The 72089-nt window shown below is 46.3% G+C and overlaps 1 protein-coding gene and 1 long non-coding RNA gene across 2 annotated transcripts; both read right to left on the bottom strand.

Moving 5' to 3' along the window:
* Nucleotides 1-36468: 36468 nt before the first annotated feature.
* Nucleotides 36469-53931, bottom strand: LOC127586434 (uncharacterized). Its single transcript, XR_007958684.1, has 3 exons — nucleotides 53603-53931; nucleotides 36890-36946; nucleotides 36469-36785 (listed from the first exon to the last, which is right to left on the bottom strand). It is a non-coding gene; the product is annotated as an uncharacterized LOC127586434 (long non-coding RNA).
* LOC127586433 (ADP-ribosylation factor 6-like) lies at nucleotides 51060-52329 on the bottom strand. The gene has a single exon (XM_052044388.1). The coding sequence runs from the start codon at nucleotides 51891-51893 to the stop codon at nucleotides 51366-51368; it is 528 nt and encodes a 175-aa protein (XP_051900348.1). The 5' UTR covers nucleotides 51894-52329; the 3' UTR covers nucleotides 51060-51365.
* Nucleotides 53932-72089: the final 18158 nt, after the last annotated feature.

Genomic DNA, 72089 nt, shown 5'->3' on the forward strand with positions numbered 1-72089 from the left:
TTTTCATTGTACCTGTACCTCACCGTACTTGGGCACATGTCAGTAAACTCGACTTGAACTTAAACTTGTACCTGAGTGAATATGAAGTGATTTCCTCCCCAGGACTATTATTGAAATGAACTCTAGTAACTTCACAAAGTGAATGTTGAAATGCCGTGGTTGAATCAAATTCCACTTTATTGGGTGATGATTGCTGTGAGCTGTCTTGAAATGAAGTCACATATAACAATCAAAACCTCGCTACAGTAAGTGTCTGTAGATTAGCCGCGGTTGTTCCTGGCATACATTCTGACCCATTCAATGCTGTAACAGAGCAAATAATTACTGTGTAGCTGGGAATGGGGCTGCCTGAACACACTAATTAGCTGCCATGTAAATCACTTCAATTATTTATTTGATGTGTTGATATGTTTCTCCAACATAGGGACCACATTGTGAACACTGAATGCACCATGACCTTGGGAGAAATTGTTCCAGAGAAGAAGGGACTGGAAGAATGGAATGGAGTCTTTACAGGAGGAAAAGTGGATCAAGATAGTCCTCAAGGATGTGTGCTTAGCCCACTGCTCTACTCTCTCTACACTCAGGACTGTGCGGCTAAGCACAGCTGAAATGCCATCTATAAATTCACCAATGACACCACTGTTGTTGGTAGAATCTCAGATGGCGATGAGGAGGCGTACAGGAATGAGATAGATCGGCTGGTTGAGTGGTGTCACAAGAACAACCTCACACTCAACATCAGCAAGACCAAGGAACTGATTGTGGACTTCAGGAAGGGGAAGTTCGGAGAACACACACCAGTTCTCACTGATGGGTCAGCGGTGGAAAGGGTGAGCAGCTTCAAGTTCCTGGTTTTCAACATCTCAGAGGATCTATCTTGGGCCTAACATTGATGCAATCATGAAGAAGACACGCCAGCGGCTCTACTTCATTAGGAGCTTGAGGAGATTTGGTATGTCACCAAGGACTCTTACGAATATCTACAGATATACGGTGGAGAGCATTCTGACTGGTTACATCACCGCCTGGTACGGAGGCTCCAATGCACAGGATCGCAAGAGGCTGCAGAGGGTTGTAGACCCAGCCAGCTCCATCACGGGCACAACCCTCCCCACCATCAAGGACATCTTCAAGAGGTGGTGCCTCAAGAAGGTGGCATCCATCAGTGAGGATCCTCACCACCCAGGACAAGCCTCTTCTCGTTACTACCATCGGGGAGGAGGTACAGGAGCCTGAAGACTCAAATAAAACAATTCAGGAACAGCTTCTACTCCTCCGCCATCAGATTTCTGAACGATCCATGAACCCATGAATACTACCTGTTACTCCTTTTGTTTTTGCAATATTTATTTATTTTTATATTTTATAAAATTTTATGTCTTTGCACTGTACTGCTGCCGCAAAACAACAAACCTCACGTCATATGCCAGTGATGGTGAATCTGATTCTGATTCTGATTCTGATTTTTGTGGGAGTCCATGGGTCTGTAATGGATGTCTGTAACTAGTCTGTATCCTGAGATGGAGACTTAGAGATCCAGAGAGGGAAGGGAAGGATCAGTGATCGGTCCCTGTGCAGGTGAGTGCAGGGTGGAAATTGGCAGCAAAAATAATGAAATGTTCAGGTTCTGTTGGACTGCAGGCAGCAGCACCAACGCAGTTGTCAATGTGCCAGAAATAAGAGTTGTGGGAGCGGACCCAAATAGGACTGAATGTACCCACAAAAAGACAGGTGAAGCTTAGGTCCATGTAAGAGCCCTTTGACCTGGGAAAGTAAGTGAATTGAAGGAAAATTGTTAAATTAATTTTTCATATCCACTATCCAACTTTCCAAATATTCAGTTCTATAGAAATTAATGGAATTGAATATTAGGTTGAGTGTGGAACAGTCACACAGTGCAAAACCCCTCTGTTGTGGATTCCAACCCAAAACCAATTTTAGAGCCATAGAGCACAGAAACAGGCCCTTCAGCCCATCCTGTCTGTACTGTTCATCAAGTTCCCATCTGCGCTAATCCCATTCACCAGAACTTGGTCCATAGCCTTCTATGCCTTGGCAATACAAGTGCTCATCCAGGTGCTTCAAGTTGCCTTAGAATGGGGTACAATAAGATCAGGCTGGGAGACCCAGAGGCAGAGGCAAGCAGTGTAGGGCAACAATGAAGCAGTCCACAACTGGAGCTCTAAGATCTGCTCTGGCATCAGTCAATGCTGACTAACATTGCCTGGTCCACTGCTATAGAGTGTGAGGCATCTGTCACCTCTTCAATTTAAAGTTTAAAGTCGAGTTTGTTGTCAAATGCACAAGTACATGTGTGCACAGGTGCAATGAAAAACTTGCAGCAGGATCACAGGCACATGGCATCAAACAAGCAGCATTCACAAGAAGTTATTCACAAAATATGAGGTATTTTCCTTGCTGCTGGCCACTGGCCATTGGCCATTGGGCTATCAGTGGTCGGGAGATTTAGAAGCATGATTTAGAAGCTGGCAGGGAGGTGTTGGTACATGACTGGTTGATGGTGTTGGTGGGAGGGAGGGCTGGTAGTTGTCAAACACATAATTGGCTGGAATCCAAGCATGGGCACTGCTGGACATGGGGAAAGGGCTCTTAACATTGCTGGCAGTGAGTCTGGAGGTGGGAGGTGGGAGGTGGGAGGTGGGAGGGGGACGTTGAACATCGAACATCGATGTCAGGTCACTCCAGGGCCTGGCTGAGCCAAACCCAGTTGGGGAACCAGCAACAAGGAAAATACAGAAGCCTTGCACTCCATCTCCTGTCAGTCCCTCCCATCCATGCTCCCAGCCTTTGCCTCCGGTCCCCATCCCTCTCAGAACCTTCCCCCACCCCCGCCACTGCCCTTCTGTGCCCCTCCCCCAACCGATCCAAGACTCTGCCAGCCTTGCAATGATGCAATTGGTGGAAGCAAGGCACGTTAGATCACTTATAACTGTGTCTGTAAAATGATCTCTTATATCCACCTCATCCAGAGGCAGAGCCTTGTGTGACAGATGGGAAAGGTTCTGCCTCTGAGTCTTCTCCCTGTGACAAAGTTATTCTCTTTCTTTGGTCAATTCAGGCAAAGACAAAGTGAGTATCTGGGCTGTCATTATAAGGAAAGAGTTAGGCAGACAAAATAAGGTAGACAACCAGCAGGGGTACAGCACAGTGAGCAGGCGAGAGGGATGGCCAACACTGATAAAATCTAATCATCACACCATGTAACTTAGTCATTGATAAGATTACTTTCCTCTCAAGATAACCTTTCACAGCAGCTGAGAGGCCAGGATATAAGTTATTTTGAATATTGATGAACCCCAGGAGCCTGAGCTGTGCGTCTTTGCTGTCATGAAATGAACAGAAGATATATCCAAGACGACATGATCATTTCCCCATTCTCTTTCCCTCTTCCAGCCTACTCATCCCCCAGGATTTCACCCTCCAGTTTCCTGAATCGCTCAGTTGTGCCCCTTGTGTACATTTCTCCCACCTTCCCCCCAACCGCTCAACCTTGTATTGGTATTGGTATTGGTTTATTATTGTCACATGTACCGAGGTACAGTGAAAAACTTGTCTTGCATACCGATCGTACAGGTCAATTCATTACACAGTGCAGTTACATTGAGTCAGTACAGAGTGCATTGATATAGTACAGGTAAAAACAATAACAGTACAGAGTACAGTGTCACAGCTGCAGAGAAAGTGCAGTGCAATAAGGTGCAAGGTCAGAACAAGGTAGGTCATGAGGTCATAGTCCATCTCATCATATAAGGGAACCGTTCAGTAGTCTTATCACAGTGGGATAGAAGCTGTCCTCAAGTTTGGTGGTACGTGCCCTCAGGCTCCTGTATCTTCTACCTGATGGAAGAGGAGAGAAGAGAGAATGACCCGGGAGGGTGGGGTCTTTGATTATGCTGGCTGCTTCACCAAGACAGCGAGAGGTAAAGACAAGAGCCCAAGGAGGGGAGGCTGGTGTCTGTGATGCGCTGGGCTGGGTCCACAACTCTCTGCAGTTTCTTGCGGTCCTGGGCAGAGCAGTTGCCATACCAAGCCGTGATGCATCCAGATAGGATGTTTTCTATGGTGCATCGATAAAGAGTTGTCATCTCTTGTGGCAACTCTTCATAAAATCTCTGCGCCTCTTAACACTCGCAGCCCCAGGAGTGCATCCTATGACTACAGATAAAACTTCATCCAGCTCAGCTTCGAACTCACTTTGAGCTTCCAGCTTTCATGTCAAGTTGAGCTTATTGTCGTGTGCACAAGTCCAGTGAGGTACAGATACAATGAAGAACTTGCTTGTGGCAGGGTCACAGGGACGTAGGTACGGACAACACACAGAACACAAGTTATACATAAATTATACAAGACAATGAAAAAAAAAGACTGTGCACAACAGGACATTAGTGTAAAAAAGACACAATCAGAGACAAGTCTGTGGCAGTGCGAGAGGTGGTCCGTGTGTTCCGTTGCTGAGGTGGGGTTAGAGTTGTGCAGGTCGGTTCAAGAACCTGACGGTTGTAGGAAAGTAGTTGTTCCTGAACCTGGTGGTGTGGGACTTCAGGCTTTTGTACCTCCTGTTTGACAGTAGCAGCGAGAAGAGGGCATGTGGGGATCCTGGATGATAGATATTTCTTTATTAGTCACATGTACATTGAAACACACAGTGAAATGCATCTTTTGAGTAGAGTGTTCTGGGGGCAGCCCGCAAGTGTCGCCACGCTTCCAGCACCAACATAGCATGCCCACAACTTCCTAACCCATACGTCTTTGGAATGTGGGAGGAAACTGGAGCACCCGGAGGAAACCCACGCAGACACAGGGAGAACGTACAAACTCCTTACAGACAGTGGCAGGAATTGAACCTGGGTCGCTGGCGCTGTAATAGTGTTATGCTAACCACTACACTACCGTGCCACCCCTACCTTCTCAAGGCAGTGCCTCGTGTAGATACTGTCAGTGGTGGGGCAGAGTGTGCCTGAGATGCATAGTCTCTGCGGCCTCTTGTGTTCCTGTGTTGGAAGTGCCGTACCAAGCCATGAAGCAACCTGTCAGGTTTCTTACAACAGTGCAGCTCTAGAAGTTTATTAGAGTATTTAGTGACATGCCAAATCTCCTCAAGCTTCTAAGAAAGAAGCTCCCTAGAATTTCAGAGACATCTCTGTCACTACTGCAAACTTTACTGCCTCCTTAACCCTGAGAGACCTGCTCTCAGCAATCAGTTTGCCCCGGCTGCCCCCTCCTTGAAGATATGCAATCTCACATGGCGTTCAGCTGACCTGATGATCAATGACCCTGTCAAGTCCACCATCTATGACGTCAGAGTATCCTCAAGGATGGGGATTACTTACAGCTTCCTGAGGAGATCAGATAGTGGCAGGAATGAAATTAAATTGGCTTGGTGTTGACCAACCACCTTTCTTTCTCTTTAACAGGGGACACTGCATTGAAACCTACGGGATACTGAAAGGCCTGGATAGAGTGGACGTGGAGAGGATGTTTCTGTCAGTAGGAGAGTTTAGGATCTGAGGGCACAGCCTCAGAACAAAGGGACATCCCTTTAAAACTGAGATGAGGAGGAATTTCTTCAGCCAGATGGTGGTGAATCTGTGGAATTCGTTGCCACAGAGGGTGGTGGACCCCAAGTCATTGGGTGTATTAAAGGCAGGGGTTGATAGGTTCTTGATTGGTAAGGGCAATAAGGGTTATGGGGAGAAGGAGGGAGAATAGGGGTGAAAAGTAAATCAGCCATAATTGAATGGCAGAGCAGAATCAATGGGCCAAGTGGCCTAGTTCTGCTCCTATACCTTATGGTCTTTGTGTTCATAGATGTTAAAAAACATGGTGTTCAGAGGTTTCTTCATCAGCGACTTTCAGATGAGTTACACATCTGCCTTTGTCACCTACTCACATGTCTGTAACCTCTACCCACAGCTTCCTGACAATTCCTCCCTCTCTAATTCTACTAATTCTCTTTCCTGGAGGGCTGTGGAGGCTCAGTCATTGATTGCACTCATAATAGAGATCATGGTAATGTAGCGGATAGTGTAACACTATTACAGCGCCAGCGACCCGGGTTCAAATCCGGCCACTGTCTGTAAGGAGCTTGTACGTTCTCCCCGTGTCTGCATGAGTTTCCTCCGGGTGCTCCGGGTGCTCCGGTTTCCTCCCACATTCCAAAGACGTACGGGTTAGGAAGTTGTGGGCATGCTATGTTGGTGCTGGAAGCGTGGCAACACGTGCAGGTTGCTCCAAGAACATTCCACGCAAAGATGCATTTCACTGTGTGTTTTGATGTACATGTGAATAATAAAGAGATCTATCTTATCTATCTTATCTTATCCAACGTTCTGGATAGTGAAGGAATCAAGGGAGAGGGCAGGAAAATGGTGTCGAGGCAGAAGGTTAGAGCTGGTGTGACCATACGGCCTGCTCCTGCTCCAACTTCAACTCTGAATTGTCATCACTTTATCTTTGTCCCATCTCCTCACTCTTGTCTTCCTCAAGTTCCCTTTGTACTTACTGCTGCCTTCCAACACGGGGTCATCTACCTAAAACTTTAACTCTGTTTCTCTCTCTTCAGACGCTGACTGATGTGCTGAGTGTTGCACTTTCTGTTTTTATTCTGGACCCACAATTTCCCTTCCTGACCCCCATGCCATTGGGCATTGTCTATGGTTCCCTTCCCTCACTCACCATTCCTCCCATAATCATACAGAATTGCTCCCTCTTCAAAAATCCACCCTTGACCTTTTCATATTCTCCAACTATCTCACAATCTCCAACCTTCATTCCTTCCTTTTCTTCTCCTTAGTACGTCGTTCCTCACTCTACCCATCTCTAATGATGCTCCCAATTTCAATCCCTATGGATTGTCCTGCCCTGAAACTCCCTCCCTCAACTCCACACCAAAATAGCCATGAACCAGTGCTGCATAGCATTTTATTTTTCAGAGAAGGGCTGATTGACAATCCGAAACACTTCCGAGAGCTATTCACGAGAACTTGAAATTTCGAGAGATCCTTATCACCGTAACTGTGGCTACATTTCAACGTTGAACTCATCACAAGCCTTACGGTGGAAGGCCAACTTCTTACAGTTTCTCACCAGTAATGCTGGGAATGTGACCACTTTGATCACTTTGTGCTAAAAAGGACTTTTTTTTTGTTCTAATTGTGTTCTTTCTTGTAAAAATTGTGGATCATATATATGTATGGTTTTCTTGTGAATGTTGCTTATCTGAATCTATCTGCCTGTGATGCTGCTGTGAGTAAGTTTCTCACTGCACCCTTGCACATATGGACTTGTGTACATGACAATAAACTCGACTTTAACTTTGAAACCTGACTTGGTTCAGCAGCTTCATTAACTTCAGAGTTGAGGAAAGGCTCAAAGGAAAATAGATAAGTTTCAGATAATTTACATTTTCTTGAATTACTTAGCCTAAATGTATTTAATTGTTAACTGAAAAGCAATTAAATGCATTTAAAAATAAGTTACCAAACAATTTTTAATTAAACAATATATTAAATGTTTAAAATGTTCTAATATGACAACTTCTTTTAATAGTCCTGATTATTTCCTCATTTTGTAAATGAAAGCGAGATTAGGGTGTGCACTGTAGCTCTGACCAAGGTTACGAAGGACATACTTTGGGACTGTGGTTAAGATGCATTACTGCTCTGCCTTTCCCTTGCCTTCCAAGCAGTGTTTGCTGCTGTTACTGTAGCAACATAGCTGCAGATGTTGGACATCTGCAATATAAACAGAAAAATCCAGAGATGCTCAGCAACATCCATGAAGAAGAAACAAAGTCAATGTTCCAGATGATGTTCTGACGAAGGGTTTCCATTTCTCTCCCCACAGATGCTGCCTGTCTTGCTGAGGATTTCCAGCATTTTCTGTATTTGCTGCCATTTAACCTTGTCACCCTCCTCCACCGTATAACTCCCCTGTTGCTTTTGACTGGTTCCAATCTTACTTACTCTAAACACACTCCGTGCATCACCAGTGTTTCCCAACACTATCATCACGGAGACACAAGAGTCCACAGACAGTGGAATCTGGAGCAACACACAATCTGCTGGGGGAACTCAGCAGGTCAGGCAGCATCTGTGGGGATTATCATCCCTGAATTTTCCCATATCTCCTTATGAAACCCTATGGATTGCTTCATTACATTAAATACATTTTATGAGTGTTCACTATGTCAAAGCCAGTTGCTCAATATAATAGGTGGCACGGTGTCACAGCTGGGAAAACCGCTGCCTCCCAGCAACCCCCACAAAAAATAATGACCAGGTAGTCAGTGTTGATTGTAGGATATCAGGCAGAACACCAACGAGAGCTCTCATGTGCTGCGTGAAGTAGTCTTGTGAGATCTTTTGCACTACTTTGAGAAGTCAAGTGAAGCTTTGCTTTGCTATCTCACCCTGAATATGACAACTCAAGGACAGCTTCTACCCCCGCTGTTATCAGACTCTTGAACAGACCTCTCATGTACTAAAGGTGAACACTTCCTCAGTGTGGCTCTTGCACCTTATTGTCTGCCTGCACTGCACTTTCTCTGTGACTGTAACACTATATTCTGCATTCTGTTTTTCTTGTTACTACTTCAGTGTACTTATGTATGGCATGATCTGTCTGGATGACAAGCAAACACAAGCCTTTCACTGTATCTCGGTACATGTGACAATAATAACCCAAGTCCAGTCTCTGACAGTGCAGCAGTCCCTCAGTGCTGCATGCATACTCTCAGCCTGTGCATAATTCTCTGGAGTGGACTTGAACTCTTGATCTTCTCAGAGGTGAGTGTGTTACAAACTGTATCCCCGCTTGCATTTATATGGCACCTTTCCTGTCCCTTTCAGGGCACCCCAAGACATCTTACAACCAATGGAGCAATTCTGAAGTGCAGTGATGTAGGAAATAAGCAGACAGCTTCTGCACAGCAAGATCCCCCAAGCAGGAAGGTGTTGTTGACGCATCATAGAATCACAGAATGGTGACGGCACAGAAGGAGGCCATTTGGCCCATCGTACTCTCTATTCCACCCTCCCCTCTCGATCCCTTTTCCACAGCCTTGCAAATTTCTCCTCACCATATATTTATCCTATTCCCCCCTGAAGCCCACTGTGGAACCTGCCTCCGCCACCTCTGCTGGCAATGCATTCTCGCTTCCAGTCACATGCTGTGTTTAAACGGGTTTTTCCTTGTGTCACACTGAATTCTCTCCTTTTTTGTTCTCCATCTGTGGCTTGTAGGCCTTGACCACTCCAACAATGGGAAAAGCCTCCCTGTCTATATATACTCCTATCAGATCCCTCCTCTTCAAAGAAAACAACCCCAGCCTCTCTAATTTGTCCTTTTAACTGAAGTGCCTCACCCTGGGGACCCGTCTCGTAAATCCTCTCTGGAGCCTCTCTAATGCTTCCCCTATTGTGGTGACCAGAAATGAACACATTCTCCAGTTGAGGCCGGACCAATGTTTTTGTAAAGATTCAATATGACGTTGAAGCTTTTATGCCCTCTGGTGTTGTCACTTCATGCTGAGGTTCTACCAGTCCCTGGTGTTGTGGAAGATAGGTCTGGCCCCGTTGCCGCGTAATGTCCCAGTCAGCTGGACGTTGCCGCACTACCTGTCCTATGTGGAAGAGTTCTTCCAAGTAAACACCTTTGACCACAAGTCCATCAGGCCGTGGTCAGCGCGGAACCTACTGCAGACACTGCGGGACAGGGACACTATGGATTCTGGGGGTTTGTTCCCTGAGCAAATGGTCCAAATCATCTGGCAGAACGTCTCATCACCAGATCTGACCAACAAGCACCAAGACCTCTCTTGGCTGGTGGTGAGAGGTGCCCTCCCAGTCAGAGGTTTGCTCTGCAGACAACACATCACCCCCAATGCATGCTGCCTTCGGGACAGCTGCGGTGTGGAGGAGGCAGTCACCCACCTTTTTTGCAGACTGTGGATTTCCTGAGAGGGTGTGGAGACTGATGCAAGGGTCTGTGTCCTGGTTCATCCCCAGCAGCTGCGTGACAGAGGACTCTGATCTACTGGCTGTTCCCGGGGACACACACCGAGACAGACATCAAGTGCTGCTGGAAGGTCATCATCTTGTTGCAAGACACCTTTTGGTCTGCCTGAAACTTGGCCTCCCAGCACAGCGAGATGTCCGTGAGGGAAAGCTGCCCACTGGCACATTCCAGGCTGCAGGAGTCCATGCTGAGGGACGCACTGAAGCTCGGGGCAGCCAATGCAAAGGCTCTGTGGGGAAAGACCACAGTCTGGGCTCCTTCCGCTACTGCACATTGTTCAAGGGAATGCCCCTTGAACAATGAAAGGGGGAATCACCTCAGGGAGCCACGTGAGGGGCAATGGTGCTGTTTGTGTATTTTTTTAAAGATTACATGACTGATTGTAACAACCACAAATGTAAAGGTTTTTTGCACTGTTTCTTCCTATGTATATATATTTTATTATGAATAAAGTTCTCTGGTGTTGGTTGAGGATTAGATAATAACCATATAGCAGGGTAGATTCCCCAACTATTCAAACTATTGCTATGGGATCTTTACATCATCTCAGAGGGCAAGAGAGATGTTGATTTAATAGATGGTTCCTTTGACAGTGCAGCACTCCCTCATCACTCAACAAATGGCACAGTGGCATAGCCACCCAGGTTCGATCCTGACCTTGGGTGCTGTCTGTGTGGAGTTTGCACGTTTTTCCTGTTACCGAGTAAGTGTCACCTGGGTGCTCTCTGGTTTCCTCCCACATCAACGTGCGGGTTGGTGGGTTAATTGGCCGCTGTATATTGTTCCCCCCCCCCCCACCCAGTGTGTAAGTGAGTGGTAGAAACAGGGGGAAGTTGATGCAAATGTGGGGAGAATAAAATGAATTAGTGCAAGGTTAGTATAAAAATGGGTGCTTGATGGTCCACACACACTCGGTGGGCCGAAGGGCCTGTTTTCACGCTATCTATGACTCTATAATGTCTGTAAAATCTGCTAATCTGATACCACTAAAGTCCCGAGCTGGATTAACGGAGTTTTACCATAGTCCACAGAGCCACAGGCATACACCGAACACAGCAGCTATCAACAACCAGTCCCCTTTAAATGTGTGACCTCTATATCTGATACTGATAGGTCTTCTGTTGCCAATAAAATACTAATGCCCATTAGAGATAACCAAAGCATTCTTGTTTATAAATAATTCAGTTGCTTACTCTTTGGTGTAGCATGAACAAGGCTGACCTCAACCCTTCCCGGGAAGGAGGTTGGAAAGTCTTTTTAATGCAACCTGTATGTGAAGTAAAAACATGACAAAATAACCATAAGACCATCAGACAAAGGAGCGGAAGTCAGCCATTCGGCCCATCGAGTCTGCTCTGCCATTCTATCATGAGCTGATCCATTCTCCCATTTAGCCCCACTCCCCCACCTTCTCACTATAACCTTTGATGCCCTGGCTACTCAGATACCGATCAATCTCTGCCTTAAATACACCCAGTGACTTTGCCTCCACAGCCGCCCGTGGCAACAAATTCCACAGATTCACCACTCTCTGGTTGAAGAAATTTCTCCGCATCTCTGTTCTGAATGGGCGCCCTTCAATCCTGAAGTCGTGCCCCTCTTGCACTAGACTCCCCTACCATGGGAAACAACTTTGCCACATCTACTCTGTCCAGGCACTTTAACATTCGAAATGTTTCTATGAGGTCCCCCCTCATTTTTCTGAACTCCAAGGAGTACAGCCCAAGAGCCATCAAACAATTCTCATATGTTAACCCTCTCATTCCTGGGATCAATCTAGTGAATCTTCTCTGAACCCTCTCCAATGTCAGCACATCCTTTCTTAAATAACTCTCCATCCAGAAACAAGTGGTTGAAAAACAGTTAGCTTGAGGCAGCAGAAGCTGCCAATGTGGGGTCTGCAAGTAGGCTGCAGTTCAACTGCAGCAAGAATGAATCTTTCGTCCATTGGTTAACATGTGGGGAGGGTGGAGGGGTGAGTGACTGTGGCATTACTTCAACAGAGGTATCCCAAGTCATTCAAGGGAGGAGAGAAGTGAGTTCTCCTAAGCCCAGGCCAACATTCCTCCTTCTATCACCATCATCGAAACAAGATCACGTGACCGTCCACTGGCTTATTTCCCTCTCTCCTTTCGCAGTGTCAGTTAGTTCTTGAGAAAAGGCCTCTCAGCATAAGCCTGAGAAATTCATCAAAAATAGACAAATAAAGATGTGAATTTATTCAGCGTCATTTCTCATCGACGAGCTGTCTGCAAACCAGCTGTGACCATGCCTCGACTTACTTTCAATTGAAGTGACGATCGTTGAGCAGGAAAACATGACGGACATTTAGTACACAGCAAGAACCCACAAACATACAACAGCACAGTTCAATTCCTCTGGCAATAATGATTTCTATACTAGGGACATCCTGGACTAGACTAATGGGTTGTCTCCCTCGACTGCTGATGTACATCATTTGAACTGGTTTCAACCCGTCCTGTACTATGATAATAAATAGAGAACAGTAAACCAGTACATCAAAGACATGATTGGTGCAGGTATCAACACTTTAATTCACTTGCACAGGCTGTCTAAGTTATCCAAGCAGGCAGAAAATTCATCAGGTTTGGGAATTTCCTTGACTTCGTTGTCAGATATTATTCCAGTGGTGCATAGCAGGTAGGACTTCTGCCTCACTGCTCCAGTGAATCAGATTTAATCTACACCTCCCCTCTCCCCCCCCAACCCCCGATGCTGTCTGTGTGGAGTTTTCACGCTCTCCCTGTGCCCGTGTGGGTTTCCCCCGGGTGCTCCGGTTTCCTCCCACATCCCGAAGATGTGTTGGTGGGTTAATTGGCCACTGTAAATTGCCCCCACAGTGTAGATGAGTGGTAGGTAGACCTGAGGAGAGTTAATGGGCATGTGTGAGAGAATATGATGCAGGGAGATGGGTGTGCTCTGCAAGCTGCCATGGACTTGATGGGCTGAATGGCCTCTTCTTGTGTTGTTGGGAAATAAGACATTAATACAATAGAGTGTCCCAAATGCATTGAACTTGTTATTTGAATCAATGCTTAAATGAATACTTTTCTCTTGCCGTTTCCATCCACCCCTCTCTACTTACATGTCCTCAGTCTGTCACTAACGAACCTCCCCTACCCTCTCTCAGCCAGCACCACCTCCACTTGTGTCATTCAGTCTCCATCCTATCACAAACATTTCCTTCGTCCTCCATTCTGCTTCCCTGTAAACACTTTTGATTTCGAACTTTCCTCAGTTCATGAATATGCCTTTGACAACCGTCCTCACAATTCACAGCTCCACCATTTTTTGTGTCATCTGCAAACTTACTAATCAGCCCACCTATATTCTCGTCCAAGTCACTTAGATGTATGACAAACAACAGAGGTGCCGGCACTGATCCCTGCCAAACACCACTGGTCACAGATCTCTAGTCAGATAACACCCCTCCACCACTACCCTCTGTCTTCTGTGGCCGAGCCAATTTTGAATCCAATCTACCAAGTCACCGTAGATCCCATGTACCTTAATCTTCTGGATCAGCTCATCAATAATCTTCAGCACCTCCTCAAAAAACACAATCAATGTTGCAGGACATGACCTCTCCCACAAAAAGCCATGCTGACTATCCCTAGTAAGTCAACATTTTTCCAGTTATGAGTAAATCCTTTCCCTAAGAATCTTCTCCAATAATTTCCCAACCACTGATATAAGGCTCACCGGTCTATAATTTCCTGGTGTGTCCCAATTGCCCTTCATAAACAAAGGAACAACATTGCCTATTTTCCAGTCCTCTGGGACCTCACCTGTGGCTAAAGAGGATCTTATCTCTTATTCTTCAGAAGACTCACCACCTCCGCTTTCTTAATATCAACATGCCCTAAAATACCAGCATACCCCTCCTGGACCGCACTTTCCTCCAAGCCCTTCTCCTTGGTGAATACCAGTCTCACCCACTTCCTCTGAATCTAGGCAGAAATTCCCTCCTTTGTCCTTGAGTGGTCCTATCCTCTCCCTAGTTACTCTTTTGTTTTTAATCTATGTACACCAAGGACATTTCATGGCTCCTTTCAGCCCTCCTAATTCTCTGTTTAAGTTCTTTCCCGGTTCATGTATATTCCTCAAGGTCTTTGTCTAGTTTCAACTTCCTGAACCTTACATGTGTTTCCTTTTTCTTCTTGACTAAATGTACAACATCTCTCATCATCCAAGGTTCCCGAAGCTTGCCATCCTTGTCCTTCTTCCTCACAGGAACACGTTGGTCCTGAATTCTGACCAGCGACTCCCACATGTCAGAGGTGGACTTACCCAGTAACAGTTGCTCCCAATCTACTCTCCCGAGCTCCTGCCTAATACTGTTGTAATTAGCCTTCCTCCAATTTAGCACTTAGTCCCAAGATTCAGCCTTATCCTTATCCATAATTATCTTAAATCTTATGGGGTTATGATCACTGCTCCAAAAATGCTCTCCCACTGAAACTCCAATCACCTGGTCAGGACCATTTCCCAACACAAGGTCTAATATGGCCCCCTCCCGGCTTGGACAATCTACATACTGTTTCAAGAAACCCTCCTGGGTGCACCTAACAGATTCTGCCCCACCTAAGTCTCTGTCACTAAGGAAGTCCCAGTCAGTACTGGGGAAATCAAACATCCTCCTGTTGAGGGATGACTTTGCCCAGGATTCTGGGAAGAGATCCCATAGTTTTGAGTGCACAGGTAGGGCTAACATCTCATCTGAAATATTTAACTTACGTCCCAAGTATATCATGGAGTGAGCTCAAACGCTGGAACCATTCCTGTGTGTATGGTCAAGGAACACAAGTTCCTTTGAAAAAGTATGTGGTTCCAGAAAGGAAAAGCTTTAACCATAAAGATGTGAAATGGGGAGAGGGGGTCAGAAATAGTTCTTTAAACCACATTCTGTTCAATGACGTCTTGCATATGCACAGTGGGGGAAGGGAGGATTGCTTTATATATCCGTATAACACTTGCATAACATGAGGACAATGTTCAGCACCATTCATGACACCTCAAATAATGAAGCAGTCCACATCCAAAGACCTGGTCAATATCCAGGCCAGGGCTGACAGGTGGCAAGTAACATTTGTTCCACACAAGTGTCGGGCAATCATGATATCCAACAAGAGAAAATCCAGCTATCACCCCCTGACATTCAATGGCATCACCATTATTGAATCTCCCCACTACCACTGACCAGAAACTGAACTGGAGCAGCCGTATACACAGAGCGGCTACAAGAGCAGGTCAGAGATGAGGAATCCTGAGGAGAGTAATTCACTTCCTACCTCCCCAAAGCCTGTCCACCAGCTACAAGGTTCAATCAGGAACACTCTCCACTTACCTGGGTGAGTGCAGCTTCAACAACGCTCAGGGAGCTCGACACAGTACAGGATACAGTAGCCCACTTGGTAGACACCTCATCCACAACCATTCACTCACTCCACCACCGACACACAATAGCAGCAGTTTGTACCATCTACAGGATGCACTGCAGCAACTCGCCAAGGTTCCTTAGACAGCACCTTCCAAACCCACCACCTCTACCAGCTCGAAGGACAAAAGCACAGGGAACACCACCACCTGGAAGTTGCCCTCTGAGCCACACACCATCCTGACTTGGAAATATATCGCCGTTCCTTCACTGTTGCTGGGTCAAAATCCTGGAACTCTCTCCCTAAGAGCACTGTGGGTGTACCCACACCTCAAGGACTGCAGCGGTTCAAGAAGGCAGCTCACCACCATCTTCTCAAGGGCAACTAGGGATGGGCAATTAAATGCTGGCTCAGCCTGTGAAGCCCACGTCCCTTGAAGGAATACAAATGACACAATCGCATCAGAAAGGACAGATGTTAAGTTTCAGTGCATATTATAGAGGAGGTTAGACTGCTCAGTAGATTCTTGGTTAATTAAAAAAAGGAACTGTTGATTGCCTGGAGGTAGGCATTATTCAGAAAACTAATTTTATCATCCTACATAAGATCCCTGTGTGAGCCACAGTATCAAGGTTGTTAACCCATTAATGTGATCATAATAAGGATCTAAGATCTATAGGTTAACCAAGTCATAAATATATGGCTATGCATGGCCGCAATGGGTGAACAGAATGTGGTTACAATGATAGTTGGGGTTTGTTGCAATGCATAGGATGGGTTGATCACAATGGATTGATGGGGATGAATACAATGAAGAGAAACAATTCATCTAATGGATGGATGGTGGTTTATTCAATGCATCATTGGTGATTATTACTATGCATAGATGGGGATGGTTAAAGTGGAGGGATGGGACTAGTTACAATGGATAGATGGAGCTGGTTACAATGGGTGGATGTAGTTACAATAAATAGATTGGGTGGTCACACTGGATAATTGCCCAGGAGCTTCAGGTTAGAATGAACAAATGGACATGGTTGCAATGATAAAATAGGAATGGTTACAAATGAATGGGTGTGGATGGTTTCTGTGGGCTGATTACCATGGAGACATGGGGTTAGTAATTACAGACGATTGGTTAAAATGGAGGGGTGAGTGGATACAGTGGGTATGGTTTCAATGGATGAATGATTTGTTAAAATGGCTGCATGGGGATGGTTAAATGGGAGAGGAGAGTGGGAACAATGGGTGAGAATAAAAAATAGTTACAACAGAAAGAAGGATTGTTACAATGGATAGGTTCGGATGGTTACAATGGGTAGATAGAGATGGTTACCATGGATACATGTGGGGGGGAGGTTACAATGGATAGATAAGATAAGATAAGACCTTTATTAGTCACATGTACATCAAAACACACAGTGAAATACATCTTTTTTGCGTAGTGATGAGGGTGGATACAAGGAGAGATGGGGACTGGTTACACTGGATAGATGGAGACTGGTACAATGGAAATATTATTGCTGTTGGTTACAATGGATAGATTACAGTGATTACAACTGATAGACAGGGTAGTTATAATAGCTATACAGGGATGGTTAAAATAATGTAGCTGGTCTAGCTACAATGAATAGATGGGTGTGGTTAAAATGTGTAGAAAGAATAATAACGTACAGATGGGATGGTTACTATGGGCACATGAGGTGCTCAAAATGGATAGAAATAGTGATTACAACATGCAGATAGTGGGAATGGTATTGTTACAATGTATAGATGGCAATGGTTACAATGGAATAATGAAGTGGTTACAATAGTGGTTTACACAAATCAGAGATGGGAGTGGCTACAGTAGATGAATGGGGACGGCTACAACGGGCAGAGTTCTTTCACTACAATGTATTGATGGGGATGATTTCAATAGATATGGTGCTTAATGCAGAGTTAATGGGTGTTGTTACAATGTGCATATGGTGTACAATGGATAGAACGGGATGGATTTAATGGTCACGTGTTGGCAATTGGTTACAATATAAAGATGGCAATGATTATAACAGATAGATTAAGATGGTTAAAAGGGATAGTTGGGAATAGTTACAAAAGATAAACAGGAGTGTTTACAATGGATCGATAGGAATGGTTTCATCCTCACCTTTTGAAGGAGGTAGCAATGGAGATAGTGGAACCACTGGTCCGCATTTTCCAAAATTCCATAGTTCCTAGGATGGTTCCCACAGATTTGAAGATAGCAAATGTAACCCCACTAATTAAGAAATAAGGGGGAAAAGAATATTATAGATCTGACATCAGTAATGTTGGAATCACTTTTTACGGTAATGGCAATATGCACTGAGAAAAAAATATTAAAATTGGCCTGAATCAACATCGAGTTTTTGGAGGATGTAACTAGCAGAATAGAAGAGGGGAAACCAGCTGATGTGGTGTATTTGGACTTTCAGAAGGCTTTCAATAAGGCGCAATGCAAGAGATTAATAAACAAAATTAAACCACATGGTACTGAAGGGGAAATACTGGTACGGACTGAGAATTGATAAATGGACAGAAAACAAGGAGGAGGAGTACATGGGTCATACTTGGTTAAGGAGAATATGACCAGTGGAGTGCCACAGGAATTGGTACTGAGGCCTTAGTCGTTCACAGTCTAGATCAATGATTCAGGTGAGGGGATCAAGTGTAATATATCCACGTGTGTCAATGATACAATGCTTGGTAGTAGCGTAAAGCTCTGAGGTGAATACATGAAGTCTTCAGAGGGTTATAGATAGGTGAGATGAATGGGCAAGAACATGCCAGGTGGAATTTAATACAGAAAATGTGAGGTCCTTCATTTTGGTAAAAACAAGTAGACAAACAGAGTGTTGTTTTTAAATGATTGGGAGATTGTTAAGTGTTGATGTTCAGAGAGTCCTTGTAATGAATCACTGACAGCTAAAAGTGAGATAGATTGGCTGGTTGAGTGGTGTCATGACAACCTTGCACTCAATGTCAGCAAGACCAAGGAATTGATTGTGAACTTCAGGAAGGGAAGGTCGGGAGAACACACACCAGTCCTGAGGGGTCAGCGGTGGAAGGGTGAGCAGCTTCAAGTTCTTGGATGTCAACATTTTGGAGGATCTATCCTGGGCCCAACACATTGATGCAATCACGAAGAAGTCACGCCAGTGGCTCTACTTCATTAGGAGTTTGAGGAGATTTGGTCTGTCACCAAAGACTCTTACAAATTTCTATAGATGTACGGTAGAGAGCATTCTGACTGGTTGCATCACCGCCTGGTACGGAGGCTCCAATGTGCAGGATCGAAAGAGGCTGCAGAGGGTTGTAGACTCAGCCAGCTCCATCATGGGTACAACCCTCCCCACCATCAAGGACGTCTTCAAGAGAAGATCCCTCAAGAAGGTAACATCCATCACTAAGGACCCTCACCATCTGGGACATGTCCTCTTCTCGAAACTACCATCAGGAGGAGGTACAGGAGCCTGAAGACCCACACTCAATGATTCAGAAACAGCTTCTTCCCCTCCACCATCAGATTTCTGAACAGTCCATGAACAATACCTCGTTATTCCTTTTTTTTGCACAATTTATTTATTTTTGTAATTTATAACAACTTTATGTCTTTGCACTGTACTGCTGCCAATAAAACAACAAATTTCACATCATTTAAGTCAGTGATAATCAATCTGGTTCTAATTCCGATCTAAGTCTGCCTTTATAACATTCAAAGACTTTGCTTCCACCTATCTTTGAGGAAGAGAGTTCAAAAATTCACCACCCAATGGGAGAAAAGAATTTGGCCTCATTTTCATCTTTAGTGGACTGCCCCTTATTTTTAAACAATGACCTCCTCATTCTAGACTCTCCCAAAGGGGAAACATTCTCACCCATCCATTCTGTCAACATCCATCAGGATATTATATGTTTTAGTCAAGTTCTGTCTCACTCTTCTAAAGTCCAGAGGATGCAAATTTAGCTTTTCCAACTTTTGTCAAATGACAACCTTCCCATGCCAGGTATCAGTCAGGAAAACCTCTTTGAACTGTTTCCAATGCAATTATTCATCCTTCAGTGAGGAGACTAATACTCTATGCATTACCGCAGACTGGTCTCACCAATGTCTTACATAACTAAAGCATAAATAAAGAAACTGCAGAGAGTTGTGGACACAGCTCAGCACATCACGGAAACCAGCCTCCCCTCCATGGACTCTGTCTGTACTTCTCGCTGTCTCGGTAAAGCAGCCAACATAATCAAAGACCCCACCCATCCTGGACATTCTCTCTTCCCCCCTCCCATTGGGCAGAAGGTACAAAAGCCTGAAAGCATGTACCACCAGGCTCAAGGACAGCTTCTATCTCGCTGTTATAAGACTATTGAACGGTTCCCCAGTACGATAAGATGGACTCTTGACCTCACAATCTGCCTTGTCGTGGCCCGTGCACCTTATTGTCTGCCTGCACTGCACTTTCTCTGTAACTGTAACACTATATTCTGCATTCTGCAATTGTTTTCCCTTGTACTACCTCAATGCACTGATGTGATGAAATGATCTGTATGGATGGCATGCAAAACAAAGTTTTTCACTGTACATCAGTACACATGACAACAATAAACCAATTTACCTCCCTACTTTTGTATTCAATTCCCTAGCATTTCAAGTTCCTGCACTGTGCTCCATTTGTCAGATTATTGCCATTTCTCTTAATCTATCTATATTGCTTTGCAGCCTCTTTATGTCCTTTATCAAATCTACCAACCACACCTCTGTCTGAGCCATTTGTAAAAAGTTGAGTCCCCAGCACCGATCTCTGTGGCACACATCTTGTTCCGACTATACTTACTCTCTGTTTCCTGTGAGCCATCCAATCTTCTGTCTACATCAACATGTTACCTCCTACACCATGAGCCTTTATTTCCCTCGATAACCTTTGACGTGACACCTTATCAAATGTTTTTTGGAACCCTAAGAACCTCCACCAGTTCCCCTTTACCTACACACGTGTTACATCTTCAAATTACTCTAATAAATTAGTTGATTACAATACGCCTTCCCAAACAAATGTTGACTTTGCTTGATTCCCTTGAAATTTTCAAAATGCTTTGCTATAAATGCCTTTAATAGCTTCTAACATTTACCCCATGCTAGGTGTTAAGCTAACTGACCTTTACTTTCCTATTTTTCATCTTCATCCCCTTTAGAATAAGAGTTATATTTGCTGTTTTCCAGTCTAATAGAATCTTCTACAAACTAAGGAATTTTGGAAGTTTGAAACCAATGCAACAACCATCTCACTAGACACTACTTTTAAGATTCTAAAATGAAGTCCGCCAGGACCCCATGGGTTGTCTTCCTGAAGCTCCACTAATTACTCAGTACTGCTTCCCTGGTGATAGTAATGTGCTTGAGTTCCTTCCTTCCTACCTTCCTTCCAATTCCCAAATGATAATCCTGAGGGAAGGGAATGGAAATGAGCTTAGGAGACATTCTGCCCTATCCTTGATATTGTAGGTCATCACCACAATTTCCTCTTCAATTGGGCAGCGCGGTGGCACAGCAGGTGGTGCTGCTGCCTCCAAGCTCCAGCGACCCGACTTCAATCCTGACCGCTGGCGCTGTCTGTGTGGAGTTTGCACGTACTCCCTGTGACCGCGTGGGTTTCCCCCGGGTGCTCTGGTTACCTCCACATCCCAAAGACAGGCTGGCTGTAGGTTAATTTGCTGCTGTGAATGATCCTAGTGTAGGGGGATGGTGGGAATGTGAGAGACAATCAGTGACAGGGAAATAAGTGAGAGAATAGGAATGATGGGAATACTCTGAAAGCTGCCATGGGTTTGATGGGTCAAATGGCCTCCTTCTGTGTCATAACAAAATATGAGAAATATATTTCCCTATATTTGAATGGACATCTTCCAATTAAACATCCATTGGCAGATAACCTTATTGGTTTATTATTGTCATGTGTTCCAAAATACAGTTAAAAACTTTTGCTTGTGTGCCATCCAGACAGATATTCCATACATGAGTACATCGAGGTAGTAAAAATGGAAACACTATGCCGAATAAAGTGTTAAGAGTGCAAGGGCCATGATGAGGTGGATTAGGAGATCAAGAGTTCATCAGTCTGAAAATCTGATTGTCTGGATCTGCGGGTGCCTGGGATACCAGGTGCCTGGGACACTGGATGGTGGGAACACTGTCTGCCAGGAACATTGGGCGAGAGCAACATGAGATGTTTGGGAACATACAGAATGCTAGGACCTTGGGGATCAGGGCATCTAGTGATTCTGGGTGCATTAGACAGTGGGTGTTCATTTACCGGGGATCTTCAAAGTTGATACCTGGAACCTTAAGTGGCTGAAATTCTGTATGTCAGGTGGACCAATGATCTGAAAATAGTGGCACCTGGGATTCAAGATGCAATGCTTCTCTCTCCTTCTCCTTCGTTGACGAAATATCCTTCAGGTGAAATATTAAGCCAAGGTCCTATCTGTTCTTTCAGGTGCATTGAAAAAAATCCCCATGGAGAAAATGGAAAGAAGAGCCTGGCTAATCGCTAAACCCCAAACACTATCACCAAAACAAGAAAAACAATTTCCCTGCCTCCAATGTATTTTGTGGGAGCTTGCTGTGCATATATTGGCCTGCTTTTTCCGCTCTTCCATCAACTTTAGATTACCTGTAAAGCCCTTGTGATGATGAGACTGGAAAAGACTGTATAGAAATACAAACCTTAAGCCATAGAACCATAAAACCATAGAACAATACAGCACAATACAGGCCCTTCGGCCCACCATGTTGTGCCAACCTTTAAACCTCACCTAAGACTATATAACCCCTTCCTCCCACATATCCCTCTGTTTTAAATTCCTCCATATGCTTATCTAACAATCTCTTGAACTTGACCAATGTACCTGCCTCCACCACCGCCCCAGGCAGCACATTCCATGCATCAACCACTCTCTGGATGAAAAACCTCCCTCTGATATCTCCCTTGAACTTCCCACCCATTAATTTAAAGCCATGCCCTCTTGTAATGAGCATTGGTGCCCTGGGAAAGAGGCGCTGGCTGTCTACTATATCTATTCCTCTTAATATTTTGTATACTTCTATCACGTCTCCCCTCATCCTCCTCTCCAAAGAGTAAAGCCCTAGCTCCCTTAGTCTCTCCTCATAATCCATACTCTCCAATCCAGGCAGCATCCTGGTAAATCTCCTCTGCACCTTTTCCAACGCCTCCATATCCTTCCTATAGTGAGGCGACCAGAACTGGACACAGTACTCTAAGTGTGGTCTAACCAGAGTTTTGTAGCGCTGCATCATTACCTCGCAGCTCTTAAACTCAATCCCATGACTTATGAAAGCTAACATCCCATAGCTTTCTTAACTACCCTATCCACCTGTGAGGCAACTTTCAGTGATCTGTGGATATGAAACCCCAGATCCCTCTGCTCCTCCACACTACCCAGAATCCTGCCATTAACCTTGTACTCTGCCTTGGAGTTTGTCCTTCCAAGGTGTACCACCTCACACTTCTCCGGATTGAACTCCATCTGCCACTTCTCAGCCCAGCTCTGCATCCTATCAATATCCCTCTGCAAGCTCCGACAGTCCTCCACACTATCCACAACACCACCGACCTTCATGTCATCAGCAAACTTGCTAACCCACCCTTCTACCCTGACATCTAAGTCATTAATAAATATCATGAAAAGTAGAGGTCCCAGAACCGATCCTTGTGGGACACCACTAGTCCACAGCTCTCCAATCTGAATGCACTCCCTCCACCACAACCCTCTGCTTTCTACAGGCAAGCCAATTCTGAATCCACATGGCCAAGCCTCCCTGGATCCCATGCCTTCTGACCTTCTGAAGAAGCCTACCATGTGGAACCTTGTCAAACGCCTTACTAAAATCCATGTAGACAACATCTACTGCACTACCGTCATTAATCTGCCTGGTCACCTCCTCAAAGAACCCTGCAAGAGATCCCTGGACAATGACCACATCTCCATAGTACATTTCCCTTCAAAAATGTCATCCTAATTTACACTCGCAAGTTCTAGCCTTATAGCCTCATAAGTTGCCCTTCCCCAATTAAATATCTTCCAGTCCTCTTTGCTCCTTTCCTTGTCCATGACAATGCTAAAGGTTAGGGAGCGGTGGTCACTGTCCCCACCGAGGGATCTGTCACCTGACCCGGTTCATTACCTAACACTAGATCTAATATGGCATTCCCTCTAGTCAGCCTGTCAACATACTGTGATAGGAATCCATCCTGGACACACTTAACAAACTCTGCCCCATATAAACCTTTGACACTAAGCAGGTGCCAATCAATATTTGGGAAGTTGAAGTCTCCCATGATAACAACCCCGTTATTCTTGCACCTTTCCAAAATCTGCCTGCCAATCTGCTCCTCAGTATCCCTGCTGCTACCGGGGGGCCTATAGAATACTCCCAGTAGGGTAACTGCTCCTTTCTTGTTCCTAACTTCCACCCATACTGACTCTAGAGAGGATCCTTCTACATTATCCACCCTTTCTGCAGCTGTAATAGTATCCCTGACCAGTAACGCCACCCCTCCTCCTCTTGTCCCCCCTCCCTATCCCTTTTAAAACACTGAATCCAGGAATATGCAATATCTTGTTCCTGCCACATCTACATCTTTAATTCCATGTATTTGTTTGGATGAACAATAGTGAGTACAGTTCAACTCCAATGATACGGCCTCCGATTGTTTGAAAATGCTGATGGTCTGGCATCCAGCTCACTCAATAGTCCGGAATGTGGGTCAGGGGTCCAGAGTGCAAGTGGAGTGTGTGGCCAGAGCTGGGGGTGTGGCTGGAGTCAGGGCTGGGGTCCAGAAGAGCAGGGGTCAGGAACGTGGGTGGGTTTGTTGTCGAGATAGTACAAGGGAAAAGCAATAACAGAATGCAGAATATAGTGTTACAGTTACAGAGAAAGTGCAGTGCAGGCAGACAGTAAGATGCAAGGACCACGACAAGGTAAGGTCAAGAGTTCATCTTTATCGTACGAAAGGCCTGTTCAAAAGTCTTATAACAGCGGGATAGCAGCTGTCCTTGAGCCTGGTGGTATGTGTTTTCAAGTTTTTGTATCTTCTGCCTGATTGGAGGGGCAGAAGAAAGAATGTCTGGGTTGGGAGGGGTCTTTGATTATGGGGGGGCAGATACATTAGGGACATTTAAGAGACTCTTAGATAGACACATAAATGATAGAAAAACAGGGGGCTATGTGGGAGGGAAGGGTTAGATAGATCTTAGAGCAGGATAAAATGTCAGCCACAACATTGTGGGCCGAAGGGACTGTACTGTGCTGTAGTGTTCTATGTTCTATGTTGACTGGTTTTCTGAGGCAGCGAAAAGTGTAGATAGATTCCATGGAGGGGAGCCGGTTTCTGTGATGTGTTGGGGTGTGTCCACAACTTCCTGCAATCTCTTGTGGTCCTGGGCAGAGCAGTTGCCGTACCAAGCTGTGATGCATCCAGATAGGATACTTTCTATGGTGCATCTGTAAAAATTGGTGAGGGTCAACGGGGACATGCCAAATTTTCTTAGTCTTCTGAAGAATTAATCCAGAAAATCTGGCAGTCCAGCACCACCAAAGTTCCAAATGTGCCCAGATTATCGGAGTTTTATTGTATCTGAATTTTCCAGTTCTGATCCTATTATCTACATATTGCTGTTTCAAGTATCTTAAAGCACTCTGAGGGTTAATGTGACTCGGTAATTGACTCAAACAGAAATAAAATTAGGCTTGAATGAGATTTGAAGAATTCCCCTCCCACCTCTTTCCATGTTTCAGAGAGGGGAGTGAGGGAAGGGTGGGGAGTGGGGGTTTCCATTCTGTCTTTGATGCATCACCTATCTGCAAAACCACAGCATCCAGATTTAAAGTTCCAACTAACTGGCTGTCTCAGTGGGAAATGATTCACAAAAGCCAAACAGAGAGATCTAACCGCTGTTCTGCAGTACTTCACCTCAGAGAAGAGCAGTGGCAGAGATAATGATGGCAGCTTGTAAAATGGGTCGTCTCTGACAAGGGGCCCCCGTTGTATGGAGCACCCAGTGAGGATATAGGAGGTACAGGGTCAGATTGTTCTACCTGCTCCATCGAGGTGAAGTAGACTGATTCGACCTGGGGATCTCTACTGCTGATTGTGTCAGTAGAAAATGTCAAGGAAAGCTAAAATAAGAAAATGAAAGAATACTTGGGCTCAGATGCCATCTCTTTGACTGCAAGAAGGAATTTCCCTTTCATGTTTATCTTGACATGAACATTTCTCATTATGTCAGAATCTATTTAGGCCAAGTCATTGAATATATTCTTAAAGGGGTAGATATATTACTTAACGCTAAAGGCACCAAGGGATATGGGGAGAGGTTGGGAACAGGGTACCGCAGTGTATGATCAGCCAAGATCACATTGACTGTTGGAACAGGCCCAACGAGCCATGTGGCCATTCCTGCTCCTATTTTCGACGTTTCTATGTTTCCCTGAATTACTGGGTCACTTGAGGTAAGAAAGCTGTAGTTCCCTCCCTCAGCACCGCACCAAGGCGCGATACACAAAGCACTGAAGGAACTCAGTGGCTCAGGCAGCATCTACGGAGGGAGAGGGACCGTCGGCATTTCGGGTCGAGACCCTTCATCTAGACTGAAAGAAAGAGGAGAGGTGGCCGGTATAAAGAGGTGGAGCGAAGGGGTGGAGCAAGAGCTGGCAGGTGATAGGTGGATCCAGGTGAGGGAGGGGGGAGAGTGGGAGGTGACAGGTGGGTGTGACACAGGGCTGAAGATGATGGAATCTGATGGAAGAGGAAGGTGGAGCATGGAATAGAGGTGGGGAGGTGGGAGGGTGGGTGGGTGATGGCAGATGCAGAGGGAGGGGGATGGGAAAGAGTTGGGGTGATGGGGAGGGGATGGGAAGAGAGTGGGGTGATGAGGGGACAGATGGGTCGGGAGGGGAGGGAGACAGACAAGAAATAGGAAAAGGGTCAGAGGGGGAGTGGTTCCCGGAAGTTTGAGAATTCGATGTTGATGCCACCAGGTTGGAGACTGCCCAGGAGGAACGTGAGGGGCTGTTCCTCTAATTTGCATTTAGCCTCGACCTAGCAGTGGAGGAGGCTGAGGACAGACGGGTCAGTGTGGGAATGGGGAGGGGAATTAAAATGACTGACAACCGGGAGCTCCAGATGCCCACAGTGGACGGAGCGAAGGATCTCAGCAAAGTGGTCCCACAACCTGCATTGGGTCTCACTGATGTAGAGGCTGCACCGGGAGCACCGGATGCAATAAATAGCACTGCGGGATTCGCATGCAAAGGACAGCCTCATCCGGGAGGGCTGTTTAGGGCCCAGGATGGTGGTGAGGGAGGAGGTGTAAGGGCAGGCGTAATGCTTTGTGTGGTTACAGTGGGGAGGGAGGCAGATGAGTGGGGAGGGATGAGTGGACCAGGACTCACAGAGAGAGTAACCCTTGTGGAAAGCCAAGAGGGGAAGATGTGCCTGGTGGTGGGATCCCATTTTAGAAGGCAGAAGTTGCAAAGAATGGATGCGTAGGCTGGTGGGGTGGTACGTAAGTACCAGGGGAACTCTATCGCTGTTCTGTCTGGGGGATGGGGACTATGAGTGCGGGAAATAGAGGAGATGCGGGCAAGGACTCCATCAATAGCAGTTGGGGGGGTGCCCCGTTTTCTGAAAAAGGACATCTCAAGAACAGATGTGGTGGAGACGAAGGAACTGAGAAAAGAGAATTGTGTCCTTGCAAGTGACAGGGTGGGAGGAGGTGTAGTCGAGGTAGCTGTGGGAGTCAGTTGTCAGAAACGTCAGTGGATGATCTGTCTCCTGAGATGCAGGCAGAGAGACCTAGAAAGGGGAGAGAGGTGCTGGAGATGGACCAAGCGGATCTGAGGGCAGGGTAGAAGTTGGAAGTTGAAGAAATTGATGAGCTCTGCACGGGTGCAGGAAGCAGTCGTCAACATAGCAGAGAAAGAGTTGTGGAATGTTACTGGTGTAGGTTTGGAACATGGACTGCTCCAAAGTGTCTGCTGAAGACCGAGTGGGAGCTTAGAGAGGAACAGGCCCCAGGACCGATGACTCTCTGGGGTGGGTGGGGAATGGTTTTGTCTTTGTTGCTTCCCCGTTACTTTGGTGATCTGATGCTTTGATCTGAATGCTGATCCTCTAACTTTTGGCACTTTCCATTGCTCCCACTTCTCTGTTTGTTCATTGGGCCTTTGCAGTGAAACAGAAATCTCTGATTTTGGTTGCCACTTAGTCATCTTGTTCCTTGATGCAAATTCACATTCAAACAACTGACATCTGTGCAATGGCCAGTGGTCTGGATTGTATGCCCCTTAGTACTTCTGGATTGATCTACATAAGGCAGGCATGGTAGTGTAATGGTTAGCGTAACGCTATTACAGGGCCAGTGACCCGGGTTCAATTCTGGCCGCTGTCTGTAAGGAGTTTGTACGTTCGCCCCGTGTCTGTGTGGGTTTCCTCCGGGTGCTCCGGTTTCCTCCCACATTCCAAAGACGTACGGGTTAGGAAGTTGTGGGCATGCTATGTTGGCGCCGGAAGTGTGGAGACACTTGCAGGCTGCCCCCAGAACACTCCACGCAAAAGATGTGTTTAACTGTGTGTTTTGATGTACATGTGACTAATAAAGATATCTTATCTTATCATTTGCTGTGTTGATAATTTTTGAGCTCTAAGTCCCTATAACATTCTTATATTCCTTCAATGAATCCTCTCAGTTACATTAGACAAAATAGGTGGTCTAATTTGCTGCATCAATCCTCACCACAACATTAAAATCCTTTGCTTTACGTTTTACTCACCCTTGTTCCATTAATCTACTCAACAGATGATGGCAAACCAAATATATTTGCTCCTAAGGTTTCTAAACAGCTCCAGGTGTGCTTTGGAATCCTCTGCTCTTGTTTGGATACTTCATCCTGTAACAGCTTCACACCATCCAAGACACAGCAGTCCACTTGATAGTCCACCCATCCATCACCTTACACATTCATTCCCTCCACTATTGGCTGCAGTGTGTATCATCCACAAGGCTTTATCAGCAGCACGTCCAAAACCCATGCCCTAGAAGGACAAGGGCACCAGATGTACAGAAACGACATCAATCAAAACTTCTTCTACAAGTCACACACATCATCACTCAGTCAGAAGCTAGGAAGTCTCAACCTGACACCACTGTGGAAGTACCTTCATAACACAGACTTCAACAAAGTTCACCACCCCTTTCCCAAGGACATCTAAGAAGAATCAATAAACATTGGCTTTGAGCAACACCCACAAGCATAAAGGACATCCTCCACAGGAGCACCAAGAAACATTATCCAAGTTCAAGAATGGCTTCTCTTAAAGCACTGAGACATTGACAGGACTGATACTAAATCACATCATACACACTGTCAAGAAATTGTGACTGCTATTTTTAAGCTGTGTGCCCTACCACAGCATGCTAAGAAAGTAATTGGGATTGAACTTTGCTTCCCTCATCCTCTTTGTAAATTCCAAGAACATCAGAGGAACTCAGTTAATTTGACGCAGTTTAATAGAAATATCATTCTGAGGAACCCGTATTATATTTCTTGGTTCTGGGGTTTTACCGCTGCTTATCTACAAACTCTGGTTCTATGGACACTGCCCACCTCCAGCCTTTTAACTGGGTACATGATTTTCTTTATGTCAAAAATATATTTTAGTCATAATATATACAGTCCATATAGTTGGAAGAAACAAAGGACTGCATATGCTGGAATCTAGATGAAAAACATGTTGATACTGGAGGAACTCAGCAGGCCAGGCAGCATCCGTGGAGAAAAGCAGGCAGTCAACGTTTCGGGTCGGGACCCTTTTTCAGGACTGAAGATAGGAAAAGGGGAAGCCCGATATATAGGGGGGACGAAGAGCTCTGCTCTCCCCTCCTCCCCCACACCTGCCTATCACTATCTCTTACCTGCATCTACCTATCACCACCCTGTGCCCACCTCACCTCCCCTCTTTTGTCCACCTGTCACTGCTCTGCTTTTCCCTCCTACATATTGAGCTTCCCCTTTTCCAATCTTCAGTCCTGAAGAAGGGTCCTCACCAGAAATGTTGACCGCCTGCTTTTCTCCACGGATGCTGCCTGGCCTGCTGAGTTCCTCCAGCATCGTTGTGTTTTTCAGTACAATGTCTTTCTCTACATGGGTTGATGCAGACACGACGAAGATGAAACCAAAACCAGGGGCCAAAAATATAAGAGTTTCAGACAGGGAATTCATGAGGAACCTCATTACAAAAAAGGGTGGTCAGAATGTGAAACTTGCCAACGCATGAGGGGGCTGATGTAGATTGTACGGACGTACTTAAAGGGAAGCTGGAGACGTATATGAAAGACAATGGAGTAGAAGGGGATGTTGGTAAGATTAGATGGAGGAGTAGGAGGACGATCACGTGGAGCACCAACACTAGCATGGGTCTGTTGGGAAGAATGGCCTGTTTGAGGGTAGTAACGTCCTGAGTTATTCTGTGCACCAATGTGTGCACCAAGTTGTTTGGCCATAGATGACACACAGCTGAGCTTGGTCGGCTACTATACTCTCCAGCAGTGGTCATCACATAACAGGAACAAGAACCCTGATTGATTTTCCCATCATACCCGAGGGTCCTGAGGACAAATGCAATGCCACATTTCTGCCATATTCACTGCCAAGGGAGGTCACTCAGCAACGTTAGTCTTAGCTATAGAGTCATAGAGAGATACAGCACAGCAACAGGCCCTTCAGCCCGTGAAGTCTTCGCCAACTATCGGCCATCCATTTATATTATTCCTATGTTAATCCTTTTTTTATTCACCCCACGTTCTCGTTAACTCCACCCCCCCTTTCCTCAGAATCTACCACCCACCTCCACACCAGGGGTAACTTACAGCGGCCAATTAACCTACTAGCCCTTGCGTCTCTAGGATGTGGGAGGACACTGGAGCAATTGGCACAGTAGCATAGTGGTTAGCATAACGCTATTACAGCGCCAGCGACCCGGGTTCAATTCTGGCCGTTGTCTGTAAGGAGTTTGTACGACGTACGGGTTAGGAAGTTGTGGGCATGCTACGTTGGCGCCGGAAGCATAGCGACACTTGTGGGCTGCTCCCAGAACACTCTGCGCAAAAGATGCATTTCACTGTGTGTTTCTGATGTACATGTGACTAATAAAGATATCTTATCTTATCAATTGGGGGAAACCCACGTGGTCACAGGGAGAATCAGCAAACTCCACACAGACAGCGCCCGAGGTCAGGATTGAACCTGGATCTCTGGTGCTTTGAGGCAGCGGCTCTACCAGCTGTGCCACTGTGCCACCACCATTAATGGCTAGGGTTTATGTAGCAGCTTCTACACAAGGTTTCATAGGAGCGCTTAAAAACAAAATTGGACACTGAGTCCATGTGGAGACATGAGGGCAGTTGATCAAAATTGGGTCAAAGAGGCAGGTTTCATGGAGGAGAGAGGTAGAGAGGTATGGGTGGGAATTGACAGAGGTATTCATTGGCCTTCACTAGTCTGGGTATTGAGTTCAAGAGCCACGAGGTGATGTTGCAGCTCTACAGAACTCTGGTCAGACCACACTTGGAGTATTGTGTTCAGTTCTGGTCACCTCATTATAGGAAGGGTGTGGAAGCTTTAGAGAGGGTGCAGAGGAGATTTACCAGGATGCTGCCTGGACTGGAGAGCATGTCTTATGAGGATATCTTGAGTGAACTAGGGCTTTTCTCTCTGGAGAGAAGGAGGATGAGAGGTGACTTGATAGAGGTGTACAAGATGATGAGAGGCATAGATTGAGTGGCATAGACTTTTTCCCAGGGCAACAATGGCTAACACGAGGGGACATAATTTTAAGGTGACTGAAGGAAGATATAAGGGGGATGTCAGGGGTAAGTTTTTTACACAGAGAGTGGTGGGTGTGTGGAACGCACTGCCGGCAGAGGTTGTGGGGGCAGATACATTAGGGACATTTAAGAGGATCTTAGATAGACACATGAATGATAGAGAAATGGGGGGCTATGTGGGAGGGAAGGGTTAGATAGATCTTAGAGCAGGATAAAACGTCAGCACAACATTGTGGGCCTAAGGGCCTGTACTGTGCTGTAGCATTCTATGTTCTATGTATACAAGAGCATGATTAGTTTAGAGACTGAATAATGGAAAACTGTACCAATTAAAGGTTCAAAGACAAAAGGGACACATTTAAAGTTTTAACCAATGGATGTACAGGAGATGTGAGCTTTCAGCGAGCAGTTACAGTCTGGAACCCACTGCCTGGACTGGTGGAAACACACCCAACCAAGGCTCCCAAAATCAGGCACCTTTGAGGGAATAATTTCAGAGCAGCAGGAATACTCCTGCCTCACAGTACCAGAGACCGGGTTCAGTCCTGACCTCCAGTGATGTCTGTGTGGAGTTTGCACATTCTCCCTGTGGCCACATGGGTTTCCCCCGGGTGCTCCGGTTTCCTCTCACATCCCAAAGACATGCAGGTTGGTGGGTTAATTGGCCACTGTAAATCACCCCTAATGTGTAGGTGGGCAGTGGGAGAATCAGGTGGATTTCTTGGGAATGTGACCGATGACTGCTATAGACTCGATGGGCCAAATGGCCTTCTTCAATGTCATAAGATATATGAGATTTGCAGGATTATGGGGAAAGGAGCAAGTGAATGGGTCTGATGAGATTGTTCTGCTTGGAGCTAATATGAATTCAACAGGCCAAATGACCTCCTTCAATTCTGTAATAATTCTGGGTGCCTATTAAAACCAGATACGCTCAGCAGGTCAGGCAGCATCTGTGGAGAGAGAGACACAGAGGTAACGTTTCAGGATGGGGACCTCATAAGGACCTATGAGTCCACGGTTCTAGTTCCAGAGCTTAGAGCCTAGGCAGCTGAAAGCATGTCCACTGATGGCAGGGCAAGTAAAATCAGAGCAGGGCAGAATGGGTTGTAGGACAGGAGGGGGCAAAAGAGAAAGGAAGGGGCAGAACCCTGGAGAGGTACGAAAGGATGAGAACTTAAAAAAAACAAAAGCCTTCACAGTTTGGAAAGCCACAACAGGCAGCGTATATTTACTCACTGAAACATCAGTGGTATCTCAGTGACAGAGGCAAAGGGAAGCGTCACCACTCTTGTACAATGGCAGCTGGCCAACTTGGTCTTGTTTTCAATATGAACATAATAAAAAAAGTAACCCCAAGCAGCCATTTCTTGAGGTACATGGAAGAGCAATTAACACAGCTAACCACAACTGACTTCATAGCGTTGACTCTACACTTCCTGTTCAAGAGGCTGGTGTGGCAGGGATTTCTGCCAATGAGCAGCCTCATGGATCAGTACAGAACCACCGAGTTAACGATCGGTATCCCAGCAAAGAAAACCCACCCCCAAGCTGTGTAATGTCCAAGGGCACTGGTAACGTACACAGCAGAAAATGCTCCCCTGTTAAATTCAGCAATGTTGCACAGGGTCGGATGAGTTTTTATGCAGGGAATAGAAGAAGTTGCATTTACATGGTGCTTTCTGTAGTCTGTGGGATGTCCCATACTGCTTTACAGCAAGGGAAGTTTTTGTTTTTGAGTTGTGGGAGCTGTAACGTCCACTTGAGAGGATGTTTGGGGCCTTGGTTGGATCCCTCTCCTGATGGTACAGCAGTCTGCTTTCCGGTGGTGCTTGAAAAAGGGGCAGGAATGATCCATTCATCCCATCGAGTTGGGCCGAAGGGCCTGTTTCTGTGCTGTATAACTCCATGGCTCTAAGCCAAATCTGCTATCCAATAAGATCGCAGTGATCTGATCTTGGTCTCAATTCCACTTTCCTGCCTGTTCCCCATCACCTTGTATTCCAAAAGTTGTTATCTCAGCCTTGGATGTACAATGACTGCACCACAGCTCTCTGGGTAGAGAATTCCAGAGATTCGCAAGTTTTCAAGAGGAGCAACCCCTCTTTATCTCATTCCTAATCCCAGTCTCACTGGGAGACACACTGGTAGAGCAGGGAGTGCTGCTGCCTCATAGCTCCAGAGACCTGGGTTCAATCCTGACCTCCGGCGCTGTCTGTGTGGAGTTTGCACGTTCTCCCTGTAACTACATTGGTTTCCTCCAGGTGCTCCGGTTTCCTCCCACTTCCCAAAGGCATGTGGCGGGTCAGGTTAATTAGCCACTGTAGGTTGTCTCTAGTGTGTAGGTAAGTGGTAGAATCGGTGGGGGGGGGAGTTGATCGGCTTGTGAGGGAGAATAGGTTACGTGGGGGGATGCTCTGAGAGCTGGCATAGACTTGATGGGCCAAATGGCCGCCTTCCATAGCTGCGAGAAAACGTGACTTGAAGAATTGATCCCGACTCTGCCCTCAGTTCTAGATTCCCTCATTCGCACATGAATGAGAGGAAAATAGAGGGATATAGGTATTCCGTAGGTAGGAGGGATTAGCTATGTTAGCACAACATTGTGGGCCAAGGGGCCTGTTCTGTGCTGTACTGTTCCATGTTCTTTCAGGGGAAACAGTCCTGCAACATCTCCATGTCAAACACCCTCCAAATGTTACATGTTCCAAGAAAATCACTTCCTATTCTCCTAAACTCCATCACTTGGACCCAATCAACTGATGTCCCAGAAAAACTCTATGCACTCTTTTGTAAAAACTGATGGGGAAGACAGGGTAACCAGTAGTACAGCACTCCCTCGATACTGCACTGTGGTGTCCAAATAACCCACAACTTTCTGCCTCAGAGACACAGTCTTGATCAAGGCGGGTTTGAAACCCAATTTCGGTTCAATAGGACATCAAGGCCATATACAACCTGCTGTGAAAGAGGTATGAAAGAGAATGGAACTGTAGCTAAGTGTTTCTAGAACTCACCTTATACAGAGCTCCAGCTACCTCACACAACTTACTCATTACATACTCAGCACTGATTCTACTGTGCAAATCCTAAGTGCCGCAAATTGAGAAAAAGACTTGCATTTATCTAGTGCCCTTTATGTTCTGAGGTGTCTTACAGTCAATGAAGGGCCTTTGGAAGTTGCAACAGAGGAAACACCATGACCAAATTGTTTCCTGAAGCAGCCATGTGATAGTAATGTTAGAGGACTATTGGTCTGAACCAAGGCATACTTCACAATAATGTCCTGGGATTGTTTGTGTTCATTGGAGAGAACCTCGGTTTTACATCTCAAGCAAAAAACAGTTCTTCAGATGAAGGAACAGCTGTCTGGTGTGTTAGCCTAGATTTTGTGCTCAGATCTCTGACCTGGAACTTGAATCCACAGCCCTTAAACTGAAGGCGTCCCATTGACAAATTCTTCCAGAAGATTCTCCAGCGCGTGACTGCCTTCTGTTCCTATACAGTAATCTTGAAGATGATTAGGTAATTCCTTCAATCAATCACATCTGGAGATCACACCAATATAAGCAATTAGAATTAATATATGCACAGAATTTGTACTATATAACTATCCTTCAAGTTCAAGTTTGTTGTTGTAGGCATACTTACCCAGGGTATAAATGCCATGAAAATTAGGTTTTTGCAGCAGTAACACAGTACATTACCAACATGACAAACATAAGTTAGCATAACTTAAATTAGCATAAATTATACACAACTTATATGACAAGATAAACATAAGCAATATTAGAGCAAGTTGAGAGAAATATAGTCTGAGGCAGTGTTAGGGTTTTTCAGGTGGGTTCAAGAACCTGACGGCAGTGGGGAAGAAGCTGTTGTTGAACCTTGAGGTGTGGGTCTTCAGGCTCCTGTACCTCCTGCCTGATGGCAGCATCGAGAAGAGGGCGGGACCCAGATGGTGAGGCTCCCTGATGATGGATGTCGCCTTCCTGAGACATCGCCTCTTGTAGTTGTCCTCGACGGTGGGGAGAGCTGTACACGTGATGGAACTGGCTGAGTCCACCAGTCTCTCTAGCCTCTAGCCTGTGCGTTGGAGTTTCCATACCAGGCCGTGATGCAACCAGTCAGGATGCTTTTCTCTGTGCATCTGTAGAGGTTTTTCAGAGTCTTCGATGACGTGCTGAATCTCCTTAAACTTCTAAGAAAATAGAGATGCCGGCAAGCCTGCTTCATGATTGTATCTATGTGCTGAGCCCAGGATAGATCTTCCGAGATGTTGATACCCAGGAACTTGAAGCTGCTCAGCCTTCCACCGCTGACCCGTCAATGAGGGCTGGTGTGTGTTCACCTGACTGAAGTCCACAGTCATTTCCCTGGTTTTGCTGATGTTGAGTGTGAGGTTATTGTTACGATACCACTCAACCATCTGACCTACCTCACTCCTGTACACCACCTCATCACCATCCATGATTCTGCCAACAACAGGGGTGTCATCGACGAGTTTATAGGTGGCATTTGAGCTGTGCTTAGCCACACAGTCATACGTACAGAGTAGAGCAGGGGGCTAAGCACACAGCCCTGAGGTGTGCCTGTGTTGATTATCAGTGAGAAGGTGAGGTTTTCAATCTGTGCTGATCGTCACTCAATGTATTCTGCTACAGAAATAATCTTGCTTTTATTAGGTGAGGTTGATGCAATGTCGGATGAGTTCTGTTTCCTGTGGCTTATATGGACTTTAAATAGACTTGTTGACTGCTCTGGTTCATTGTTTAAACATGCTGATGAATAAATAGCCTGCTTTTGAACTTTTTGCTATGAGTCCTTTCATAGTCCCCAGTTCCAAATCATTTGTGAAAACTGTAAGAAATTTGGAGGTTAGGTACCTACTGTCTTATCGTTCATGCAGGTTCTTGATGTCTCCTGATCATGAGACTCCTCATGATCTGAAGCACAAGGGATAGAAAATCCAGTTGTTAGCCCACAGTGTCAGGGGAAAAGGGATTTAAGCCCTTCAAAGCAGGAGAATTAGAGGCAGAGAGAGCTACACACTCCACAAGCCTGTTCCTATTGGTATTAATATTGGTATTGGTTTATTATTGTCACTTGTACCGAGGTACAGTGAAAAACTTGTCTTGCATATCGATTGTACAGGTCAATTCATTACACAGTGCAGTTACATTGAATTAGTACAGAGTGCATTGATATAGTACAAGTAAAAACAATAACAGTACAGAGTAAAGTGTCACAGCTACAGAAAAAATGCAGTGCAATAAGGTGCAAGGTTACAACAAGGTAGATTGTGAGGTCAGAGTCCATCTCATCGTATAAGGGAACTGTTCAATAGTCTTATCACAGTGGGGTAGAAGCTGTCCTTGAGCCTGGTGGTACGTGCCCTCAGGCTCCTGTATCTTCTGCCTGATGGAAAAGGAGAGAAGAGAGAATGACCCGGGTGGGTGGGGTCTTTGATTATGCTGGCTGCTTCACCAAGGCAGCGAGAGGTAAAAACGTAGTTAAGCTACCTGGAATATGTTCCACTGTTAAATTCAGCAATATTGCTCAGGGTCAGGTGAGTTCTTCTGCAGGGAAACAAAGAATTTGCATTTTCATAGTGCATTTTTGTAGTCTGTGGCAAGTCCCATATGACTTTACTGCCAAGGAAGCTTTTTTTTAAGTTGTAGGACCAGTTACATCCACTTGAGAAGCCAGCCAGGGTCTCGGTTTGATCCCTCCCCTGATGGTATGAAACACAAGCAGGAATAAGCCATTCGTCTCACTGAGTTGAGCCGAAGGGCCTGTTTCCTTGCTGTAGAACTCTGTGACTCTAAGCCAATTCCACTCTTCAATAAGATGGCGGTGATCTGGTCTTGGTCTCAATTCCACCTTCCTGCCTGTTCCCCATCACCTTTAGTTCCGCTGTAGTCTACTCCACAAGCCTGTTCCTACGTAAGCACTTAGAAAAGCTACCTTAAAAAATAATTCCCAAGTTAGTGTAGACGGGAGGGGGCCAGAGGAATAAGGAGGAGGCAGAATGCCCGAGAATGGTTTAGTGAAGAGCAAAATGAGACAGAGAGGGGGAGGGAAAGGAGGGAGAGGAAGGGGGTAGGGAGCAGGGACATGAGAGATGGGTGACAAAATGTTACAGAGGGCGGAAATAAACACGGATAAAGGAGAGGGAAGTATCACATGTGGCGGTAATACAGACGATTAAGGACATGGAGGGTGAAGGAGAGAGATAGAGAGAGAAGCCTGGAGGTGTTAGCTGTGTTACATTGGATTTCCCCCGGTTGTATCACACTTTCACTGCCAGTAATTACTGGGATGTGCACGATTCTATAGATTTGTAACCAAGCCTGTAATACAGTGAGTCAAGTAGACTAAAACACCAATTAAGACAATTAGGGGTGGTGGATCTGGCTGGGGGAGAAATAGCTAATAGTTTCCCACTTTTAGATTTAATTGGGATGACAGGGTATTGTGGGATGTGGGGAGGGGGAGGTGGTGGCTGGGTGAAAGGTACAAAGGGGTGAGTCAGTGTGTGGAGTGTGCAGGAGCATAGCCGGATGTGTCCAGTGTACCTTCCCTCTTGGCTTCAGTGGCACTTGTCCAGAGGACCATGTCCCCACACCTGTTTGCATCAGCACGTCTAATGGCATAGAATGACTGACCACTTAATCCAACAGCATGGGCAATCCAGGAGCTGGGACATAATAGAGACGGGCTTTGTCCCCTCTTCCTGACCCCTACCCCAGGATATTTTGCTTGTAATTCTATCCCGCATCCCAGTACTGAGGGATACTTGACTTGGCTTCCCTTATTTTCCTGTAAGAGAATGAACATGGCTTTAATATCCCCAAAGCTTGGGGTGATTCTTATAATCTGGATCTAATAAACTAAGTATCTTTATTAGTCACATGTACATCGAAACACACAGTGAAATGCATCTTTTGCGTAGAGTGTTTTGGGGGCAGCCCGCAAGTGTCGCCATGCTTCCGGCGCCAACATAACATGCCCACAACTTCCTAACCTGTATGTTTTTGGAATGTGGGAGGAAACCGGAGCACCCGGAGGAAATCCACACAGACACGGGGAGAACGTACAAACTCCTTACAGACAGCGGCCGGAATTGAACCCGGGTCGCTGGCACTATAAAGCGTTACGCTAACCGCTACACTACCGTGCCTGCCAGCAAGAATATGGTTATGTAATGGTCTTATTACCATAATGTGCACAGATTCCTCAGCACACTCGCCATCTATAGCCCAGCACCCAATTGTCAACCATTGAAAGCAAAGAACAGGAGTGAACTCATCAGAGAGGCTGTCAACGGCTGCGAGAAGAAACATTTTCAACAACTCCTCAGCCATGACTCTGTCCTCAAGTGAGTGCCTTGACCTCCATTCCTCAGCAAACAATCTGGTCTGGACTCATCACCTCTGACTGACAGGAAGGGCGTGTGCCAACTGGCCAGCATCAAGAACTCGGAAGCAGATGGTGTCCCTACTGAAGTTCCAATGGCCAGCAGAGCGGAACTCAGTCACGGATTCACACCCCCTGGGGAGAGGAGGACGTGATGGGGGATTTCACAGACACTGTAACTATGGCCATCTTCAAGAAAGTACTCCAATCCAATGATGATAAGTATGGAGGGGTCTCCCTGAAACCCACCATAGGGAAAGTCACAGGCACCATTCTCCTCAAACACATGCTCTCTGTGGCTTCCTGAATCATAGAGGGACTTCATCTGATGGAGCTTTACCGTGCGTCAACCCCAAGGGAAACACAGGGAGCAGCATTCGCCTATAAACAGCCTTCCTTGACCTCAAAAAAGCCTTTCAATCTGTCAATTATGAGGAAATGTGGTGCCTCCTTCTCAAACTTGGCTGCCCAGAGAAAACGTCTCCATCTTACGTCTACTTCACGATGGCATGCAAGCCTTGATTTTAACCAACAGGTCCACAACAGAGCCGATCTCAGTGCAATCACGCGTCAGGCCAGGCTGTGTCATCACCCCAACGTTCTTTCTTAATCATTCTTGCTGCATCTCACCTCCAACAAGCTACCTGTTGGAGTGGAGCTAATCTACAGGACAAATGGGAAACTGTTCAAACCACATTGCCTCCACTCCAGAACCAAAATCACCCCAACTCCAGTTATTGAGCTGCAGGGTACAGGCAACACTCGTGTGCACAAATGCACAGAGACCAAGTTCAGACCAAGTTCCAAGGACAGCTTCTACCCCACTGTTAGAAGACTCTTGAACAGACCCCTTATATGATAAAGATGAACTCTTGATCTGTCAATCTACCTTGCTGTGGCCTTTGCACTTTAATTGTCTGCCTGCACTGCACTTTCTCTGTAACTGTAACACAATATTCTGCATCCTGTTTTTTTTTCCTTTTGTACTTCCTCGATGTACCTCTGCATGGAATGATCTGTCTGGATGGTATGCAAACAAAAGCTTTTCTCTGTATCTCGGTACATGTGACAATAATAAACCAATTACCAAGTCATTGTTAGCTCCTCCGTGAGAATGGGCCTCACACCAAAAGCCAAAGCAATGAATGGAAATAAAATTCTGCAGATGATGGAAATCTGAAATGAAACCAACATACTCAGCAGGTCAGGCAGCAACTGTGGAGAAAGAAACAGAGTTAATGTTTCAGGGAAATATGGCGAAGGTTCTTTGACCTGAGAAGTTAATTCTGCTCTCTCTCCACAGATGCTGACTGACCTGCTGAGTGTTTTCCAGCATTTTCTCTCTTTTTTTCCTCAGGTCCTCCACAAACGCGTCCCCTGCTGTACAACATCGTCCTCCTAACAATGAAGTTCCACGACAAGGCTCTGGAAAGCACAGACTGCTTCCATATTTATGAGCCACATCTCAATGAAGGCAGACATGGATGATGAAGTTCACCACTGCCTTCAGTGGAATAGCACAGCCTTTGGCTGCTTGAAGAAAGAGTGTTGAGACAGCAAGACCTCAGATCTGGCACAAAGCTCATGGTCTACCAGACAGCAGTGATCCCTGCCCTCCTGGATGTGTCATGGTGGGCGAGAGGTACACCTCGCCTGGAGAGATACCACTGATGCTGTCTCTCTAAAGTCCTACAAATCCACCGACAGGATCAGGGAACCAACATTGGTGTCCTCTCCCAGACCAACATCTGCGCCACTGAGTCAACTCCACTGAGCAGGCCACGTCATTCAGATGCCTACCCCGGATTCCTGCAACTGACACTGAGCTTTGTAACACAAAAAGAATACCACCTGGACACAGAGATTCAAAGATTTTCTCAAAGCCTCCTGAAAAGTGGAACATCCTGAGCAGCACAGTGGCACAGCAGGTCGACGTGCTAGCCTCCCGGTTCGATCCCGACCTCCGGTACTGTCAGTGTGGAGTTTGCACGTTCTCCCTGTGACCACGTGGGTCCCTCCTGGGTGCCCTGGTTTCCTCCCACATCCCAAAGACATGTGGGTTGGGAGATTAACTGGCCACTGTAAATTGATCCTAGTTGTGTAGATGAGTGCCGGAATCTGGGCGAGGAGCTGATGGAAGTGTGGGGAGTGTTATAGATGTTAGGGTAGGATTAGTGTAAGAATGGGTTTGCTTGGTGGGTCGGCGCAGACTCGTGGGTGTGTTCCTGTGCTGTCTCTCTCTATAACTCCATCCCCACCAACTCATGGGAACCTCACACCCATGACCTTACAAAGTGGAGAAGCAATGGGGAGAATATCAGGAAACTCCCGTCCACATTTCATGAGCACATAGAGCCCAGTGTTAACGGCAGGGGCACACCACCTTGCAAAGTCCCCACCACCTACCCACACAGTCACACACTCCTCATCTGCCAGAACCATATTTGCTCATCAGAACCCTAGAACAGGGCTGGAAACGAATCATCCTTGACCCTGAGGACTACATAAGACTATGTTCTTCTGATAGAAATGCAAATATGGGAAGGGGTCTGTGCTTTCCAGAACATCGATGTGGAGCTTTATGCTAGAAGGACGATGTTTAGGGACAGGTTTGCAGAGGAACTTTGTTTCCCAGAGAAAGACAGAAAATACTGGAAACTGACAGCAGGTCAGGCAGCGTCTCTGGAGAGAGGAACAGAGTTAACTTTTCAGGCCAAAGTGTTATTCCAGAATCAGGATGAACAATCTGGGGACGACTTTCAATCCCACCACAGCACCCGGAGAACGGAGATTCAGCTTTTCCACGGACACAAAGAAAATGAGGCAGGAAAGTGGGCTTACAGGATCGGCCGTGGTCTTAGCGAGAGATGGAGGCTGCTGGAGGGGTTGTGAGGTTGCTTCGGTTTTTCCTGCAACGCTAAGAAGTGAAACTGGCTCCAACAGGGAAGGTTGAAGCAACCAACAAAATTCACTTAAAGAGGGAACTCGATAAAGGGAAGTCTGGGTTAAATGAAGCAGGGAGTTCATGCACAGTCTCAAAACCAGCAACCCTGCCTGCTCCGATGCAAGTTATCCTTGAGAAACTCTTCATTCATTCATTCATTCACAAGGATGCAGTTGTGGCCCTGTGTGTGTGAGAAGGTGATGCCATTCCAAGGGTGACAGTTCTCCCATTGTTGCTGTCAGGACACCTCCCCTCTTCCCTTCCCTCGTGAGTTCCTATCGCCCTGAAAGCAGGAGGACAGGAGGGGTGGGTGCTGAAAGCCCCTCCCCATTGGCTCAGGGGAAGGAATCGGTCTTTGGGACTGAGATGAGAAGTTTTATTTTTTAAATACGAGATGGCTGCAAGTCTTTGGCTTTCCCTAGACCAAGGGCTGTGGGCACTTGGGCATCCAGCCACCGTTTTCTGACATCAGGCTGCACCAGGCAGGTGACTGAATGCTCCTCCAGGCTCTCTGGGGAGGTTTCTGCACCCATGGTCGGGTACAGTCGTCGGGGGTGGGGGGGGGGGGTGGAGCAACACTGGGGAGTGGGGAGGAAGTGTGATTGGGGAAGAGGTCCTGGAGAGGGCAAACAGCAGCCTTTGGGGAGGGTCCCACCCAGGGAGAGCTAGAGAATGGGAGACTAAGTGGGGAGCAGGGGTTGGAGGGGAGCGGGAACGAGAGGGTGAAGGGGAGGGGGACCTGGGGGGGCGGGGGAGGCTGTGGGAGAATGGGTGGGATGGGGGCACAGAGCTGGGAGACTGAGGGAGGGGTTGTCAGGGTCAGGAAGAGAGTGAAGTGTTTCAATACAAGTGTATGTAGTCAGGGTGGGTCTGCCTGTGGTTAGGGCGGGTCTGCGTTCAAGTGTGAGTGCGTGTTATAGCATGTCTCTGAATGTGTGTGCATGTATTTATTCCCATAAATGTATGCTGTGGTGTGTGTGTGTACACAAACCTATGCAGAGGAGACTAATGTCCTGTTGTCTCAGATCTCCTTGCACAGGACCAGGACATCCCCCCTCCCCAAAGCCCCTGCAGTTACTGGTGCGCTCCAACCACCCCACATTAAACCAGGCATCTTCCCCTCTTCACTGGGAATGAATCACCCTGGGCCCAAGGAAGAGAAGTTCAAGGCTGCGACTGAGAGTTCAAGGGAACGAGAAGGTACAGAGATCAGGTTTTGAAGTGGACTTGAGAGACAGGATCGGCTGTTACACTGAATCAGAGACCACGTTTGAGGGGGTCACATGGTTGCTCCTGCTTCAGTTTCTGAACCAGCCCCACACCTCGCTGTAAAGGCAGGCAACAGATCAGAAGTAACGCTTGGGGCACCAGGACTTTTGGTTCTGGTTAATGACATGAGAAAGAAACCACACATCACTGATGCAACAGATACCAGCCTGCATGTCACTCATGAGTCACATAATCCTGACTCACCATGATTCTAATGTTCCATATTTGACTCAGTGAGACCAGTCAGCAAACCCATTAAATGATTGAGACCAACATCAGCCTCATAGTTCAAGAGAGCATTTTAATCTTAAACATAGTATTGTCCCTCTCACCCAGTCCCCTCTTCCCTCCTCTCTTTTGGCTGCAAGACACTTTCTGGGGCTACTATCCTGTGTTTGTCAGGCTATTTGACCACAGATGCCATCACCTAACATTCATCCACACAAAAAGATTTCAGCAAAGGTTGCTAGGCTCCAGTCAGAAGCAGTCTATATCCAGAAAGTGTTTTATAAAATCATGAGGAGCATAGACAGGGTGAATAGCCAAAGTCTTTTCTCCAGGGTCGGGGAGTCCAAAACTAAGAGGGCAAAGGTTTAAAGTGAGAGGGCAAAGGGAAATGAGGGGCAACTTCTTCCACACAGAAGGTGGTGGGTATGTGGAACGAGCTGCCAAAGGAAGTGGTTGATGCGGGTACAATTCTGACATTTCAAAGACATTTGGACAGGTCCGTGGAGAGGAAAGGTTTGGAGTGATATGGGCCAAATACAGGCAAGTGGGACCAGCTCAATTAGGCAAATGGTTGGCATGGAGGAGTTTCATCGAAGGGCCTGTTTCCGTGCTGTATCGCTCCATGAATGTAACGGCCAGTCAGTGATGGAGGTGCCCCAATGTATATGACAGGTCTAGACTGCAAAATGCAAAGAACCAGAGCAAATTAGGACTTCTCCTTCAACACACATAGGACTTCTCCTTCGACACATATGTGCCGAAGTTATTGATACCCTGAACTTGAACAGCCCCAATTACCTCTCCTTTGGGAAGCAGGGAAAAAAAGCTCTCTGAAACAAACCGGCTGCAGGGAGGCTGGGTGGTTTCTTGGACATTAACCAGGATCCTGTGCATCTGCCCCTGGATCAGGGACCCGGATTTCCCCAAGGGTGGGATTCTGCTTGCTTTTCCTTCCACCTCAAAAGTGAAGTCATTGCAAATGTTACTTTACAGAACGGCTGAAATCACGCTGAGGATGGCGACCATTCAGCCCCTTGTGCTGATCCTTGTTCATCGGCTGCCCTACCACAAGTTTGCTTTCTCTTCCCTGGATATTTTTATATTCTAATTTTCTAAATTTTTTATATCAAATAGAATTTCCTTTTCTACTCCAACCTTTGACGCACAGCAGCTGGTGTTAAAACATTTCATGTTCCAACTATCTTGGAAAAATCTACATCGTCCCCTTTCATTACATAGTGACCTTCTGCAGCCTGTGCTTCTCATTTGCCTTGTCAATGACCAGGGAAATGGAGTTTACTCTCTCTACCAGACCTTTTTAATTGTGAAACTCTCCCTTCACCCTCTTGCTTTGAGAAGTCTCAAACTTCTCAGCCTTTCCTTTATGAATGCAACCTCCCACGACATTTCCCACAGGGAAAATGAAACGCAGAGGAGTTCACACGCAGGATCAGGGACACAGTTTTCTGGGGTGAAGGTAGGGGTAGGTGAAACCAGGATGGGTGTGTGGGGAAATTGCTCCAAACTGAAAGTCACCCAGGGAGCCCCACTGCTGGATTTCACTTCAAGAGAACTGTGGCAAGTTTCTCCGAGCCAGATTGCCAGGTGCAGTCCTCTGTTGAAGACCATCTGTGTCAGCAACTGCTAACCCAGCAGGCTGTGTCCATACACATCCTGTCCTCGCACAGATGCACCCACACTCCACTGAGCCTGTGATCAGCAAAATGGAACCTTGGATGGATGTTTTCTAAAAACAAAAACATCAAAAACCAAACATGAAGCAGTTCTACTTGATCCAGTAATAGATCCATGTGTCAGTTGGGCATAATTATTAGGGCATCACTGCACATAATGGCTGCCACAGTTCCTGCACTACCCTAGAGTACTTAATTGGCTGTAAACTGCTTTGGGATGTCCGGTGACTGAGAGAGCACCTGTATGAATACAACCCTTTAACAATGTGCCTGTGCTGGAAATATCGAGGCTTTGGGTCCCACTCTCGGGCATGAAACCCATGATGATGTTCCCTGTACAATACTTGAGGGATGCTACATTGTCAGAGATGAAGTGAGATATTGGGATATAACATCTCCCCTGTCAGGTGAGCAAACCAAAGCAATGGGATGTTCATGCCAGCGTCCCAACCAATATACATCTCCAAGCCAGCATCACTATTCTCAACAGTGGGGGGGAATTGAGCTCTTGCCAAAGCTTCCAACGCCTTTCCCATTGGAGTGTGCCTCACCCACGGAGGTCTTGGAAGAGCAGAGTGGAGGTGGCAAGGTGGATGCAATACCCCAGTCTGCCAACACCTGCCCTCTAGCTTCACAGGTGCAGTGGAAGACAGCCAAGGTCTTGGTTTAGGGGTAGACTTGCTAAAATGGCACAGGGGGAGGAGGAGGAGGAGTCCAGGCACGTTTGGGGAACCATCCTCCTTGGGAAAGCTTTGTTGGAGCCATTCAAAACTAAGGAGATTGTTTTGGAAGGGAGCACATTTACCACTGCCTGACAGGGGCCCCAGTAACTGCAGGAAGCAGATTTAAGGAATTAGGGGAGATTAGTTCTTCGCCCATCCACAAGGCAGCAGATTTTAATGATCTCACGGTAGTGTAGCAGTTAGTGTAACACTTTACAGCGCCAGCGACCCAGGTTCAATTCCCACCGCTGTCTGTAAGGAGTCTGTACATTCTCCCTGTGTCTGTGTGGGTTTCCTCCGGGTGCTCCAGTTTCCTCCCACATTCCAAAGACGTACGGGTTAGGAAGTTGTGGACATGCTATGTTGGTGCTGGAAGCGTGGCGACACTTGCGGGCTGCCCCCAGAACACTCTACACAAAAGATGCATTTCACTGTGTTTCGATGTACATGTGACTAATAAAGATCTTATCTCGGATGTGCTGCCTGAAAGGGCACTGGGAGCAGGTACAATTAACGTCTGTTTTCAAATAACTTTCAGGGCCATGGGGGAAAGAAGTGGGACTAATTGGATGGTTCTTTTAAAAAGCACCAGCACAGACAATGGGCTGAATGGGAGCTACGCTGCAACCACCAAGGGGCTGTGAAGAAAAAAAACTTTCCCCAATGCAGGAAGCAGCAGCAACATCAAATCCCTGTCAGCTGGGTGCATTTGAGTTTATCCTGAAATACAAGAGCTCAGGAGCATTCCCCAAAGCACCCAATCCCTTTTCCTTATCGGTGACATTTCTGCTCCAAGCAGTCCTTCATCACTTTTGACTCCTTGGTGTGGACTTTACCCAGTAGTTACCAGAAGCTCCAGGTTTCTATTTTAAATCTGTTAAAACAGCAGCTTCCTTCTCCCTCCACCCCTCCACCCTTGATAAACAGCAAACCCACCACACCAGGCCATGACCAGTGACATCAGACTTCCACTACATACTCCAGCACTGTCCCTGAACCTTAAAGCTTTTCCACAAATCATAGCACCGACATGAAGATTCACCAGGAACATTTTTAAAATGTATAATTATTTCTACATAGGCCGTGTGAGGTGGAGGCATCAGGGGAAGGATTGTCAGTAACTACAGCACATTGGAATCTCTGTGCTCAGGGGGTGGAACTTGAGGGAAACAGCTCGAGTCAGAGTGCGCAGCAGAAAAGGTTCCATCAATTCCAATTCAGCATCACTACACAGAGTTCCCAACCACTGGGATTACCCCACAAACTGAGTGACTGAGGATTAATATCCAGTCGAGTGCTTGGAATCTGGAATTACTGGGCCATTACACTGAAAACAAACCTTCCACATTATCAGCATTGGTTGCACCTTCAGGGGAGAAGTTAAGACTAGAAATGCTCAGGCAGCATCTGTAGAAAGGGAAACAGATCCAAAACATAAACTCTTTCTCTCTCCACAGATGCCACCTGCCCTGTTGAGTGTTTCCACCACTTTGTTATCCATTCCTTTGCCGAGAGGTGTAGAAGACTCTGCAACAGCAGCCACTTGCAGAACCGTGCAACCTTTATGCCAATGGCTGCCTTTGGCCAAGGATCAGAAGGGTGCAAATTCCATGCAAGCTTCCCAGTCACTCACCGTATCACCAGAAATCCAGCGAAGGAAGCTGGCAGCCACACGAAACCCTGCTGATCTAATGTCAAGCAATCAAGGGAAGTCCCTCAGAAATAACTGGTACAGGTCTTTATTGAGGCTAAATTTACAGCATTATATCCCCAAAATCTTCAAATTTCTTTAGCGTTTCATATTTCACCATGGTGCTGCAGAATTTATACTCCCCGTCAGCATCCAAACTTGAGGCAGGTACAGTAAGAGTTATGTGCAAAGTAAATCTCCTTCTACTGGCCCCATTAAACAATTTCGGATCAGGTAATAGCATGGGTTAGATACACAGTAAGCACCCTCTGCATTGTCCCATCAATCATTCCCAGAGCAGATAGTACAGATTCGATATAGAGTATAGCTCCCCTTCATACTGTTCTCTATCCACCAACCCAAGGTCAGGCACAACAAAGATTGAAGATCAAGTTGCCCCCATGTCAAAAGTGTTCCCACCCTGCAGTCATTTCATACACACCTATGGAGTCGACAGTCTGCTGTTCGATTAGGCAGTCCTGTTTTGCTCAAGGTGACACGTTTCCAAACTTATTGCACACAGCTCTTCCAGACAAACAGAGGAGATTTTCATCCCACTGGGGCTTGGATTCGAATCCAGATCCTGACTTTGAAAGCTGGTTTATATAGCTGTGTGGGACAGGACTTCTGAAAAGTAGTGAAGTGTCTTTTGTTCAGTGCAGACCGTGGAACTGGGGCAGCAGCCCTGCAGTGTTGCAGTGCACCATGCCTGAAGGGAACAGGTCACTCTGTGCTTTATGAAGCAGGTAGATTAAAGTCTAGAGAGGAAGAGACGTTACACACCAACGGGCAGGGGCAAAGTCAGTCTCCAGCTTTCCACAGAGTTGTCAGTTGAGGACTGTAACCTCAAACACCATCCACTTATTTTGGCACGCAGAAGTCCAACTCCTGAACTATTGTGACGAGGGTCCATTTTGTGTTGTTAAAGGCTGAAACAGACTATGCTGACATAAAATGGTTCTTTTGCAAAAAGTATGAACTCAATCTCGCCAGATTATTCACATCACAGACCATCCAACTCCCTTTTACAAGGGGATAGTCACACCAAGGTCAATCCATTGACTGACAGCACATTAACACCCCCCACCAACCCCAATGCGGAGGGTGGGGGGCAGGTTGAATCAGCTGCCACCTTCCCAATAACTGGACCTGGCAATGTGCCATTCCCTGCAAACAAGAGGTTGTGAAGTCAAGAGCAAACTTTCCATGAAAAACCTGTCAGTATTGCAATGTACAACCCAGGGGAGAGTTCAAAACAGCTGTTTAAAAAAAAAGTTGGTAATGTAACTATTTGAATGGGGAAAAAAGTCTTGAAGTTACGGTCAAACCAGATGAAGGTAAACGCTGACAGAGCCAAACTTATCTTCCACTAGATGTCCCTATTGTGGGTGCTCAATAGTGACACCTACCAGGAACTGAACAGTACTGCACGGATACTGCTCCACTGGCCTTTTGCCTTGTGTAAATTCTAAAAAAAACTTTGCACCAGAGATACTTCAAAGTGGATTGCGAGGGACCACAGGACTTGCAGTGAGTAATGGCGAGGGCTTGGAGGCAGGCAGACAGACAGGATGGGGGCTCTACACTAATCAAAGACCTCAGCGGACAAAAGAAAAATGCACATTGCACAACTTGATGAAGTCCTGACTTAAGTGTGTCATTGCCTTCCCAATACTCTCTGCCCTCAGGATACTGACACTTGCCTCTGTGGGGAGGGGCAAGGGTTGCAAGGAGATTGACACTTCATGCCAGACACTCAGATGATTGGCAGTGCAATTGGGCAGATGTTGTCACCCCTACCCCACAAATCCCAGAAGACCCATGGTCACAGTCCCATTCAATCAATTTCCACCAGGACCCTCTGGTGTGGATGGTTCTCCTGGGCAATGGTATTCTTTGACCACCATCCCAGTAGCACCTGTGGTACAAGGTTCAGTAAAGGAAGACCCAGGCCGACACACTTAGGGAGAGCCCTGAGTTTAGTACCTTTATGTAGATTAGATAATTCAAGCTTTGTTTCAAAATGCAACTTCACATTGGTCAGTTTGACACCACACCCTAAAATTCTACTGTAGCAGAGGAAATTACCTGGAACTGTAAGAATGCAGAATTAAAAGTTCCTTTTAGAAACTTAAGTATTCCCCAAATCATTCTGAAAGCGGTTTGCTACCACTTCCCATCATTAGCACACAGGCTTTGAACCCACAGCACCAACAGGGCATGTGACCCGAACAGGCCGAGCTTCCTCATCCTTGAATTCCACCCCCCCCCCCCCACCTCTGCTGATTGGTGGGAGCCCCACTTTTTGAGAGATCACCTGGACAGGTGTATGACTGGAGTATTCACTGTGGGGGAAGGGGGGGAAGAGGGGGAAGAGAAGGAGGCTGAAAAAAAAGCATTATCACAGCACCATCCAATTCCCCGAATTCACACATACATCTCCCACAGAGACAGAGTGGGGGAAGGCAAGGATTTTGTGTTGTACTGATTAACAGAACCAATTTATGGAATGATACTCCAAATGAAGACATTTCACGCAATTGACTTCCATTCTCTGAGGGCTGATGTTATTAAGATCCTTCAAACAATAAAGATTCAGGTGGGGATTTTGGAAATAAGGCAGGTAGACCTAGTCATTGGATTCAAATCCATATGGAGAACAGGGATAGCACAATTCCAAAACTCACTCTCACAAAAAGCTAACAGTGCCAAGAACACAATAAGAGCTTCAAGACAGTGATCAATAGATTTGTTGGTCAGGAACATCATGGAAAATTAGATAATTGGACCCGAGGCAATGATTCAACTACTAGTTCAGCTCCAGGGCTGAATGGCCTTCTATTTTTATGACCTTGTTCATTTCAGAAAGCTTAAGCTCACAAATGCAGCCAGTTATTCAGGAATGTAAAACCGTAAATGTTTGGGGGCTTGACTTGATTTAAAATGACATTTCATTTCTCAATCCAGAAAAGCAGATAGCAGTCTTGCTTTAATTAATTTTCCCTTGCTTGTGGTCCAGAGACTCACTCACCTGAACAGGCAAGCATTGTTAAGCAACCAGCCATCATCGCTGTAGACTGCACTACAATTGAAAGCTTGGGGGGGGGGGGGGGGGGGAACATAATCTCAGCACTATCCAATTCCCGAAATTCACTCAAACATCTCCCAGTGACAGAGTGAGGAAGGAGAGGACTTTGTGCAGAATCGATTAACAGAACTAACTTACGGAATGATCCTCAAACTCCACAATTGAAACAACCGGTCAGGGTCACCTTGACTAGTTTTGATCCAATGGAGACCGGGGGATAACCCAACCCACACTGTAATCAGCAAACCTATCCATTTACTGAAGGGGTGTGGAAAATGGGGCAATAAATCTTGATAACATCAACCCTCAGAAGAAATAACTCCTTTTATAAATCTGCTATAAAAAAATAACCAAGTCACCCCTCCATACACCCCATCCCAGACCCTGCTAAGAGTCCAGAATCTCCAAATTTAAAAGACATGTTATATCCGTGAGATTAAAGCTCTTATTTAGGTCAGGGGCTCCGAGGGATAGGGGAAGTGTCTCCCACTTAAAACGCACCTATTGTTTTTTTTTGCATAATATTACGGACAAGTGTGCGTGGCGTTTAACGACAAAATAAACCATTGATCGGTTGGAAGTTTGGGAGAACCCCCCCCCCCACCCCCACCCCCACCCCCACCCCCACCCCACCGAGCAGCAGCCTTTGAAGGATTTCTCCCGCCATTGCATAGCCTGTGTGCGTATATTACAAAGCCTCCCCGCTAAAGTCACCTTTCACGGTGTCCCTCTTGGGCCAGGCCCTCGCTGGAATGAATTGGGACAGAGCCCGGAAGCCAGATTTGCAGAATTTCCTCTCATCCTCCCAAAACAAAAAAAAACTTTCATTAAAGTGAACTTGTGTGTCTTGTACAAGTTAGGGATTTTTCTTCTTGTTCTTCTAAAGGTTTAATTCAACCAAATCGATTGAGGAAATAGAACGGACTGCTGGGCGTGTTGTCTGGTTAGGATTTGTAATTTGAATTTAGCCAGGTGAGTCCTTCGTGGAGGCCATCCCCCGACGTAGCGCAGGACGGCTGAACGTACCAATTCCTGTCTCTAATCCTGGTCAAGCCCAGCTTCTCCTGAATCTCATGGGGCTTCATGGCATCGGGCAGGTCTTGCTTGTTAGCGAAGATCAGGATGATGGCATCCCTCATCTCGCGATCGTTGATGATCCGGTGTAGCTCCTGCTTGGCCTCGTCGATGCGATCGCGGTCGGCGCAGTCCACCACGAAGATTAACCCCTGCGTGCCCGTGTAGTAATGCCTCCAAAGCGGCCTGATCTTATCCTGCCCCCCCACGTCCCACACATTGAACTTCACGTTCTTGTAGGTGACCGTCTCCACGTTGAAGCCCACGGTGGGGATGGTGGTGACCGACTGGCCCAGCTTCAGCTTGTAGAGGATGGTGGTCTTGCCGGCGGCGTCCAAGCCCAGCATCAGTATCCTCATCTCCTTACTGCCGAATATCTTGGCGAACGCGCCGCCCATCTTCGGTGCGGTGGGGAAAGGAGGGTGGGGGGGGGGGAGAGGGGAGGGGGGGAAAAGTGAGGGGTATGCGGAGAGAAGGGGCAACTGAGGCGGACAATTTGTAGCCAACGAGATGAAACGCCAGCGAGGCAGCGCGGACTGCGGCGGCGGCGCCGATCAATGGAACGCTGAGTTTCAATGGAACGTTGATACAGGCCCTTTGATACAAAGTCTCCAAATTGTAACAAACGCCTCGATTCACAATCTCACCCGTCCGCTTCCGCACTCCTCCTCTCCGCTGCCCTCATAGCTCGTCTTCTCGGGGATCTTTAACCCCTTGTCTTTCAATTTTAAGAAATATACAGATTAATGGGGAGTGAGGGGGAGAAATATCTGAAACTGAACTCCCAGCCCCGGAGAGGAAAGGGCGCGGATGTAGATTACAGCACCGATAGAGCATGCGCACACACTCCCCCCCCCCCCCCCCCCACTCTGCAACTTTTAAAATGGCACTGCCCGCCCTCTGTTAAGGTGGCCTTGCATCGCATTGCCTCCGCCTCTTTTGTGTCACGCTTTTGTGTTTCGCTGGTGCAATAGGCGGATTAGATCATTCTGAAAACGGACGGTTTCATAAAAGCGTCGAGGGTCTTAATCACCCCGATCCCATCCTAAAAAAAACCGGCCAGCGTTTCTCGGTGTATAATTGTAAATATTATTACCCACGTTAGTACATGAAGACTGTGCACCCCCCCCCCCTCATCTTAAGGATCTTGCTGGGGCGTGGCTTCACTTTCGCCTCATCCGAATTGTCATTTTTTAAACGTTAAGGCCCTTAGATAAAGTTCAAATTCACGCTGCTATTAATTTGTTACAGAGCGCGGCGCTCCGATTTACGTCTTATCCACCAATGATGCAGGAAAGATCCCCTTGCAGAAAATTTACACAGATCTGGTCGAGAACTCACGCTGAAAGCAAATTGGATAGCCCTAACTTCAACTTTCACCTCAAGTCCACTTCACAGGGAGATGTCATCCCCAAAGTCCAATAAATCGAGGGATGTCCATCTTGAGGAATTTGGACTCAGGGTGGGTGTCTAGTAGTATCTAATCGGATTTAATCTGACTCTCCCCTCCCCAATACCTAGGAAGTATGATTCAGATTCACCATCTCTTTCCTTCACTTTTTTTATATTTTGCATCGGTGTTAAACAAATATAATAAAATTTAGCCTCACCTCATCCCAGGACGGAGACTGGTCAGAAAGGGGAAATCCATCTGAAACATTCTTGAGAGTAACAATTTCTAACCTTTGTTCTTGTATTGTATGTGAGTGGGGGCTGATACTGGGTTGAGAAAAGGTTAATAAAAATCCACCGCAGCGTAGAATCAAAAATGTTTACTTCTTTAAAAATTATACATTTTGTTTCAAGGTGACTTGTGAAAGTTGCTTTGAAATGGGTGAGAAGAAGCTGCGGTTCTGGACCCGCTGCACGGCGATGCCGTTCCGGAGGCTCGGGGGGCTGTGAGACCCAGACCACAGGTGGGCAACACGGTGACCAACCGCCTGTCTGGAGGTCGGCTGGGGTGGCTACAGCCTTCAGTTCAGCTGTGGCCGCTGTAAGATAGCTCCCTCTACAGGCATAACCCGTGAGACCCAACATCACTGAACCCCCAGACACACTGTGGGACCAGCGCTTCTGTCCCGCCACCGTACCGTCACATGTAGTGTACCTCTGAGGGTCTGTCTCTGGAGCCCTACTATTTCCCATCCACGCACAGCCCCTCAGGAAATAACAGCTCTCCCTCTGCGTCACATCTTCACCCCACCACCGCCATTGTCATTAACTTGTCAGACTGCTTGACTGAGATCGAGCATTGGAGGAGCAGGAAATTCTAACCGTGAAAGCCAACAACGGTATGGTGTTAGTCTCTGTCAGAAACCAGCCGTCCATCCTTCTGCCTGACTGGTGTCTGAGAGGATCCGCCCAAGTTGTGCATTCAACTGTCTGATTCAGATTCCTTTATTTCCACATACACCAGAGTGCATTGAAATTCCTTGCTTGCATGAAGCTCACGGTGTACATGGTAACCAGACAATAGAATGGTGCGGAGATAGTAGTGCAGTCTGAAGTAGAGCAAAGAGATACAGGAGCCTGAGGGCACGTACCACCAGACTTAAAGACGGCTTCTACCCCACTGTGATAAGACTACTGAACGGTTCCCTTATGCAATGAGATGGACTCTGACCTCACGATCTACCTTGTTGTGACCTTGCACCTTATTGCACTGCACTTTCTCTGTAGCTGTGACACTTTACTCTGTACTGTTACTGTTTTTACCTGTACTACGTCAATGCACTCTGTACTGACTCAATGTAACTGCACTGTGTAATGAATTGACCTGTACAATCGGTTTGTAAGACAAGCTTTTCACTGTACCTCGGTACATGACAATAATAAACCAATACCAATACCAATAAGAGTTCAAGGACATGGCAGCACCACCAGGAAGGGGGTGTGAGAGAGGTGACTGGTTCAGGAGTCTGACAGCAGTGGGGAAGAAGCTGTTCTTGAGTCTGGTCGTCCAGGCTTTCAAGATCCTGTATCTTCTCCCAGAAGGTAGAAGAGAGAAAAAGGAACGGCCGGGGTGGCGGGCATCCCTGACGATTCTGCCGGCCTCCCTGAAGCAACGCATGGTGAAGGCAGACTGGATGGAGGGAAGTGACGAGCCTCTGAAGGACTGGGCTGCATCTTCTTCTCAGGCAGGTCCCACTGGATCGAGGATGATCTGCTCCACTCCAGTTTGTGGCTGATGAGGTCACTGTGGGAACCACAGACTGTTGTGCAGGCAAGGCAGGAGGCACGGGGCCTCTGTGTGCTCCAGATACATGGTCTCGTGGTTCTCAATACCATCCCAAAAGCTCCCTCTCTACTTTGAGTGATCATGGGCCAGAGGTACCCAGGAGACAGTGGGGACGTTGTATCTTTGCAAGGAGGTTCTGAATACATGTGAGAATTTTTTTTCCCTTAGTCCACGTGGTAATCTCTTTTCATGATAGTGATCAGAATAGGGTGTGTCTGCAAATCTGGTGCCAGGCATGCAAACAATGTGGCCCGTCAATGGAGCCAAATGCAGGTAAGTCAGGGCCCAGTGCTGGGGAGAAGGCCTCTGTATCCAGAGTGTAGTGGGAATGTACAACTTGTTCCCAGTGCAGAGCGGTTGAAGTAAACAGCATGGATGCATTTAAGGGGAGGGACAAGCACATGAGGGGGAAGAGAATAGAGGGCTAGCCTGACAGAGTTAGGTAAGAACCGGACGTGCTAGTGGACCATAAATGCTGGCATGAATTGGTTGGGCCAAATGGCCTGTTTTGGACCATAAATCAATTTGATCGTTTTATTCCTATCTCTACAACCTCTTCAACTCTGTAATCATCTGAGATACAATATTGCTCCAAATGGTGTACAACCTCATTTCTAAAGGGACATCCCTTTACTCTGAGGCTGTGACCTCGGATCCCAGACTCTCCTAATGATGGAAACATCCTCTCCACGTCCACTCTATCCAGGCCTTTCAATATCCGGTAGCTTTCAATGAGATCCCCCCTCATCCTTTTGAACTCCATCTAGTACAGGCCCAGAGACATCAAACGCTCTCCCACTCCCACAGTGCTGGGATCTCTGTTGTTTGTGATATGTATAAGTGATTTGGACGGAAATACAGGTGGTCTGATTAGTAAGTTTTCAGGCGACACGAGAACTGATGGAGTTTTGTACAGTGAGGAAAGTTGTCGAAGGATACAGCAGGATATCGATCAGTTGGAAATATGGGCAGAGAAATGGCAGATGGAGTTTAATCCGGAGAGGTATGAGGTGTTGCACTAAGAGGAAAGTATACAGTAAATGGCCGGACCCTGAGGAGTATAGATGTGCAGAGGGATCTTGGGTGCAAGTCCATAGCTCCCTGAAAGTGGCAACACAGTGGATAGACTGCATACGGAATGCTTGCCTTTATCAGTAGGAGCATTGAGTATAAAAGTTGGGAAGTCATGTTGCAGCTGTATAAAACTTTGGTTAGGCCACATTCGGAGTATTGTGTGCAGTTCTGGTTGTTGCAATTCAGGAAGGATGTGGAGGCTTTGGAGAGGGTGCAGAAGAACAACATTCACCAGGATGTTGTTTGGATTAGAGAGTAAAAGCTATAAGAAGAGGTTGGACAGACCTGGGTTGTTTTCTCTGGAGTGTTGGAGGCTGAGGGTGCAACCTGAGAGGAGTATTTGAAATTATAAGAGCATAGATAGAGCTGGCAGAGTAATTTTCCCAGGGCATAGATTCAAGGTGATAGGGGGAAAGTTTAAAGGAGATTTGTCAAGTAAGTTTTTTACACAGAGAGTAGTGGGTGTCTGGAACGGGCTGCCAGTGGAGGTGGTGGGAGCTGACACGATGGCAACACTTAAGAGGCAGTTAGGCAGACACATGAACAGGCAGGGAGACAGACCACGTGCAGGCAGAAGGGATTAGTTTAAATTGGCATCATGGTCAGCACAGATATCATGGGCCGAAGGGCCTGTTCCTGTGCAGTACTGTCCTGTGTTCTATGTTCTACAGCTTCTCCAGCACACCTAATTTTAATTGCTGCTCCACTGGCAACCGTACCTTCTGCTGCAAAAACCATAGGCATTAGAATTAGTCCATTAGAATTCTTCTCTAGGAGCGGAATTAGGCCATTTGGCCCATCGAGTCTGCTCTGTCTTACCAATCAAGAATCTCTGCCTGTGACTTCACCCAGTGACTTGGCCTCCACAGCCCTCTGTGGCAATGAATTCCACAGATTCACCACCCTCTGGCTAAAGAAATTGCTCCTCACCTCAGTTCTAAAGGGTCGTCCCTTTATTCTGAGGCTGTGCCCTCTGGTCCTAGACTCTCCCACTGATGGAAACATCCTCTCCACGTCCACTCTATCCAGGCCTTTCAGTATCCAGTAGGTTTCAATGAGACCCCCTCTCGTCCTTCTGAACTTCGAGTGCAGGCCCAGAGACGTCAAATGCTCTCCCACTCCCACAACTAAACCTTCCCACCCCCCTCCCTCTCCTTTCTCCTGTAAGATTGTTAAAAATACTTATATCTGTTTATGTTTTATGGCCAGCTATGTAATTTTGGTTTGGTGTGTCCAAAGTTTTGGTCATCTGCCCTAATATTCCCCCTTTGTTTCAAATGTTAGGTGTCCAGGGACTTTTTGCAATGTTAAAGACACAGTGTATGAACTGAGCCATGCTGTATGGTGCCATGTAATACTAAGCCTCACTGTCTAGCACTATGCAGTTCTGGAGATAAGCAATGCTTGTTTGATTCCCTGGTCTGCGTAGAATTCAATTCAGGCTTCAGTGGCAGTTGGAGAAGTAAAATTCCGCTCTTGTGCAGGATTAGCCTTCGTTCTACCTTCAATCCCTCACTGCTACTTAAACCACTGCAGTAACAAGGAGCTGACATGTCGTATGGTGAACCATGAACTAATAGACTCCAAGAGGATACAGACAGGTTGCTGGAATAGATGGACAAGCCTTAGATGAGATTTAATGCAGAAAAATCCCAAGTGTTACATTTCTATAAAAAGAATGGAAAGAGGCAATATAAACTAGAGGATACAATGCTAAAAGGGGTAAAGGAATTGAGAGATCTGGGGGAATGTGTGCATGAATCATTGAAAGTGCCGGGGCAGCTTGAGATACCAGATGGACTTGATGTGTGAGACCCAAGAGTGAGAAGGTCATGACGATGCTTCAGAAAACAATGATTTGCCCTCTAGCTGGTATTTTGTGTCCATTGCTGGCAACAGACCTTAGGAAGGTTGTGAAGGTTGGAGAGGGTGCAAAGGGGATTGACTGGAATGATTTCAAGGATGAGGGATTTTGGTTCTGTGGATGGACAAGGGAGGCTGGGTTCACCTTGGAATAGGTAAAATTGAGAGGGGATCCAACAGAAGTGTTTGCAATTGTGAAGGGTCTTGGCAGAGTAGTTAGATTCCCATTGGCAAAAGGGACAAGAAGCAGGTGTCATAGAAACCCAACACTGACGGCTGGCCACTCAGTCAATCAGATTCATGCCATTATTCCCCTTCTAAATCTCTCCATCGCTCTAATACACAGTTTAAAGTTTTTGTTTTATAATGTTCCTGTGAAGCACTGTGGGCTACCTTACCACATTATATAAACACAAGCTTTGTTGTTGCTGGAGTGTTTTCGAGTAAGAGATCAGCGTCACACTGGGCCACATTGCTGCAGTTTGTTCCCAGGTCTCTGTTACCCTCTCTGTAATTCAGCAGCAGGGATCAGTTCAGGTGACGAAAAGCTTCACCTGTCACACCATGTGCCACATCTATTATGTTTTATTTCATAGGGTCATAGAGAGATACAGCACAGAAACAGGCCGTTTGGCCCATTGAGTCGATGCTGAACATCAACCACCGATTTACTCTAATTCTATTTTATTCTCCCCACATTCCCATCAACTCCCCCCAGATTCTACCTCCCATCTACACAATTTACAGCAGCCAATTAACCTACCAACCTGCACATGTTTGGGATGTGGGATGAAACCGGAGCACCCGGGGGAAACCCACACGGTCACAGGGAGAACGTGCAAACTCCACACAGACAGCACCAGAGGTCAAGATTGAACCGGGGTCTCTGGCACTTTGAGGCAGAACAGGATCCCACCACCAGCCTCATCTTCCCCTCCCACCCACTTCTGCTTTCCACAGGGATCACTCTCTCTATGACTCCCTGGTCAGCTCATCCCTCCCCACCGACCCTTCCCCCTCCCCAGGACTTTCCCCTGCAACCGTTGGAGGTGTAACACCTGTCCCTACACCTCCTCCCTCACCACCATCCAGGGACATCAACAGTCCTTCCAGCCGAGGCAAAGATCCACGTGCACCTCCTCCAACCTCGTCTACTGCATTTGGCGCTCCTGATGTGGCCTCCTCTACATTGACCAAATGTAGACCAGGCGGCCATTTTGTGAAACACTGTTCACATCCCGACCGGTGGTTACCAGCCATTTCAACTCAATTCCCATTGCCACACCGGCCTGTCTGTCCTCGGCCTCCTCCACTGCCAGGGTGAGGCTCAAAGCAAACTAGAGGAACAGCACCTCATATTCCACCTGGGTCATCTACAACCCAGTGACACAAACATTCTATTGTCCAATTTTGGGTCACCCTTATCCCCTGTTCCTTTCTCTCTCCTCCTGATCCACCCAAGTCATTGGAGGCCAAGTCTTTGGGTATATTGAAAGCAGAGGTTGACAGGTTCTTGATTAGTGAGGGTGTCAAAGGTTATGGGGAGAAGGCAGAAGAATGGGGTTGAGAGGGAAAAATAAATCAGCCACGATCGAATGGCGTAGCAGATTCGAAGGGCCGAATGGCCTAATTCTGCTCCTATGTCTTATGGTCTTATGGTCACCCAGCTTCTGCCAGCCCCACACCTCCCACAGCCATGACCCAGTTTTGCTCCCCGCCACCGCCTGCATCCATCTGCCCTTCATCTCCCTCCTCACCTGGATCCACCTATCAACTGCCAGCCGCTTCTAACCCCTCCCTCTATACCAGCTAGCTCCCCACAACACCCTCAGTCCTGATGCAGGGTCTCAACCAAAACATCGACCATCCCTCTGCCTCCACAGATGCTGCCTGACCCGCTGAGCTCCTCCAGCAGTTTGGGTTTTTTTTTGCTCCAGATTCCAGCATCTGCAGTCTCGTGTGTCTCTGTGTAACCAGTGACATTTACTGTGCATGTACAAACTAGTGGAAAGGCTCAGACCTGGACGTGATGCACTACATGGTCAAATAGCCTTGTTGTGAAGAACGACCATGGGGACTGGTAGCAGAGGATAGTTGGTAAAGAAGGAGGTGAGGAGTCCAGCGAAAGCCACCAAGAGAGGAAGGGAAAGAGTTACCGGGACTGGAGGCCTTGAGTTATAAGAAGAGACCGGATAGGCTGGGACTGTTTTCCCTGGAGCGTAGGAGGCTGAGGGGTGACCTTGCAGAATCATGAGGGGCAGAGATCAGGTGAATGTCACAGGGCAGGGGAGTCTAAAACTAGAGTGCATACAATTAAGGTGAGGGGGGGGGGGAATCTAAAAGGGATCTGAGGGGCAGGTTTTTCACAAGGAGACTGGCAGTATTTTTGTATTGTGTTTGTGTGTTAAACCCCTCAATGAGCTTGCACCCTTTGTCAGCCCCTGTTCCTGTAGCCTCTGCCCAGCCTTGCAGTTCTGAGATCACTGCTCTTCCCCTGGTCATGCCTCCAAGCTCCACCACAGACTCTGGTCACACAGCACGGAGACAGGCCCTCGGCCCAACTCTTCCATGCCGACCAAAGTGCCCACCTAATCTGGTCCCATTTGGCCGTGTTTGGCCTGTATCCCTCTGAACCTTTCCTATCCGTTTAAGATGTCTTTTAAATGTCGTTATTGCACTTGCCTCGACCACTTCCTCTGGCAGCTTGTTCCATATATGTACCACCCCCAGTGTGAAAAAGTTGCCCATCAGGTTTCTTATCTTCTGACCCGGCATCTTCTAACCATGTCCCCTCATTTGAGACTCTTCTCAACACCTTAAACCTATGCGCTCTAGTTCTTGATTCCCCAAGAGAAACAAAGGACTGCAGATGCAGGTGCTGTCTTGAAGAAGGGTCCTGACCCCAAACGTTGACCACCTGCTTTTCTCCATGGATTCTGCCCGGTCTGCTGAGTTCCTCCAGCATCATTGTGTTTTTCATCTAGATTCCCCAACCCTGGGAAAAGACTGGGTGCGTTAACCCTACCTAAGCTACCCTATGACTGACAGACAGCCAGGAGTTAAATCCCTAGAGTTCCCCATATCTCTGCCTCTCTTTTGTCACATCAGGATCTACCTCTTTGACCAAGCTTTGAGTCATTGGCTTGCTGCTGAATTCTGCCTGATGAATTCTGTCCTGAGAAGCTCCTTGGGACATTGAAGGAGCTACTTAAATGCAAGCTGTTGTTGTAGAACAGGTGCCATCTGGATCAACCATCCCCAAGAAGTAGCCTGCTCATAATGAACTGACCTGAACGATCAGTATACAAGTTTTCACTGTACCTCGGTACAAGTGACAATAATAAACCAATACCCATGTATGACGGATGCTGATACATTGTGCTACTGTGCACCATGCTCGTAGCTTCCCTAAAATTAGCTGGCTATGAACACCAACCTTGTTACCACAAACCTTTTTGTTACATGCATTATAATGACCTGCTTCCCCATTCCCAGCACAGGCAGTGGTGGGGAACAATGGGCATTTTCCAGCTAGTGAGCCTTTCGAGCCTTTCCCTTTAATCCTGAGGGATGATGGGGAGTTGGAGAACAGCAATGTGATAACGTTTATTTTGCACGGTTGCTGTGTGCTGATACGGCGATGGGAGCAGATTCAGGAATAGCTTTCAAAAGGGAACTGTATTACTGCTTGAAACTGAAATATTGGCAGAGCAATAGGTAAAGGAAAGAGGAACACGTTCAAAGAGTCAGCACTGGCATGCTGGGCCAAATGGCCGCTTGTACTATACATGATTTTTATTCCCGCACAACCACAAATTGGCTGTAAAGTGTCTTAAACTTGTGAATGGCACTATGGAAATGCAAAGCTCTTGCACTGTATGGGTCATCAGTACACCCCAAAGCAGTTAACAGCCAATAACATATCTGTGTCAGAACAGAGGAACTAAAGCACAGAACTCAAGCTTGCCCCATTCAATGTGATCACTGCTGATCTACCCCATCTCCTCTTCTGTGCCATTTCCCCAGAGCCCTGAATTCCCAGATCATAAGACCATAAGATATAGGAGCAGAATTAGGCCATTCAGCCCATCTAGTCTACTCCGCTATTCAATCATGGCTGATTTTTTTAACCCCATTCTCCCACCTTCTCCACGTAACCCTTAACCCCCTCACCAATGAAGAATCTGTCAATCTCTGCTTTAAATTCTACAGATCCACCACCCTCTGGCTGAAGAAATTTCTCCTCATCTCAGTTCTAAAGGGACGTCCCTTTGTTCTGAGGCTGTGCCCTCGGATCCTGGACTCTCCCACTGATGGAAACATCCTCTCCACATCCACTGTATCCAGGCCTTTCAGTATCAGTGAGATCCCCCCCCTCATCCTTCTAAACTCCATTGAGTTCAGGCCCAGAGACATCAAATGCTCCTCATATGTTAAAAAATGATCAATTTTATCTTTAAACACACCTAATGATCCAGCCTCCACAATCCTCCAGGGTGAAAAATTCCAGAAGTTCTCTACCATCTGCGAGAAGAAATTCCTCTGCACCACGGTTTTAAATGACTGCCCCCTTCCTTATAACTATGTCCCCTCGCTCGAGACTCTCCCACTTGTGGAAACATCTCAAATAGCTGCCCTGTCATGCACCCCTTAGGATCTTACACGTTTCAGTAAGATCACGCCTCATTCCCATAAACTTCAAAGAATTTAGATCCAACTTCTTTAGCTCCGCGTGACAGAACAACCCTATCGTCTCAGGAACGAGACAAGCGGATCTCTTTTGAACTGCCTCAGTTATGTTTTATATAACAATCCAACCATGTTTCCTGTTACTAATTCGGCAAGGACTGAACTCATTTTTTTGACAGCTGGCCATCTCACACTTGGGAACACCTTCCTACTGGTGTCCCGTTCTGAAAAAATCTTGAGGCACCAATTCCTTAATTATCCCATTTTCTCTCATTGTCTAGGCTGTTGAATAATTGAGGCCCAATGTGGGATGAAGTTGCAAGGGCATCCTCATTGTCCTCGTGGATTCCTGAAGTTAACAGCTAATGAAGGTGTTGATATGGAGGCAGATACCAATGAGCATAGCAAGATCCCACAAACAGCAATCAGTTAAATGATTGGTTATCTGTCGTGGCTGGCTGTGGGGAACAACTGGAAATTGAAGAACTATAGAACTACTGAAATAGGACAGAATCTGGTGGAAATAGGTCAGGGGGGAGAGAAAGAAAGCTTCAGGTCAATGATCTCGTTTCAAAAGTAGCTTTAATCATTGTTGCGATGTTGGAAATGTAACAGGAAATTGGCACAGCAAGATCCCACACAAAAAAATAATGAGAAAATTACCAGATAAATCAGTTTTAAGATGGTGCTTAAGAAATATATATTGCCCTGGGTAACAGGCGTTTCCCAGAAAGCACTGTGGGTTATTTAACCTCAGACTCCATGAACAACAAGACCTAAGGCAATGCATTCCTTTATTGGAAAGTCAGTCTAGACTTTGTGCATGTTAAATCCCACAGCCTTATTATTGAGGTGTGAATGGCCTCACACCCTGGCCCACCTTAAATTTGACATTCACAGAAATTCTACAGCAAACCCACTGCGGTCAATTAGAGGTTAATTTCAGTTGGTGAGGAAGTCTGGCAGATTGAACTGGAATTTATATGCACATGACCATCCGTACACTCCCTCCACCAATAATTAACCTATGCTTGTCCTTGAAACACGGGTCATTTTTTTTCTCAGGCAATCCCTGAGCAAAGGGCCTTAAAGGCACAGGCCAGGTTGATGAAGTATCAATAGATCAGAGTCCAGTCCTTAGAAACACACTGCTAGTCAGCCAATTACCCTACAGTAAACACTGTTCAGTTTCTCGGTGGCAAACAGCACTCTTTAGAAGTTTGATTAAGCTGAATTTTGTTAAGAGTTGCCATTTTGCAACTGCCAGTAGTATTAACAGGTTCCCGTAGTTAAGGCAAAATTCGAAAACTGCAGTTTTAAATAAAATCTTATCCAATGGAATATGGATTTACAGAGTGCTGTGTAACACTCCCTGTGCAGAAGTCTGGTATTTCAGTAAGGATCAACTTCGCATTTATATAGCACCCTGTGTGTCCTCTGGACAATCAGAAGTAACATGCAAGGGAATATGTTTTAACTAGAGAAACAAAGGACTGCAGATGCTGGAATCTAGATGAAAAATATGACGATGCTGGAGGAATTCAGCAGGCCAGGCAGCGTCCGTGGAGAAAAGCAGGCAGTCAACGTTTCGGGTCAGGACCCTTCTTCAGGACTGAAGATAGGAAAAGGGGAAGCCCGATATATAGGAGGGAAAAGCAGAGCAGTGATAGGTGGACAAAAGAGGGGAGGTGGGGTGGGCACAGGGTGGTGATAGGTAGATGCAGGTAAGAGATAGTGATGGGCAGGTGCGGGGGAGGAGGGGAGAGCAGATCCTCCGGGGGATGGGTCAAAGGTACGGAGAGAGAGAAAGGGAAAAAAGGGCTAGGAAAGGGAAGAAGAGAAGAATCATGGTGGGGTGGGGTGTTGTTGTGGGGAAGGGGGGGGTGGGGATTACTTGAAGTGGGGGAATTCAATGTTCATGCCGTTAGGCTGCAAGGTTCCAAGATGGAAAATGAGGTGCTGTTCCTCCAGTTTGCGCTTGGAATTCTCCTGGCAGTGGAGGGGGCCGAGGACTGACACATCAGTGATAGTGTGGGAGGGGGAGTTGAAGTGACTGGCAACGGGGAGATGCAGATCGTGGTTACGGACGGAGCGCAGGTGTTCTGCGAAACGCTCACCTAGTCTGCGTTTGGTCTCACCAATGTAGAGGAGGCCACACTTGGAGCACCGAATGCAGTAGATGATATTAAGGGAGGCGCAGGTGAATCTCTGTCTCACCTGAAAGGACTGTTTGATGGAGGTGGTGTAGGGGCAGGTGTTGCACCTATGGCGGGGGCAGTGGAAAGTTCCCGGGGTGGGAGTGGGATGGGTGGGGGTGGGAGGAGTGAACTAGGGAGTCGCGGAGAGAGCAGTCCCTATGAAGGGCTTTTTTTAACTGTCATTGTTACATTGTGGCAGGAGATTTGCATATGGCGTGATTCAGTGGTATCTTGTTTTGTTTGGTATAAATATTGGCCAGGACATGGGGGGCAGGCTGCTTTTCTTCAAAAGGAACCAATGGTTGCTTAACAACCCACAGAGCAGACACGGCCCTGAGTTAACGAGTTCATTCAAATGACAGGGGCCTTGGCACTGAAATATCCCCTTGATTCCACACATAAGTGTTCAGGTGCTTAAACCTCTGGCTCTGAGCTTGAAGTCACGTTCTGTTACAGTGTTAATAGAATGGCAATATCCTAGGTAGACGTTTTGTGGGGGCTTTTTGTTTGGCTTTTACCATTGATGCAAGGCCTCATGACATCCCTGAACATGAATAAAAGAGGAAAGTATGTGTGAAATGGAAGTAGGCACTAAATTTAGCAGGGAAAATATTTTTGAGTTGATTAAGAAAAGGGAAATTTTTGGAATGATTTACAAGGTGACTTATTTGTAGAGCAATTTTACGAAACACTACCACCTGGTGGACAGTCAATCATAGCTCTATTAACACACAGAACAGGGCTGCAATTTTCAGTTTTAACATAACAAGCAAAGCACTCACAAAGGTCTGTCTGGAATATTTTGTCTTCATTGATTAAAATCATGCTGACTAGGCAGAGTTATAGTTTTTTTTGTGCTTTAAGAATGCTGGCCCTGACTCTCACAGGGATTTCTAAGCTATCAATTTATTTAGCATGACAGAATCATGGGGTCTCGGACTCACACACACTGTAGCAGGCCCTTCGGCCCACTGAGTCCATGCTGACCATCAATGCTAATCCCGATTTTATTCTCCCCAAGTTCCCCCCAGATTCTCCGCTCGTCTATACATTCGGAACTATTTGCAGCAGACAGTTGACCTAGCCACCCACACGTCTTAGGGATGTGGGAGAAAACCGGAGCACCCAGGGGAAAACCAATGCAGTCACAGGGATAACGTGCAAACTCCACACAGACAGCACCCAATGTCAGGATCGAACCCTGTTCGTTGGGACTATGAGGCAGCGGATCTACCTGCTGTGCCGCTGTGCCACCCAGTAGGATTAGGTGAAAGAGGGACAGAAGAGTGAAAGTATGGGCAGAAATGGGGCTCAAAACAAAAGGCGCTTGCAATTACATGAAAGGAAATGAAAATTAAAGAACGTAAATCGACCTGGGGCAGGGTAGTGCAGAGTTAGAGCCCGCTGCCTTACAGTTCCAGCAACTCAGGTTCGATCCTGATCTCTGATGCCTTGTGGAGTTTGTCCATTCTCCGTTCCTGCATTGCATTTCCCCTGAGTGCTCCAGTTTCCTCCCTCACTCTAAAGATGTGCTGGTGAGTGGGTTAATTGTCTACTATCAGTTAACACTTGGGTAGGTGGTTGGTAAAAGAAACAGGGTAGGAGTAATTGGTGGGCATGTGAAAGAGAACGGGTTACAGGGAAATAAATGTGATTGGTTGCTATGTGGTTGGGAAAGGCTCGATGGGCCAAATGTCCTCCTTCTATGTTATAAAAAGAGATTAAATCCTACATTAGTCAGTAACGGCTACTTAGTATAGATTTCATTCCAGAGACCAAAAGTAGACAAATCTCTTGATTGAACGTCTTTTAAGTAACTGAAAGTACCCGATTTTCCCAAACACCAAATAAAAACAGAAAAAAAAAGTCCCTCCCAATGGAACCAAAAACAGAAAATGAAAATCTCAGCACCTTGCTTTTAATGACTGTGAGAAGGTCAGGCAGGAGGTACAGAAGCCCAAGGTCCCACACCACCAGGTTCAGGAACAGCTACTTTCCTACAACCATCAGGCTCTTGAACTGATCTGTACAACCCTAACCCTACCTCAGCAACGGAACTTGCACTACCACAGACTTGTCTCTGATTGTGGTTTTTTTGCACTAGTGTCTTGTTTTACACAGATTATTTTCACTATCTGGTATAATTTATGTCTAATTTATGTTCTGTGTGTTGTCTGTACCTACATGCCTGTGATGCTGCTGAAAGAAAGTTTTTCATTGTACCTGTACCTCACCGTACTTGTGCACATGACAATAAATTCGACTTGAACCCATTTTATTGCTGGGAGGTTTAGAATTCAGATTCTGTTAACCTTGTGGCTGTAATAAAAGTGCTGGAGCTAAGCTTCCTGCTCCGTCAGCCACGAGCTCTGGAATTCCCTTCTCATACCTCTTCACCTTCTTTAAGATGCCCTTTAAACTGGACTTCCTTGGTGAAAGACTTTGATCTTCCATCCTGATCTCGTGATTTGATGTCCAAGAAAATGCTTTTACTGGGGACCTTTTGCTACACTAAATCCACTATATAAACACAAGTTGTTGGTAGGCTAAGTTTAATGCCTTCCCCTTCTAAACCTATTCTTTGCACCAGAGATACAAGAGACTGCAGTTGCAAAGCAAACAACAGACTGCTGGTGGAACTCAGTGGGTCAGGCAGCATCTGTGAGGGGAAAGCGATAGCTGATATTCAAGCTGAGGCTCTGCATCAGTCCTGAACCATCCTTTTGCCTCCACAGATGCTGTTTGACCAGCAGAGTTCCTCCAGCTGCTCGCTGCATGTAAAAGAACAGCATGCCACACTGCCTGTACTGCACCTGAGTGATCCATAGGAGGATTTGCTTGAGATTGGAAACTCAGCCCTACTGAAGCAAGATTAATTTCAAAACCACATTACATTAATGTTCGGAAATTTCTCCCAATTTTTTTTTTGTTTGTAGCTACATGTGATGCCAAAGTGATAAAATACCTTCTGGTCTTTGATCCCTTTTACATAGTGAACCCAACTTTATAATGGAAAAAATGGGTTTATACTGAACTTGCACTTAACCTATAAATGCTGTAACACACTTAGAGGAGCTGCCACCGCTTTCCTTCAGACCAACATCTACAGTTAAAATTATTAGGATCACATTTATTCATGAACAATGTATAGAACCTGCAGTGCTGCTGCCTCACAGCTCCAGTGACTCTGGGTCACTCCTGAGCTCCAGTGTTGTTTGTGTACAGTGCTATGGGCTTGCTCCATGTGACCGTGGGGGTTACATCCCACACCCAAGATGTGCTGGTCGGTAGATGAATTGGCTTGTAAATTGCTTCTGGTGATGGGAGAAACCGGGGGAGTCGATGGGGATGTGAGAGAGAATAGGCTACAGGGGAAAGGGAAAGCCAACATAGACTCAATGGCCTTCTAGGTTGTAAAGAAATATAAGAAGTCAATAAACTCAACAAGATGTAATATCACACACTGCCTGTACAACTGAACATTGATCTGCTCACTAGCTGCTCAGGCAGGAGGTACAGAAGCCTGAAGTCGCACACCACCAGGTTCAGGAACGGTTACTTTCCAATCATGTTCTTGAACCGACCTGAAACCACAACCCTACCTCAGCATTGGAGCACTGCAGACCACCTCTTGTACTGCCACAGACTAGTTTCTGATTTTGTTTTTTTTTTGCACTTATGTCTTATTTTGCAGTCTTTTTTCCTCACTGTCTTGTGTAATTTATATACAATTTATGTTCTGTGCGTTGTCTGAATCTATCTGCCTGTGATGCTGCTGTAAGCAAGTTTTCCATTGTACCTGTACCTCACTGTACTTGAGCACATGACAATAAACTCGACTTGGCTTGGTGGAGGTTGACTCAGGAATATGTACACCTCAGTTCCAAACATCAGTGCAGTGATAATGAACCCTGAAGGGCCAACTTTCACAAAACTGGCAAAATGTTGCATTTGTGAGCTTGGTCAATGAAGTTCCCAGAGTTTCTTTGGAAGACCTAAACATACAAGAGACTTGACCCTGCGGTTTCTCAGCTAATCACTGGTGTTATGGCACCAGTTATGGTTCAGTTGGTAGTATGGTCTCTTCTGAACCAGAAAAATGTGGTTCTAATTCCATCCCAGAGACGCAAGCACGTAAACCAAATCTGAGCTCCTTGCAGGGAGTCTGTAGAGACTCGTTTAAGGGAGTCATGTACTGTCAGTGATACCACCTACTTGCTGCTCTCTCAGGTGAACATTAAAATTCCCAGGGCCATTTTGAGTACTCCTCTGTACCCTAGTCAAAAATTTGGCCTGGGTCTTTCTCCCCTTTGCAGGGAGCGGAGGTGAGTGTAGTGGCCATTACTAAGGAGAAGCTGCTGGGGGAGCTGAAAGGTCTGAAGGTGGATAAGTCACCTGGACCGGATGGACTACACCCCAGAGTTCTGAAAGAGGCAGCTGAAGAGACTGTGGAGGCATTAGGGGTGATCTTTCAAGAATCACTGGAGACAGGGAGGGCCCCAAAGGACTGGAAAATTCAAATGTGACATCCCTGTTTAAGAAGGGAGGCAAAAGTCAGGAAATTATAGCCCACTTAGTCTGATCTCAATGGTTGGTAAGAATTTAGATTCCATAATTAAGGATGAAATTTCAGAGTACTTGGAAGTACGTGATAAAATAGGGTGAAGTCAGCACGGTTTCGTGAAGGGGAGATCTTGCCTGACTAACCTGCTTAGAATTCTTTGAGGAGGTGACAAGCAGGTTAGACGAAGGAGGGTCAGTGAACGTTATTTACTTGGATTTTCAGAAGGCCTTTGACAAGGTGCCGCACATGAGGCTGCTAAACAAGAGCCCATGGTGTTAGAGGCAAGGTACCAGCATGGATAGAAGATTGGCTGACTGGCAGAAGGCAGAGAGTGGGAATAAATGGGTCCTTTTCAGGATGGCTGCTGGTGAGTAGTGGAGTTCTGCAGGGGTCAGTGTTGGGACCACAACTTTTCACTTTATACATTAATGATCTGGATGAAAGAACTGACAGCATTGTGGCCATGTTTGCAGATGATACCAGGATAGGTGGAGGGACAGGTAGTGTCATGGAGGCAGGGAGACTGCAGAGGGACTTGGACAGGATTTATAAGGCGTTGGTCAGACCACATTTGGAATATTGTCAGCAATTTTGGGCCCCGTATCAAAGGAAAGGTGTGCTGGCCCTGGAGAGGGTCCAGAGGAGGTTTGCAAGAATGCTCCCAAGAATGAAAGGCTTAACATATCTCTGGGCCTGTACTCGATGGAGTTCAGAAGGACTGGGGGTGGGGGGGGGGGGTGGGGGGATACTGAAAGGCCTGGATAGATTGGAAGTGGAGAGGATGTTTCCATCAGTAGGAGAGTCTGGGATCCAAGGTCACAGCATCAGAATAAAGGGATGTCCCTTTAAAACTGAGATGAGGAGGAATTTCTTCAGCCAGATGGTGGTGAATCTGTGGAATTCGCTGCCACAGAGGGCTGTGGAGGCCAAGTCATTGAGTGTATTTAAGGATTGATAGGTTCTTGATTGGTAGGGCAGTTAAGGGTTAGGGAGAAGGCAGGAGAGTGAGGTTGAAAAATAATTTTTCAGCCATGATTGATTGGCAGCAGATTCGATGGGCTGAATGGCCTGGTTCTGCTCCTATATTTTATGGTCTTCTGCTGTGTGGGATCCTGCTGTATGCAAAATGACTTACACTTTCTATGAGTGATTAGAAAGAAAAATTACTTCACTGTAAAAATAGCTAGGGCCAACAGTGCTATATGAATGCAGTACAGAAGTTAACTCACCGTGTTGTACTGATTGGGCATTTTTAGGCTGGAAAAAAAAATGAAGTTCTGCCTCTACGCAATCCCTGCTCCTACCAAACTGCAAATCCTTATCTCAAAAAGCCTTGGACAGTTGAAAGGTAAATAGTACCCAGTACTGTGCAGTGTGGAACTGCTAACATTGTCGAGGTCAAACTATTGGAAGTAACTCAGAAATATTGCAAGGTTGCAGAATTTTCAATCCATATGTTGACTTTAGAATCATAGAATAGAGAAAGTCTGGAAATGCAATTGGAAGAGAGCTCCAGCATAACTTCGGGGTCACTGGGTCCGTGTCTAGGGGTGGGGAGTGCTGGTTGTCATGGTGGGTGTAAGGATGCATCTGCATCCTTGTGACATCTGTGGCTGTGCTGAGAGCAGTGAAAATTTGCAATAAAACAGCTAAAAGCAAAAAAAATATTTACGCCAAGTAGCCAGGAACAAAATTTCACCTTCCTTTTCCCTCCACCCACATGCCTGTGAGATAGAAACTCCACCTAAATATACTCCCCTGCATTTTTAAGAGCAAATCTAATTTACTGTAAAATTGAATTCTGAGCCCGTGTTAGCTGTTCCCAGAAGGAAACGTGTAAATGCTGGTGAAATTGGTGGGTAAGTTTAAAGGCATGTATCCATTTAAAAGCAAGTTGGTGCATAAAGGGATTAAAAGTGGATCTGCTATAAAGTGACAAAAGTTAATGTACATTTTGTACTTTTTCAACTGCTTTTGGGACTTAATGGCATTAAAAGTAGGAAGTAAAGTGATGGCACTACAGGGGCTCCCTGGGTTACGAATGACTTGACACATGGAAATACTTAAATTCTCCCATACACCTTTAAAGCTAGTAATATTTCACAGTATTCATTAATTACTGGATACAGTATATATTCCATTAACTTAACTATGGGCAGTGTTAGGGCGATTGGTCAATCAAATGAAAGAATTATAACAAATGTATGTAGAGCGATACAATATGGGTTACTATAGAAAATGGATATTTCTGACTTGCAGAGAAATCGGTTTACAGACATTTCTCGGGAACAGAACACTTACGTAACCCAGGGACTGCCGGGATATGTTCATACAGCACAATCACTTGGCCCCACCTGCAGCAGCCTTTTTGAAATTTAAGGTGACCCTGGACTTATAGGGTACCTTTCCAATTTTGTAAATAATCAATAATCAAATTAAAATATTAGTTTCATTTCTTCCAAGAGTTCATGCTGAGCATGATGCATACATAAATGGTTGAAGCTGGGATATTTGCAGATCTACTGCTTTAAGCTGACTGGCAGCAGCAAGTGCCTAATATCCTGCAAATAGTCCAAGGACTGTCATAGAGCAGAGAACATTAGCTTGAGAAAAGCCATGCAAGATTGCGTGGGTTTCCTCCCACATTCCAAAGACATACAGGTTAGGAAGTTGTGGGCATGCTGTGTTGGCGCCGGAAGCGTGGCGACACTTGCGGGCTACCCCCAGAACACTCTACGCAAAAGATGCATTTTGCTGTGTGTTTCAATGTACATGTGACCAATAAAGAAATCTTAAGTCTTTCAGTAGGTGAAATGCAAATTAGCTGGAGACCCTCGTTTTGTGGGTGTCTGGTGTGTTGAACAGTGATTTCTTTTTAAATTGGGGTTAAGTCTCAAAGCTCATACTGGGAAAAATATAGAGACTCCTGCTTTCTTCAGCTGACTGCCTTTAATAAGAAAGGACATTA

The sequence above is a fragment of the Pristis pectinata genome, chromosome 35 (assembly GCF_009764475.1).
Source record: "Pristis pectinata isolate sPriPec2 chromosome 35, sPriPec2.1.pri, whole genome shotgun sequence".
In the NCBI taxonomy this organism is placed as follows: domain Eukaryota; kingdom Metazoa; phylum Chordata; class Chondrichthyes; order Rhinopristiformes; family Pristidae; genus Pristis; species Pristis pectinata.

What these genes read in the sequence shown, in the direction of transcription:
- LOC127586433 (XM_052044388.1), bottom strand. Translation starts at nt 51,893, where the DNA reads ATGGGCGGCGCGTTCGCCAAGATATTCGGCAGTAAGGAGATGAGGATA.